General features: G+C 33.7%; 2 protein-coding genes across 2 annotated transcripts; both read right to left on the minus strand.

Moving 5' to 3' along the window:
• Window positions 1-22,365: 22,365 nt before the first annotated feature.
• LOC108479623 (cation-chloride cotransporter 1) lies at window positions 22,366-29,177 on the minus strand. The gene is made up of 13 exons (XM_017782338.2): window positions 28,467-29,177; window positions 28,239-28,388; window positions 27,967-28,045; window positions 27,374-27,465; window positions 26,432-26,546; window positions 26,116-26,216; window positions 25,890-25,951; window positions 25,510-25,734; window positions 25,258-25,372; window positions 24,626-24,820; window positions 24,104-24,504; window positions 23,801-23,962; window positions 22,366-23,670 (listed from the first exon to the last, which is right to left on the minus strand). Exons 1-13 carry the CDS (start codon window positions 28,619-28,621, stop codon window positions 22,580-22,582), a joined length of 2,943 nt encoding a protein of 980 aa, XP_017637827.1. The 5' UTR covers window positions 28,622-29,177; the 3' UTR covers window positions 22,366-22,579.
• Window positions 29,178-50,077: 20,900 nt separating this feature from the next.
• On the minus strand, window positions 50,078-51,054 carry LOC108477612 (uncharacterized). Its single transcript, XM_017780133.1, has 3 exons — window positions 51,010-51,054; window positions 50,731-50,905; window positions 50,078-50,517 (listed from the first exon to the last, which is right to left on the minus strand). Exons 1-3 carry the CDS (start codon window positions 51,052-51,054, stop codon window positions 50,078-50,080), a joined length of 660 nt encoding a protein of 219 aa, XP_017635622.1.
• Window positions 51,055-72,089: the final 21,035 nt, after the last annotated feature.

Genomic DNA, 72,089 nt, shown 5'->3' on the forward strand with positions numbered 1-72,089 from the left:
CGATAATGAGACAACACACACTAAGCTTTCTTGTGGTGTACATTCAAGTTGCTTGAACTCTCTTTGTAGTCTTTAACCAATTTTCAGCAGAGTCGAATCAATTCCTTGGCACCCAAAATTCTGTAGCTCCATATTTTCTCAATTCTTTAATTGGAGCTCTTGGGTAGTAGGGATAGAGGGCGTAGCAAGCATAGTTCCTACCGCTTTTTGAAGGGCATCGGCGATTATTCTAAAGACTTGATGATTGTCACTTCCAACATTCGGTTGATTTCCTCTGGATTCACACTTGGAGTTGCAGACTCGATTCATTCACATTATACGGTTCATCATCTTCACTATACATCTCTCGATCAGTATCCTCAATGCTTTTATCAGACATTCTTAATGCTATAAAACAAAAATATTCAACAAACATATCAGCATCCAATCCCAACTCAAATTTGACTCAGTAATGGCATGTACCTCTAGATTCCCATTGACATTCGATTTAGTCCTAGAACCGACTAAACCTAAATAGCTCTGATACCAATCAATATTGTAACGTCCCCCCTACCCGAGACCGTTGCCGGAGTCAAGCAGGAGACATTACAAAACTTATCTTAGCACTTAAACAGTTTTCGTAGTAAACTATCCATCTGCGTCACAGTCGCTAAAAAAATCATATCTTGAGTTACAAAACTCGAAATCCAATTCCGTAAATTTTCCCTGAAACTAGACTCATATATCTACTTACTAATTTTTTTCTAGAATTTTTGGTCAGGCCAATTAGTACAGTTTATTATAAGAAGTCTCCCCTGTTTCAGGGTTCAGCTACTCTAACCCTTGTGCACTTCGAATCAAATTTCTTCCTGTACAGAAATCCAATGACTATGCCATTTGTTTCAATTAAAAATAGACTCAATAATGAATCCATACATATAAAGTTTGAGTCCTAATTCTTAATACACAATTTATGGTGAATTTCTAAAGTCAGAACAGGGAATCCAGAAATTGTTCTAACCCTGTTTCACTAAAACGTAAATATCTCATAAAATACAACTCTTTTACCAATTTTGTTTCTTCCATACAAAAATAGATTCATTAAGCTTCAATTACATATTTTATTCATCATCTAATTCACTTTATACTATTTTTGGTATATTTTCAAAGTTGGACTACTGTTACTGTCCAAATCTATTTTAGTATAAAATGTTGATAACTAAGTTTATAACATCTTCATTTCTTCTTTCTACAACATTTACCAACAATTCCTCTTATTACTCTTCACTAACATATCAAAACATACCATTCTTAAGGTTTTGGTAACATTTACAAAACATACCAAAATATCATTTAACAACTTAGATACTTTCAATATAACCAAAAGACATCCTAGGTACAATGTCATTTTCCAAAAGATAGAAACTTCACCAATTTGAGTTTGGGGATCGGCTTGTATCTTTGAGTCCTTATACTTTCGTACCTAGCCTCATACGGAAACAAACCGTCTGCTGAGAATACTCTCAGTGGTATTTCCATAAACAATAGCTTAATCAACTTTAAAACATGGTAATTCAAACACATTATTGCTATTATTCAATATCAATCAGTACTTTAATAACCTTTACTTTATTTACCCTTATTAACATAACTCGGACACTAACGGATACACGGATCCAACCCACACTCGGGATAAGCACATAGTGCTTCATCGAACAAATCCGAACTTTAACATTATAGTACACAAAGTACTTCATCGGAACAAATCCGAACTTTAACGATAGTCGACACATAGTGTCTCATCGACTCAATGTCGAATATCCCAATACTTCCAATTCCTATGACATGTCAACTATATCCGACTAGCCCGACAATCGTTAATAGGGTATTCAAAATCACATTCATTTCAATATGGTAAAAATACTTACCTCATTCACATTTTCATACAATATAAATATCAAATATAGCAATAACGATTAAGCTCGGTTTATAGAAATACAAACCACTATTTATCGAATTTAATCGATATCTTCGTTCACTTTCTCTTTTCCTTCTTTGATGACATATCCGATTACGTTTGCTACTAACAATCATACAATTAAAATTCATCAATATACTAATTCATAAAACACATTTTCACTTTCTATCAAACTTTTACAAAAATTCCAATTTCGTCCTTTTTCCATTACTAATCTTTTTCTTTAACTTAAGCTTCATATTCTCTTTTAATCAACTCATTAACAATTTCTAACTCATAAAATTCATTATAAAACATAAATTTTGAGCTCTATTCAACTTAATCCCTATTTAAACCTAACTTAGAATTCTTTTAATAAATCACTCAATTTTCACTTCTAACTTCAATTCCTATCAATTTAACCCATAAAACCTCAATTTATTCAACTAAATCAATATCTAAAAATTTTCTATTTTTCTTCATTTTAACCTCATACATGTAGAACTTTGAATTAGGCATCCATAAACATAAAAATCATAAGAAAATGAGCTAAAACAACTTACCAATTAAACTTTAGGGCCTTAATCCTCAAATTTCCTTTTCTTTTCTTTCTTTCTTTCCTTCTTTCTTTCTCACGTTTGCTCTCTGTAACTCTTTCTATGTTTCTTTACTCATTATTATTTATTCATTATACTATATTATATTATTATTAACCTATAAAAATATAAATTAACATGTGTAATAGCTATAACATAAAATATCTTATAGCTATTACACATATATACCAACTATTACACATGTTATATCATACATTCACACACATGGCACTTAGGGTCTAATTGCTAGATTAGTCCCTTTTACTTCTTTAATCTATAATTAAACTTTTATTCCTTATGCAATTTAATCCTTTAAACTAAATTCAAGCTACTTCACTTAATTAAACACTAAATAACCATTCAACTATAATTCATAAATATTTCTAATAAATATTCATGAATAAATTTCACAGAAACAGTACTCAAGACTCAATTTCCGATACCGTAACTTTCGGTTCATTACATTGTTAATTTGGAAGATCAAATCTCCAAGATCCGGTAAAATTTCAAGAAATTCATGGATTTAGATATGCTTCCGCATCTAGTTTTGTTCTTGATTTATTCTTGATGATTTGACATGATAGATCCTGATTTATTAAGTTTTATTTCATATTTATTTTACAAATCTAATAAGTGGCATCCGAGCTTTGTCATGTTGAATCATTGAGAATAAATCGATTCTTTATTAATTTTGGATTGATTCGTTTTCTTTTTATTTTATTTTATGGATTTGATAATTTAATTATATATTATGTTGAATCTTTGAGATTCTTGATAAATTTTGGGTTTTGATTCTTTAAATAAAGTTTTAAGGTTTATAAATATAATCTAGTTTAATATTTGCATATGCTATTCAAATATGAAGGTTTATTTATAATCAATTGATAAAATTGATTTGTGAGATTTCTTTCTCTTCTTTTCGCACAATTATTTTATAAATTTTGGTTAAAGTCATTATTAAATTAAAATTACAGAATTACAACTTTTTGCAATTGAAGAATTCTAATTGGGTTGTATAATTGGTTTTGAAAGTTAATTCACTTGATAATCGAATAAATGAATGTTGGTAAGATATATATTTTTTCGCACTATTTATTTTAAATTTGCTATTTGTAGTTGAATATATATGGAATCATCATCCTTTGTCTTTATTTATGATGAATTATATTCACCATTGAATTCAATTCATATATACTAATTATTACTTTTGGTTTCTTTTATAATTATTTTATGTAAGTTTTAGTCTTTATAGAATCGACTAAAATTAAAATATTTAGAATTATTTTTTAAATATGGTGGCTATGAATTTTCATAGGTATATTTGTGTGTGTATAGATATTATATGCATATCAATGATTTTGAGGATTAATGCATGATTATAGTTTGTGTGAACAGTGTTAATTGATTCAATAAGGTATTTTTATAGTTTAATTGGTGAAATTAAGTTTTGATGGATATCATTGAAGTTTTTTTTGTTATGGTTATATATTCAATTTTATGGGTGTTTTGGTGCAAATTCATGTTAACTATATACATATTTAAATATTTTGGTTTTAAATTTGGTTATATAATCTTAGGTTTCGCATCTTATGGATCCAAATATTTGGTTAAATTATGATAATATAGTTTATTGTATGAATTGTGGGATATGCCAACTATTATGATTTTGTTTTTTGAGATTTATTGGCTTGAAAATATTTTTTAAGTATTTATGTGAATCTGTTTAATCATAAATACAAATTTGGATTTACATGGTAAATTCAGGATAAGTTTTTCTATTTGATTATGAATACATGTATATGCGTGAATTGCTTTGGTGTTTTTATCCATGCCAAAATTATGAATACATGTGCTTGTTAATTATTTGGCTTTGAACCACTACATTATTTCTGTTTGGTTTTGATATATATGATTTTGAAACAAAAAAAAAATAGTCAAAAAATTTTAAAAAAAATAGTCAAAAAATTAAGGTTTTCGGTTTTTATTGCATTATTAAGACAACCTTATTTTGGGTTATTTCAGAGTTTATAAAGCAATAAAAAATAGTATTGACAATTGACTATTGGGAAATTTAAATTTGAATATTGGTATGTTTATATATATTTTAAAATAACTTAATTGAAGCAAAAAGTCACCAAAGTAATTTCTTTGTATAAATTATTTTGTTTTAAAATATAAAAGTTTGTGTGTATGTAACTTAAGTTATGTTTATATTGATTGGCCCAAATGAAGGTTAATAATATTACATGTACAACTATGGTGATAAACATGTGACGATTATTCGGTTTTACATTTGAGTAATAAATTGGCCCAAAGGAAGATTTATTGTTCGACATGTTCTTATTGTCATTGTTTAATTACTACAACAAGATATCACTTACAAGTTAATATATTTTCCAAAGATGAAATATTAATGGAGTGTCTGATATCTTTAAGATGAGGTTTACCTTTATTCAAATTATTTTGGTTTAAATTTGAAGTCTTGTGTGAGGTTGTTTATGGTTTAAGATTTATTCAACTATTATTATATTTGCCAATATCATTGTATGTTGTTTTGGGATAAATATATATACATATATACACTATTATCTTTTAATTTGATTGAAAGATGAAATTAAAAGAAATATTTTGAAACAAATAAATTCAGATTTTGGCTTTAGGTTTTAATTAAGGATGTCTAATATTTTTAAATAAATTAGTTGAAACAAAATGCTGCCAAAGTGACCTCTTTTGTGTAGATTAGTTTATTTAAAATATCAAGATCGCAGAGGGGACACTGCACTATTCAAGCATCAATGTTAATATGAAACGAAATGATATTAACTAGCTCACTAGAGTGATATCATGACGAAGATTATTAGGTTTCATAGAGCCCCGCGATAGTGGTCAACACGGTCTATGAGGGAACACCGCGACGATGGTAAGGTCCTTCAGGGCGATACCTCTGAAAGGTTTAAGGTGTAAGACCATAGCTCGACTATGTGTAATAGGTCGTTTTCAGTGAAATCGGAACAATGGTTTCGGGACCACAAATTCAATTCAGAAAAAAATTATTTTAATATTATTGCATGGTTTGCATTATGATAGGAATAACGTATAAAAATTTTGTTAAGAAAATTTTACCAATTACATGTTTAATTAGGAGGAAAGGACCAAATTGCATAAAATGTAAAAGTTGAGTTCTACTAGCTAAAAGTATCAAATAGCTATAGAATTCAAATTTTGAGGTCCTTATATGGTAATTAGACCAATTAGTGGGGTTAGTAGATAAGGATGATTAGTCATCCATGAAAATTTAATTAAAGAAAAGGATGAAATTGGAAAAAAAAAATGAAAAGATGAAAAATTAATAACATAAGAAAAATATCATTATTTTCATCATCTTTCCCAAATTATTTCCATGGAAACCCTAGCTAAGGGAAAGGCATTCAAGCAAGCTATTTTGGCTTAATTGGGTAAGTAATCTTGTCCTGTTTTTAGTAATTTTATGTTTCTGAGATCGTAATAGCTTAATCTAGCTATCTCGGGGATTAATTTACAAATTTATCAAAGTACTAGGGTTTTACCATGAATAAATATAGATGAATTATGAAATTTATGGTAGAAAATGAAAGGTTGTTGATAGATAAACAACTTTTGTGTAGTGAATTTTGATGAAAATTGTGATTTAAGGACTAAATTGTAAAGTTGTAAAATTCATGGAAAAAATTTGAAATTTATGAAATACATGGGCTGTAAATATTATATGTAAAAATTAGCTAGGCTTGGAATAAGGATTAAATTGCATGAATTTCATTTTCCGAGTCTAGTATAAAATCGTCATTAATTAAAAGTATAGGGGCAAAATGGTAATTTACTCGTATGAATATGAATTGTATTAAACTGAGTTAAATTTAATTGTATTAAATTGAGTTAAATTTACTCGTATAGATCTAGACAATTAAAATACGAGGTTAGATCTTGGAAAAGAAAAAGTATGTAGATTTTTCATACACGAACACTTATCGAGGTAAGTTCGTGTAACTAAATTGTATATTTATATGTTTTAAATTAAATATTGTGTATTTGAAATGTATATGTGCCATGTATATAAAAACAATCGTATATTGACAATGTTTGATAAATATTAAGTCTCGTTTGAAATAAATAAGATTCGATGGATATAGGGTTCCCGAATTGGTTGTGGTCCTACATATGTTGCAGACACACCATAACTCGAAAGAACGTCTCGATATTTGACGTCTTGAGCTTCCCCTTATATGGTTCTTGCGAGCTTCCCGTTAATAGCTTTTAGGAGCATCTCTATTGGTTGTGTAGACACACTGTAGCTTTTATGAACGTCCCGATATATGGCTCTTCGTGAGCTTCCTAATTAAAGGCTCTTTGTAAGCTTCCTGATTAATGGCTCTTCAGAGCTTCCCGATATGTCTTGCTTGAACTTCCCGATATATGGCTATCTAGAGCTTCCGTTAATGGCTCCTCGGAGCTACCTGTTATTGGCTCGTATGAGCGTCCTGGCTATGACTCTTATGAGCTTCCTGGCTATGACTCTTATGAGCTTCCCGTTATACAGCTCGGATAAGCTTCCGATTACATGGCTCACATGAGCTTCTCGTTATATGGCTCGAGAGAAGGGTTCCTGATTATGTGCTCTAATGAGCACTCCCGAATATGAATTGAGAGTTTACAGTTTTGTATACTTCATGTGTATTACCCTTGTATCCATCGATAATTTAAAAGATTCAACGGGTAAGATTCTAATATGAAATAATATGAATTCAAGATGAATTACTGTGAGAAATAATTGAAATACAAAGATATGATATGTACATGTTTTTGGATACTTGGATTGATAAATACATGTATGTGGAAAGCTTATGTATATGAAAATTGTTACATGATAAGCTCTCCTTGATTCTTGATATTTACATGAAATACATGACTAACAAGTTTCTTAAGGTTATATGTGTTTATTGCCAAATTTCTTTGGATGAATTTGTATGCTTACCTTAAATGTAAATGATCGGTAAGTTGGTTTTCCGTTATACAAACTTACTAAGCATTAAATGCTTACTCTGTTTTATTTCTTTTTTTATAGTACTCGGAAGCTCGTAAAGTTTGAACATGGGTCGGAGCAATATCACACTATCTTTCAGCTCGTTTCAGTATAAATAGCAAACTTTATTTTGGTACAATGGCATGTATAGGTTAATTTGGCCAAATGATAACATATAAATATTTGGTTGTAATTAGCCATTGGAATGGCTAGTGATGATATATATATTGATGTATATATGTGTGTTTTTATCTAGTTATTGTGTATGGGAAAAAGATTGAAGTGAAGTGAGTATGGATTATGCATATAAATATTTGATTAAGTAGGTAAGTAAGTAAGTTATATGAGGTAATATACAATGCATAAGACTTGGATTTGGCTTGGTTTAAATGTTTTGAATTAGCTTGGGAATGTATTGAAGTGTTAATGTAGGTACAACGCAAATTTGGGTAAGAAAAGTGGCATTAGAAATGGCCTATTTTCCTCCACACGAGCAGAGACATTGGCGTGTAATGACCTAAATTCAATGTTATCGGAACAATGGTTTTGTAACCATAGATCCGATTTAAAGAGAAATTTATTTCAATATTTTTGCTTGAAAATTGATATGATAGGAAAATCGTATGAAAATATTGATAGAAAAATTTTACCGATTTAGTGGTTAGTTAGAAAAAGAAATTATTGAAGAAATTAGGTAAAATAAGGTATCGAGACCTCTATCTCGTAAAACCGAGTCGACAATAATTTTATAAATATTTATGAAATGTTAGTAATGTTGTATTAAAATTTCGTTAGGAAATTATAATGTTTGGATAGTTAATTAAATGAGAAGGACTAAATTGTAAAATATGTAAAAATGGATGGGATGATTAAATAGCTTAAATGTCTAATGAGAGAGGATTCAAAAGGCAATTAGACCCAAAATTTATTTGGAATGGACGGCAAGGGCAAGAAATCTGCAGGAAAATTGATAAATTAAGGGCAAGATTGGAATATTGCAAAATTAACTACATAAAACTAGGACTAAATAGGAAATATCTAGATTTCTCTTCATTTCTCTTCATTTATCTTCAATTCCAGCAGCTAAAAACGCCATAGGAGGGTTCTATAAGCTGGTATTCCATAATTTTTGCACCAAGTGAGTTAATCCTTGCCTTTTTCTTGTAATTTTTGTGTTTCTAAGACTTTTGCAACTAGGTCCTACTATTAAATTCATTAATTTTGGATTTCATGGATGAAATTGAAAGTCCCATGGTTGAGTGCTGTAAGTTTATGATGAAATAGAACGAAATTAAAGCTTTAATTTGTTTATGAGATGATTTTATTAGGTAATTTCAATAGAAATTGATTTTTGGGACCTAATTGTGAAAATGCTTGGAATTAAAGTCTATTGCTGAAATTATGATTCCTAAAGGTTGTAAACTAGTTTAATGTGATAGAATAAAATGTTAATTAATAAAATTCAGTTCAATTGAGAGGCTAATTGAGTAGGGACGAAATTATCATTTATTAAAAGCTTAGGGGAAAAATGGTAATAAACAGCTTGCACAAAAACAGTTTGGACAGCAGCAGTAGACTGACTTTGAAAAATCACCATAAATTTTAGAAATCGAATTAGAAGATTAAAAAAATATGGAATTAAAGCTTATTGAGTCTAGTTTCTCATAGAAGAAATAGTGTAAGCAATGGATTTGTAAATTTTGAGATATAATGAATTTTGTGAGACAAGGTCAGAATGAATTCGGGTTCCCCTGTTCTAACTTTGAAAAAATCATAAAAAAATTTAAGAAAAACAATTATGGGCTTAAATTTATATGTATAGAATCCTTAATGAGTCTATTTTTAAGAGAAACAAACGAGAACATTATTTGAATTCTGTATGAAGAGATAATTAATTTTTGGTGAAGAAGGGTCAGAACTGTCAACAGCAGAACAGGGGTGACTTTAAAGAATAAACTGTACTTATTGGCTAAATAAAAAATTCTGAAAATTTTATGGTAAAAAGATATATGAGTCTAGTTTCAGGTAAGATTAACAGATCTTAATTTGGAGTTCCGTAGCTCAAGTTATAAATAATTTAGTGACTATGACTCAAGTAGACTGCTTTGAATGAACTATAAATAATAGTTGAATTATAGAGAGTGTTGCATATGAACATGAAATGTATTAAATTGATAATTAAATTTATTTATTTAGATCCGGAAGATTCAAATACTGAAGCTAGATCGAGGAAAGGAAAAGTTCGGGATTAGTAGATTTTCTTGTTTACAAACAAGTATCAAGGTAAGTTCGTGTAACTTGAATTATATTCTTAAATGCTTGAGATTGTATGTTTTGATATGAATATGATTTGAATGTTCATTATATGGAACTTTATGAAAAATTGATATATTTGATAAAATGGGAAGAAATCCGGTTGAATGAAAGGAAAATTAGATGGATTTACGAAAGGAATTGACGGTAAAAGGATCTAGCTTGGACGGGTGATCCTATCTGATATAGCCCTCCCAAAGAATATGTGTAAAATGGATTTAGCCGGACGGGTAATCCGAATTAGGGTCTGAATTTAGCCTGGACTGGTAATTCAGATCCAAGCTCATTAGAGTAATTGTCGTTGCAGAGGATTTAGCCTAGACTGGTAATCCCGACAATACTCTATGAGTTTCTATTACAGGGGATTTAGCATGGACTGGTAATCCCACTGCAAGGTTGAGGTTCGCGGAAGTGTGCTCTCTGAAATAGAAATGTGCGCACATGAATATGAATTGACGGACTCAGAATTGTACACTAAAAGTGTACCTCTGAAAATCCATCGAAATTCCGATAAATTCAACGGGATAAATATGGAAAAATAACAAGGAAATGGAAATCATGGTATTGACGAGCTCATCAATCATGGTATATATATATTATTGATACATGGAAATTATTGTACTAACTTGAATGTTGAGTTTGTGCATGTTAGGGTAATAATGCATTGAATGGATATATGAATGTTTATTATATTGTATTGAAAATATTAGGTAAGTATAATTCTTGTTACATGAGCTTACTAAGCACAAAGTGCTTACCCCGTTTCCTTTTTCCCTATTTTGTAGTGTTAAGAGCTCGGAGGTCGGATTTGGTCGGAGACACATCACACTGTCAACCTCAGGATTTCGGTATATAAAGAAACTTTATTTTGGAAATCAATGGCACGTGTAAGCTAACAAAGTAAATGTTAACGTGAAATGAATGTAAAGTTAGCCATTAGTATGGTTAACAAACTTGGTTTTAGATATGTGATGACGTTATCTTATAAATATGCATGAATTTATCTTGAAAATATGTTGAATTGATTTGGTTGATGTGGATTGGTCTCGATTTAATATTGCAGGGAAGGTTAGATATTTATAAAGGGCTATATTGAATATAAAAAATTAATTAAATAAACTCGGTAATGCCTCGTACCCTATTCCGGCAATGAATACGGGTAGGGGTATTACATTTATTGGTATCAGAGCTACGGTTTAGCCTGTTCTCGGACCGACATAGTAAATACGGGATTAGCTATACATGCCATTTAAATTATTATTGATAGTGTGATATCTCCTGACCATTTAAAATGTGTTTTTCTTATAGTAACGTCATCCGACTGAGCTCAATCTGAGGAAGCTAGGAGTCATGCTCCGGCTTCAGTACAAAGAGAAGAAACTAGCAGTAGAAGGCCCGAGACAGAGGGTCGAGGGGAGGAGGCAAAAACAACCTTCTTTCAAATGATGAATGAATGGTTTAATCAATACTTAAGAACTAACCCTGTAGTGCAGCAAGTTCAAGCTCCCCCTCCTGCTCCTCCACCGGTTCCCGAGATCCCACAAGGTATAGGTACTGAATCTGTCAGAAAAGGGAAAGCTCCAGTAAATAAAATTTGAAAATATGGGGCCGAAGAATTTAGAGCAGCAGTTGATAATGATTCTGAACAGGCTGAATTCTGGTTAGAAAACACTACTCGGGTTTTGGAGGAATTATCTTGTACACTAGAAGAATGTCTGAAATGTGCCATCTCACTGCTAAAAGACACAACTTACCATTGGTGGAATACTAAAGCTTCAGTTGTTCCGAAAGAAGGAATTACATGGGAATTCTTTCAGACCGAGTTCAGAAAAAAATATATCAGCCAGAGGTTTCTCGATCAGAAAAGAAAAGAATTTCTTGAGTTGAAACAGGGTAACAGATCAGTATCTGAATATGAAAGAGAATTTGTTCGATTGAGTAAATATGCTCGAGAATGGGTACAGTCAGAAGCTAAAATGTGCAAAAGATTCGAAGAAGGGTTAAATGAAGACATTAAACTACTAATCGGAATTCTTGAAATTCGAGAGTTTGCTACATTGGCAGAGAGAGCTTATAAAGCAGAAGAATTGAGCAAAGAAAAGAAACAAGCTGAGAGGGAAGCTCGAATTTTTAGTAAAAGAATGATGGGAAAATCCCAGTTTTTTGCTTCAAAGAAATTGAAGAAGTATCAGGATCATTCTACTTCAGCCATTTGGTATTCGAGCAAAGAGCGAGGTTCTCAACGCACTAATCCAAGGCCTTCTACTCCATCAGTGACCAGTGTTGGCAGTGTTGGCACTCCTAAACCGAGATGCTAGTACTATAATAAAGCTCATTTTGGTGAATGTCGATTAAAGAGCGGGGCTTGTTACCGATGTGGTTCTTTTGACCATTTCCTCAGAGATTGTCCAGAAAGGAATGAAAAAGAAGCTGAACAGATATCGAAGCTGAGTAATCTAGTTTTGAGAGGAAGACCACCTCTACCATCCGGTAATGTCAGTGGTAGTTAAAGAGCTACAAAAGATACTGTAGGTAGGCCTGAGGCACGAGCACCTTCTAGGACATATGCCATTCGTGCCAGAGAAGATGCCTCAGCACCCGATGTTATTACTGGTACATTTTCTTTACTTGATACTGATATTACTGCATTGATTGATCCTGGTTCTACGCATTTATATATATGTGTTAAACTTGTAATTATTAAAAATTTATCTGTTGAACCTACTGAATTTGTGGTTAAAGTCTCGAACCCCCAGGGTCAATCTGTGTTGGTGGATAAAATTTGTAAAAATTGTCCAATAATGGTAAGAGGTTATTGTTTCTTGGCTGATTTGATGTTACTGCCAATTGATGAATTTGACGTGATATTGGGCATGGATTGGTTAACCCAGCATGATGCGGTAATAAATTGTAGACAAAAATATATTGTGCTAAAATGTCAGAATGGTGAGTTGCTCCGGGTTAAATCTGATCAGACAGAGGGGTTATCTGATATGATTTCGGTAATGGCAGCACAGAGGCATGTCAAAAAAGGGTATGATGCTTACTTGGCTTATGTACTTGACACCAAAGTATTTGAGTCAAAAATACAGGCAGTTCTAGTGGTATGTGAATTTTTCGATGTGTTTCCAGAGGAATTACCAGGATTGCCACCAGAAAGAGAAGTAGAATTTTCTATAGATTTGATTCCGGGAACTACTCCGATCTCCATAGCTCCATATCGTATGGCTCTTACAGAATTAAAGGAGTTAAAGACACAGTTGCAAGAACTTGTTGACAGGGGTTTTGTCTGACCGAGTCATTCACCTTGGGGTGCTCCAGTTCTGTTTGTGAAAAAGAAGGACGGGTCTTTAAGACTATGTATCGACTACCGACAGCTTAATAAAGTAACCATAAAGAATAAGTATCCGTTACCCCGGGTTGATGATTTATTTGATTAGCTGAAAGGTGCTACTGTGTTTTCAAAGATTGATCTTCGATCAGGTTATTATCAGTTACGGGTAAAGGAGTCAGATATGCCAAAAATAGCCTTTAGAACCAGGTATGGGCATTATGAGTTTCTAGTTATGCCATTTGGGCTAACTAATGCACCTGCAGTATTCATGGATTTGATGAACTGGATATTCAGACCGTACTTAGACAGATTTGTAGTAGTATTCATTGATGATATTTTGGTTTATTCTCGGGATGAAGAAGAACATGCAGAACATTTGAGAATTGTGTTGCAAATTCTACAAGAGAAGTAGTTATATGCTAAATTCAGTAAATGTGAATTTTGGCTTTGAGAAATGGGTTTTCTTGGACACATTGTATCTGCTGAAGGCATCAGGGTAGATCCAAGTAAAATCTCAGCTATTGTCAATTGGAATCCACCAAAGAATGTATCTGAAGGAAGTTTCTTGGGTTTAGCTGGTTATTATCGGAGATTTGTACGGGGTTTCTCTATGATAGCTTCTCCAATGACTCGATTATTGCAGAAAGATGTAAAGTTCGAGTGGACTGATGAATGTCAACAAAATTTCAATCGATTGAAAGACCTATTAACGAAAGTACCTGTATTAGTGCAGCCTGAACCGGGTAAGGAATTTGTTATTTACAGTGATGCCTCATTAAATGGTTTAGGTTGTGTTTTGATGCAAGAAGGTAAAGTAATAGCCTATGCTTCAAGACAACTTAAACCACATGAAAGAAATTACCCAGTACATGATCTTGAATTAGTTGCTATTGTATTTGCACTGAAGATATGGCGGCATTACATGTACGGTGAGAAATGTCATATTTATACTGATCATAAAAGCTTGAAATATTTGATGACACAGAAAGATTTGAATTTGAGACAGCGCAGGTGGCTTGAACTGATAAAGGACTATGATTTGATTATTGATTACCATCTGGGTAAGGCTAATGTTGTAGCTGATGCTTTGAGCCGGAAATCTCTATTTGCTTTATGAGCTATGAATACCCGGTTATCATTGACTGATGATGGTTCAATCCTACCAGAATTAAAAGCTAAACCGAAATTTTTACAGCAAATATGTGAAGCTTAGAAGAATGATGAGAAGTTACAAGTTAAACGGACACAGTGTGAGTCGTAATGATTCGAATTTGATTGGTTCGATGGTTGTTTATTATTCGGAGGTAGGGTATGTGTACCTCGAATTGAGCTCATCTGAAGATTCTACGCGAGGCTCACAATGTATTATGTCCAGACATCCGGGAGTAATAAAATGTATAATGATCTGAAAAAGATGTACTTGTGGTCGGGAATGAAACGTGATATCTCCGAGTTTGTATCAAGGTGTTTAATATGTCAACAAGTTAAAGCTGAACATCAGGTACCTTGAGGTTACTTGACCAATTACTATACCGAATGGAAATGGGAAAGAATCACTATGGATTTTGTATCGGGGCTACCTTTGTCTCCGAGAAAAAAAGATGCTATTTGGGTGACTGTTGACCGATTAACAAAGTCAGCTCACTTTATTCCAGTACGTATGGATTATTCTTTAGATAAACTAGCTGAACTATACATATCTGAGATTGTCAGGCTACACAGAGTGCCTGTCTCCATTATATCGATAGAGATCCCCGATTTACGTCTCGTTTCTAGGACAAATTGCAAGAAGCCTTGGGTACTCAGTTGTATTTCAGCACTGCATTTCATCCTCAGACAGATGGTCAATCTGAGCATGTAATTCAAGTATTGGAAGATGTGCTCCGATGTTGTATACTAGAGTTTGAAGGTAATTGGGAGAGGTATCTACCTTTGATTGAATTTGCTTACAATAACAGTTATCAGTCTAGTATTAAAATGGCTCCGTATGAAGCTTTGTATGGTAGAAAATGTAGAACACCGTTATATTGGATAGAGCTTAGTGAAAGGAAGATACATGCGGTTGATTTGATCCTGGAAACAGAAGAAAAAGTAAAGGTTATTCGGGATAGTCTAAAAGCAGCTTCCGATCGTCAAAAATCATATGCCGACCTTAAACGAAAAGAGATTGAATTTCAAGTCGGTGACAAGGTATTTCTGAAAGTGTCTCATTGGAAGAAAGTTCTTCGATTCGGTCGAAAGGGTAAACTGAGTCCAAGATTATCGGGTCATATGAAATCATAGAAAGAATTGGACCGGTCGCTTATCGATTGGCATTACCACCGGAACTTGATAGAATCCATAATGTTTTTCATGTATCTATGTTACGACGATATCGATCAGATCCTTCACATGTTATTTCTCTGACAGAAGTGGAGATTCAACCAGATATGACTTACAGTGAAGAACCGGTCAAGATATTAGCACAGGAGATAAAAGAGCTTAGAAATAAAAAGATAAATTTGGTGAAAGTATTGTGGCAAAAGCACGGGATTGAGGAAGCGACATGGGAACCGGAGGAGGCAATGAGGAAACAATACCCAACCCTCTTTACTGGTAAGATTTTTGAGGACGAAAATCCTAAAAGGGGGGAGGAGAGTTGTAATGGCCTAAATTCAAGGTTATCGGAACAATGGTTTTGTAACCATAGATCCGATTTAAAGAGAAATTTATTTCAATATTTTTTCTTGAAAATTGATATGATAGGAAAATCGTATGAAAATATTGATAGAAAAATTTTACCGATTTAGTGGTCAGTTAGAAAAAGAAATTATTGAAGAAATTAGGTAAAATAAGGTATCGGGACCTCTATCTCATAAAACCGAGTCGAAAATAATTTTATAAATATTTATAAAATGTTAGTAATGTGGTATTAAAATTTCGTTAGGAAATTATAATGTTTGGATAGTTAATTAAATGAAAAGGACTAAATTGTAAAATATGTAAAAGTGGATAGGATGATTAAATAGCTTAAATGTCTAATGAGAGAGGATTTAAAAGGCAATTAGACCCAAAATTTATTTGGAATGGACTGCAAGGGCAAGAAATCAGCAGGAAAATTGATAAATTAAGGGCAAAATTGGAATATTGCAAAATTAACTAAATAAAACTAGGACTAAATAGGAAATATCTAGATTTCTCTTCATTTCTCTTCAATTCCAGCAGCTAAAAACTCCATAGGAGGGTTCTATAAGCTGGTATTCCATAATTTTTGCACCAAGTGAGTTAATCCTTGCCTTTTTCTTGTAATTTTTGTGTTTCTAAGACTTTTACAACTAGGTCCTACTATTAAATTCATTAATTTTGGATTTCATGGATGAAATTGAAAGTCACCATGGTTGAGTGCTGTAAGTTTATGATGAAATAGAATGAAATTAAAGCTTTAATTTGTTTATGAGATGATTTTATTAGGTAATTTCAATAGAAATTGATTTTTGGAACCTAATTGTGAAAATGCTTAGAATTAAAGTCTATTGCTGAAATTCTGATTCCTAAAGGTTGTAAACTAGTTTAAGGTGATAGAATAAAATGTTAATTAAGAAAAATCAGTTCAATTGAGAGGCTAATTGAGTAGGGACGAAATTATCATTTATTAAAAGCTTAGGGGAAAAAAGGTAATAAACAGCTTGCACAAAAACAGTTTGGACAGCAGCAGTAGACTGACTTTGAAAAATCACCATAAATTGTAGAAATTGAATTAGAAGATTAAAAAAATATGGAATTAAAGCTTATTGAGTCTAGTTTCTCATAGAAGAAATAGTGTAAGCAATGGATTTGTAAATTTTGAGATATAATGAATTTTGTGAGACAAGGTCAGAATGAATTTGGGTTCCCCTGTTCTGACTTTGAAAAAATCATAAAAAAATTTAAGAAAAACAATTATGGGCTTAAATTTATATGTCTAGAATCCTTAATGAGTCTATTTTTAAGAGAAACAAACGATAACATTATTTGAATTCTGTATGAAGAGATAATTAATTTTTGGTGAAGAAGGGTCAGAACTGTCAACAGCAGAACAGGGGTGACTTTAAAGAATAAATTATACTTATTGGCTAAATAAAAATTCTGAAAATTTTATGGTAAAAACATATATGAGTCTAGTTTCAGGAAAAATTAACGGATCTTAATTTGGAGTTCCGTAGCTCAAGTTATAAATAATTTAGTGACTATGACTCAAGTAGACTGCTTTGAATGAACTATAAATAATAGTTGAATTATAGAGAATGTTGCATATGAACATGAAATGTATTAAATTGATAATTAAATTTATTTATTTAGATCCGGAAGATTCAAATACTGAAGCTAAATCGAGGAAAGGAAAAGTTCGGGATTAGTAGATTTTCTTGTTTACAAACAAGTATCAAGGTAAGTTCGTAACTTGAATTATATTCTTAAATGCTTGAGATTGTATGTTTTTGATATGAATATGATTTGAATGTTCATTATATGGAACTTTATGAAACATTGATATATTTGATAAAATCGGAAGAAATCCCGGTTGAATGAAAGGAAAATTCGATGGATTTCTGAAAAGGAATTGACGGTAAAAATGATCTAGCCCGGACGGGTGATCCTATCCTGATATAGCCCTCCCAAAGAATATGTGTAAAATGGATTTAGCCCAGACGGGTAATCCGAATTAGGGTCTGAATTTAGCCTGGACTGGTAATTCAGATCCAAGCTCATTAGAGTAATTGTCGTTGCAGAGGATTTAGCCTAGACTGGTAATCCCGACAATACTCTATGAGTTTCTATTGCGGGATTTAGCTTTGACCGGTAATCCTGCTGCAAGGTTGAGGTTCATGAGTGTGCTCTCTGAAATAGAAATGTGCGACATGAATATGAATTGACGGACTCGAATTGTACACTAAAAGTGTACCTCTGAAAATCCATCGAATTCGATAAATTCAACGGGATAAATATGGAAAAATAACAAGGAAATGGAAATCATGGTATTGACGAGCTCATCAATCATGGTATATATATATTATTGATACATGGAAATTATTGTACTAACTTGAATGTTGAGTTTGTGCATGTTAGGGTAATAATGCATTGAATGGATATATGAATGTTTATTATATTGTATTGAAAATATTAGGTAAGTATAATTCTTGTTACATGAGCTTACTAAGCACAAAGTGCTTACCCTGCTTCCTTTTTCCTGCTTTTGTAGTGTTAAGAGCTCGGAGGTTGGATTTGGTGGAGACACATCACATCGTCAACCTCGGGATTTCGGTATATAAAGAAACTTTATTTTGGAAATCAATGGCACGTATAAGCTAACAAAGTAAATGTTAACGTGAAATGAATATAAAGTTAGCCATTAGTATGGTTAACAAACCTGGTTTTAGATATGTGATGACGTTATCTTATAAATATGCATGAATTTATCTTGAAAATATGTTGAATTTATTTGGTTGATGTGGATTGGTCTCGATTTAATATTTCAGGGAATGTTAGATATTTATAAAGGGGCTATATTGAATAACAATAAAATTAATATGTAAACTCTGGTAATGCCTCGTACCCTATTCCGGCAATGAATACGGGTAGGGTATTACATTGGCATGTGTCTCAGTCGTGTGTGACACACGACCTAGCACATGGACGTGTATTCTGGCCGTGTGTCCCCTGCATCTTGAAATTTCAAAACAGAATGCTCAGGATTTTTCACATAGCCTGGCACACGGGAGTGTACCTTGGTCGTCTGACCCCTGCACTTACATACGCCCTAGTACACAAGCATGTAACTTGGCTGTGTGACCCAAGTTAGTAAGCAACCTAAAGTGGACATAAGCTAGGACACGACCGTGTGCCCCTATTTTTAATGCCTACACGACCTATGACACGGGCGTGTGTCTCCTGCACCAAGGAAAAATTTTGAAATTTTGCGAAAAATTCTTTGAGTTTTCAGTTTAGTCTCGACTTGTTTTAAATGCATATTTTGGGCCTCAAGGGCCGATTTAAGGGACAATATGATTGATTTTGAATATGAATAGTAAATGATATGAATTAACTGTATTTGATTTGTAAACTCCGGTAATGCTCCGTAACCTTGATCCGGCGAAGGATATGGGTTAGGGGTGTTACACTATGCCAATCGAAAGAGTCTACTAGGATGTTAAACATAGGCAATTCTGATATGTAAGACCATAGCTCGACTATAGCAATGAGTAAATGTCCGCTAAGATACTAAACCTAGAAACTGACAGGATGAGGAAAAGAATATTGTTGTACGACTCTCGCAAAGTTAAGCTTGATTGGATGGAAACGGTGCACTTGAGAATGCAGTAAGTGGGATCATCAAATATCCACCGGTATGAGTCTACAGGTTTTGGTTAATAAACCAAAATTGGTAATGATCATGAGATGTTCTATTGGAACCTAAAACTAAATATCCTTGGGTAGAATGGGATATTTAGTGAATGGTAATTTCGTCAAGGTTCATGTGGAGATAATGGTCACTCAGACGGTCAAGTAGTGAAGGATGCTAGGACACTTACCAACAGGTGAGTAAGTTAACTAGGAATATGTAACGTAAAGTAAGCCACATAGAAGTCTGCCAAAGGCTATTTGGATGGAAATTCCACCAAAAGGCAGAGAGAGTATGTCTCGATAACGATTTATTTGTTAACATCAATCATTCTGACAATTAGGAGTAAGGCGAACAGTTAGCTAAGGCAAAATGGTATAGTGCAAAACTATCACGGCGGTAGTGCATCCACTCAGATGGCTTATCCATACAGTCCGAATTGCGAATGCTAAGCTAGTTAAGGTAAAAAGGAAATTGGAATGAGGCAAATCATGCCAGTACCATCGAGAACCATGCCGTGGAGAGCGTACTTGTGTCTAAAACAATGAATAAAGTCCACCAACGGTGAGCTGTGGAGCAGGACAACAAATCAACCTCACCAGCAAAATTTACAGAAGGTTAAGAATATACAGGGAGTTGAAATCTCTACTTAAAATTTTTTGTCTCTTAAGAACTTCGAAATATGATTATTACATTGTTTCACTGAATCTCACTAAGTTCATATGAACCAATGATTGTACTGTCTTGGTTGTAGGGTTAAAAATTAACATAACCACTATGGGAGAGGACCCTAATTTATCTTCTTATTTGCGAAATTGGTAGCCCCAAAATTAGCGATACCGAACATATTCTCCTCCCTCAGCCATACACTCTTTGGCACCACCACCTGCTTAGTCAGAGTACACAAGGAAATATCCTATCCTAGTAAAAATCTTGCTTCTCTTGCAAAATTCTAACAGGACAAAAACGTTCACCACGCCCTAGTATGCCACAAAGAAAACAAGACAACGTGAGCTTTTAGCACGCAAAACTCACATAAGTCTATGTCCCATTTGGCAATCTTCTTCTTTCACTTCAGCGGTTTCTGAATGTCGAATCTGACTCTAATCCTCATTATTCCTTTATACCCCAAAGAAACAACTTTCATATCATACTCAAGAAACAACCCTATGAAATTTCTCATCCATTTTGCCATTAACTCAGACATAAATCCATGTGGTAAATCTTGAACTAAGACCTAAAAATCCACATTAAACAGTGGCACAGTTTTAGGATCATCCCCATCTCTTAGTCTGCACATAACTATACGATCCGTATCCACCTTATGATATAATCAAAAAAGAAATCTGCCTTTATTTAGATCCAAGATAGAAATGCCCCCTATTGGATGCCAAACATTTTCCAACGTCACTCGCATTGATTGAAAATTAACCACACTCGATATCAAAAAAGAGCCCATAAAACAGTTTTCAAAAGAGGCCCTTAGATCTAATCTCTCTGAAGCCAACTGCACCACCACCATCTCCTCATCTTCAAGAGATAAATCAGCAAAATTTCCTTCCACATTTGCCATCCTCTAACCCAATCCCAGAAACTGTAAATAGTGAAATAGAAAAACTAAAAGAAAACTGAAACAACCAAATCAATCAAAGAAACGAAAGACAAATAGATGAAAAGAACCAAAACTTGCTATAAAAGCAAAGGAAAACGTGCTATAAAGCAGAGCAACCCAATTTTCCAACCTAATTCTATGTTACATGGTGTTTTAATTAAAATATATATAATTTTATCATATATTTATATCAATTTTAAAAATTATAAAAATAGAAATAATTATATAAAAGATTCAAAAATATATAATAAAAAAAGTATAAAAATAAAAATTCATTAATTCCATAAAATAATTAAATGCTTTTAACCATAAAAATCTAACAATTTTTTGGATGTTCATCATGTGAGAAAAGAAAGAATTAAGTTCTCTTATATTTTTTTCACAATAATCTAAACAAAAACAATCTCAAAATTGTTTACAATCTCCTTTAATTAAAATTTTTCCAAATTACGACGTCAATGACTACCATGCTCCACCGTCAGTTACCACTTACCTATAATCATTTGAGTCCAAATTCATCATTCTCTTGTTTTACATCCCCTTTTTTCATTTTCAACATTTATTTTTTCAAAAAAACACTAGATTTTTGTAGATCTATAAATAAATATCGAAACTTTAACACCAAATTTAAGTGTTTCTCACTGTCAAATCCTCTTCAAGTTTCAGTATATTCTTCCCCTCTTTATAAGCTTCTCTTTCATTATTTAGATCAACCAAGCAATACCCAAAAGATCCATTCTTACTTTGATCGAAATTTGGGTTGATGATTTTTTATATTTTTTTTGTTGGTGTATAGTGTAAATAATTATGGTAAGATTACGCATGTGGTAATGGAGACAAAAAATTTAGCTATTGTAGTTTGTATTGGAAAGAAAGAGTGGGGAAGAAGATGGTGGAGAGAGGAAGAGAGAAGGTGAGAAAAATGAATTAAAATAATTTTATTAATTAAATTAAATGTTAATAAATATATTTTTAAGTAAAAATAATTTAAGTAATATTTTTATGAAAATATGAAGTCCACTATGTGACATTCTCTAATTGGTTGAAAAAATATATTTTAAAGTCAATCAACTTTTGGACTAAAAACCATATCAGAAGGATATTTCAGGTATCAAATTGAGACAAAATAAAGTTTAAATACCAAAATGGAAAAATAAGTACACTTTGAGGACCCAATAGTGAATTAAGCCTTATATTAATATTATAATAAACTACTACTATTTTTAAAGAAAAGAAAGTAAACAAAATAAAATAATGCCATTGGTCAGAATGGCAGAAAAAGAATGAATGCAACACTTTGACAAGATGGGAATAGAGGGCAAAGCCTATATGCACAGTAACACAAATACAGTCTCCATTGAATAATCAAACCAGAAACTATGTGAATAAAGTTACAACATCTCTACGATACCCTCTTACCATCAAAAGTCTGGGCAAATTATCGACCAACAAATCCATGCATTCCATGTAGCAGTATGCTGGGTGGCTCACAGGAGGTGGCGGCAAGCTTACAAGCACAACCGCAGCCATTCTAGAATATCTTAATATCGTTGAATTCAGCTTCAAAGTTGTATATAGAAACTTCTCCACTTGTTGCTCATTCACAATTACAGGCTTTCCATCAGCCATTAATGGGGTCCCTTCTTTCTTTGCTGTTTCCTTTATTTCTGCCAAGTAATCAGCCACCCGTTGCTGAGCAGCGGTAAACGCCTCTTTTGACTCATCTGGCTGAGATCCATTCTCTGGTTGTACATCCCATGACTTGATCGCTATAACAAACACTTCAGCCTGCATCCGAAGATCATATAGAAACTTCTTCACATCAGCCTTGAGGCCCTCTGCATCGGTATCCTCTTCCGCAATGCAGAAGACCTGAATCTTACAGCTCTCGAAGCTCTCTTTCGTAAGAAGAAGCTGTGACAGAAGAAGCATGAGACCACCATCTCTCACAATCCAATACAAATCAATGGTACCATACTGCCTTTGATACTCATTGGGCCATTCATCCAGGCCCTTGACAATGACAACTGCCTTATTTGCAACAATACAGTCGTTAATTATACCAACAAATCTGCCTGGGATTTCTTTTAGGTTCTCACGACGCCATATTTCTGGGTATCGCATCACTACAATATTGGGCTTAAGGTTGCCGAGACCCATTGTCTGCACAACTCCACGGAAGCCTTCACTCATATTGGGTGCCACAACTATTTCTGCAACACCTTCACAATTCTTGTAGTTAATGTAGGTATCAAGCTGTTTGCAGGCAGCCTTGGCATCTTCAGCACGTTCATGATAGTCCCCATCTAGTATATTGATAAATATGGACATTCCACGGCCTTTCTTCTTCATGCAGTTAGCAAAGTCGGCAAGTTTTGGATGGCAAGGTACATTTTCTGGCAGCTTACCCCAAGGCCGGCAGAATATAAGAGGAATGGGATACCAATTCTTTGGATGAACTTGGTTTGCTGCAAACAAAATGATACATCAACAGGAACGCAAGATGCAATACTCGTGTCTATATGCATAAAATACAAGTAGAGCATGCATATACATACAGAATGCAATTGGTAAAGATATGCATAATGTATGACGTACCTCCTAAAGATCTAAGGCTGCGAAGAGCTAGTTGAAAATAAGCACTTTTGAAACCATCCCCCCAGTCCCCAGCTTTTCCTTTAATGCTCACATAATAATATATCAGGCTTGCAAGGGCCAGAGACACTACAGTGAACGACCATGAGATCAAGAACATGATCACTGCAGCAAACAAAACAGCTGTGACCATTACTTTCCAATGAAATTATAATTAGCCAAATGCATGCCAATATACAGGATTTTTTCTTTTTCCAACTAGAAGGGGCACAAATTGTTAAATACAATGGATGCAATTTGGCCTACCAATACAAAGTGATGCTCCAAGGAGAGAGAAGCTCCAGTGATGAAATTTCCATCGAGGACGCCAACTGGGAGCATCTAGAAGATCTAGAAGGAAGCAGGACAAGTTCACACCAGAATAGCATAGAAGGAAAAACATGGTTACAGTTGGCGTGATAAGATCTAGGTTCCCAATAATCACACAACCCATACAGATGAAGGCAGTAAAAAGGGTAGCCATGTAAGGCTCACTCCCTTCTGCAACTTTGAAGTAATTGAGAACAGGAAGAATATCATCATTGCTTATTGCTGCGAGAAGGCGAGGGGCACCAGTCAAGCTTTGAAGCGCTGCACCTAAAGTTGAAAGAATAATTCCGATATGAATGATAGCTGGAAAAGGCCAAGCAATTGTAGCTGTAAGTAGCCTGCATCAAAAGTGGTTTAGCATTATGACAATACCATAATTCCTAAAGAAAAGAATGCAAAGGAGAAATGTTGCCGGCAGAATCCATGGAGAATTTTAGTGAGAAAAAGAAAAAATGATACCTGTCAGTCAAAAGCTTGTCTCTGGTGGCTACAGCTCCAAAAAGTAAGACGGAAACTAAATAGAGTCCAGTAGTAGTAAGTGTGGCAGCCAACGTCCCGATGGGGATAGAACGCTGGGTGTCTTTAAGTGAGGCGGACCGATTTGAACCAGCCATGATTCCTGTCACGGCTGGGAAAAAGAGACCGACCAAAGCACTGAAGAAACATAGAAATAAAAAGCAGTTAGAAACTATATGAAAGAAAAGAATCCATCACATCAGGCTTGAGACAAAATGTTGGTTAATGAATATCAAAACTTGATGGCAGGGGAACAACATTTTCCATCTTTGGATAGTTAGGTGGAGAAAGAGATTTGGAACAGCAGGATGGCCACCGATTAAGCTTAGGATCTGTTTCCTCCAAACTCCATTATCAAACAAGTTTCAATACAATTAGGTGAAAGTGTACTTATTGGTGCTTTATCTGTAGGATCAACAACAGGAATTGAACATAATCAAGAGAACCAGACGTTTGTCTAAAATTGTCCTCCAGAGATAATGCCTTATCCTTTGATCATGAACAATCAGAACACGAGCACTTTATAAAAATTTAACTCTAGTAATTACGAAGGTTGGAGCCTTGAAGATTCTTACTGAAAGTTCCAGTGCACATTTCCTTCAGCGTCAGGGATCCCAGCACTATTTGTATTCTTATAATCTGAACTCCAGTTATCTTTAAAGCTTTCTAAACTCAAGCCCGTAACTCCAGCTGTATCAAGCATCACAAGCAACATGTTTCACTTAGATTGACTTTGAGCAATAACATAGAGCTTGCAACAAGCAATATGCCACTGTTATGTTATATATATATATATAGAGAGAGAGAGAGACAGAAAGAACACTCACGTGCAGGATCATCCTTCTTAGCCAGAAAAATCCCAATGAATATGCAAAATATCGAGAATAAAACAGGTATAAGGAAAGCAGGTGCAACCCTATTGATCATTTTCACCCCACCAAACACAATAAAGCAAAGTATTATAGTCACAACAATCCCATAAATTTGCAAGTCGTGTGTACTTATACTTTGTATTGGTTCTGAGACTGTGCCATTGACCTTTGTAGTGGTCTCTGCATTGCAAGCAAGGTGATATTAGAAATGAATTGGTATAAAGTTCTTTTCAATACATTTGAATCTGTACCATGACTGTTACTACCAATAACCAATAAATACGGTACAGAACTAAGTTATCAGCAACTATGCTGTTGACAGCAGTAAACCTTACCAGTAAAAATCCCAGCAGAAGGAAGAGCTTTTAGAAAGGTTTCTACAGCTCCCAACACATAACTACAGGATAACCAAAAGCACAAAGAAGTTACCAGTATTAGCATGAGTAAAATGTTTTTAAATACATAACACATTAAGCTATCAAGGTAGCAGAACTCACTGTGAGCCATGCAGAAAATAGTATCATAAAAATAAAAAAGCAAAGAACCAGAAGATACACTCACAGAGCTCCTGCAACTGCATTGCCAAGAAAGAAACATAATCCAATGCTAACTCCAACCTCAGGACCAAGGGCGCGACCAATGAGATAATATGGACCACCACCCTAGTAGTAATTAACAAGAAATAATTAACAAGAAAGTCACTAGATTCCCGGCACAGAATTATTTAGTGAAAGAAATATCCAAAATCAAGGTAAGAACACCGGAATCCAACTCCAAAGTAATTCATTTGCCTAAGACATCACAATCTCTAAGATATGAGAGTCACATGAGATCTGAAAAATGACTGTCAAGGATATATAACTATAAGAATGTGTACCTTCATTGCACCATTGGTTGCAATAGCACTCAATGATATTCCTGTCAAGAAAGTACAAAGACCACAAAGTGATACCAGCAGCAGTGCATCACCAATGCCACCCATGCCAACAATCCTGCAATATGTTACAATTCAAGGGCATAAAATCAGAATAGGCTTCTTTTTTTTTTTTTTCCCCTAAGGGAAACCCTTTTATTAGACAACACAAAGAAAAGGACTCATGGATATATATATATATATCTGTACAGCATTAATAAAATAAAACATAACAATGTCCTGTGAAATTCATTTCTTGCAAAAGAAGCTCAGCTTAAAATTTAAATCCAGCACCATTAATTAGAAACAAAGAATGCATTCAATTTACATTTGCACATGCACTTCTGCACATTGGTGTTGTCAAGGGATGCGCATAGGCACAACTGCACCAGATAATAAAAGCATCTCAGACGCTTTTGGGCAACACCCATTTGATCAGGCACATGCCTAGTGCGCCTAGGCGCACCTTTTTTTGGAAGGCGAAAGGCATAAAAGAGCCCACCTAATTAAAGCTCTCTTCGATTTCTTTTGTTCTTACTTCTTTCATTAGATATACTTTTACTAGTAAGAAAAGGATAGTTTCAAACTCTGTATTTGAGTATTGAACAACAGACATGAACCACAAGAAAATCATGCATATCGACTAATTAAAAAATTGCGTGTTTAGTAGATAAACTAGATTATACTTTTGTGTTTATTATATATTTTAAGCCTTATTACATATATATACATATGTATACACACACAAACAGAAATTTGCACATAAACATATTAACCTTTACTTTACTCAGGCTAGCGCCTTTTTCGCGCCTTGCACCTGAGGTAATATAAGGATTCTAGTCCCGGACAACACTGTTGCATATACATGATAAGACAAACTAAACATCAAAAGAGATACTGACTTACCAAGAAAACCGGATATAGTAGATAATACCCAAAATACTTTGCAAGCATGGGACAAATACCCCCATCATTGTACCCATTTTGACAGCAGAAGGCTGCATGATATAAGCACAGAGCATGGAACAGCATGAGTAGGACGTAAGGTACAGTTTACTATGTTTTGTTAAGGACAAGGAATAAACAAAATTAAACAATGCTTAATAGTATTTCAACTCAGACAAACATAATTGACAGGCAAGCAGTAATTGAAGGAACCATTCCTAGCTTCAACATTCCACATAAATTAATTTCTAAATACTCTATCAAAATTTGGACATGATTGACATATACGCCTAGAAGGAAGGAAATCAAATTAGCTTTTTCAACAATTCTCTATACTAGAAAACAGAAAAGTGCTAAAAAGCTAATAACAGGGTAATATCACAAATCCATAGTATCACCCGTATTCTTCAAAGGATTCTTCTTTTATCAATGTATCATAGCTTGTTTTCTTTCGCTCAACAAAACAACATTGACATTGAAGATGAAACACAATGCCAACTAAAGAAGGATACCATGAGAGTAACCAATCAAGCTAAAGTGAAAGGAGCGGTTACCTTTGGTTGCCCACTGGTGATGGAAACATCTTCACCATCTCTAGGGCTCGAGAGTGCAGGAGCTTGCTCTCCTGTCATACTGGGAAACAAGTCAAACGCAGATAATAACTATAAGTTCAAAAATTCAAATGTAAAGGAAACTTGTCCAGCAACCGAAAATTAGTCATTAGGCAATTATACTTTGAAACATTAATCAGCAAGTACTAACACGAAGCAAACATCTTTCAATTATTGAGCACAAAATTGGAGAGTAAGCATTAACGAAAACTTACCTTTTAAGACCAAGAATACTCACAAGAGAATCAAAACCAAACAATTCCAACTTATGTTCCTGGTAAGGACCATTGGCTCCTCCATTTTCAGGATTCGAACCTTCCCTTCCATCAGAATCCAAGCTCCCTAGCGTTCCTGCGTTATTTTTCCTGCCAATATAATAGATAACTATAGAATAAGATAAACGAAAAAAAAATCAGTAAAAGAGAAAGAAAAGGGGTGATTACCTGACACAAGATTTGGAATCGGAGGAAGATCCAGGATCCATGGAAGACATCTCGAGGACGGCGCGATCGTGAGCCCCGACCGGGCTATATTTGCGGCCGCCTTTTCCATGAAAGGCTAAGTCTCCGCCGCCACCTTCTAAATCTCCATTGTCCATTTTTGGATTTTTATTTCAAAGCATATATCTTATAGATCTAATTCTTTTTATTGAGATCCAAAAAAGAAATGGCCAACCATCAAAAGATATAAACTAGAAAACCAGCCAAGCAATGCTGCAGCAGGAAGAGATCTGCGATTATATTTGAATTTTATTTTAACATTATAAGTAAATATATAAGGAGGCGTTTTTTTTCCTTTTCTTTATATAATAATTAAATCTGAAGAAACAACTCTGAACAGAAGCGAAGAGGAAACTTCAAATTATAAAAATTTGTAGCCCCCTTTTTCTTTTTTGTAGTCTTTTAAAGTCAGGTAAATATCAAAACCAAATATTTATGCGTTGAATTGAATCTTCAGTTCTTCATGTTTTCCTCCTAACATAATCGTTAATAATTACTACATGTTTTTCCATCTATTAGTTAATTAGATGAAATTATAGTTAAATTTTACTTAATAATATCAAGGTTGATTCAGGAAATTTTATTGGATATAAATATTCTCATAGACAATTTTTTTTTGTCTTTCTAGAAAAGCTTTTGACTGGTTGCAAAATGTTTAAGAGAATCGAAATATGTAAATAAACTTGTTACAAAATATATTTTAAAATATAATAATTTTAAAACTAACAAAGGTTTTACAGGTTTTTTTTGAAATTTTATTTTATACGTTGATGTAACAAATCATTAAAAGTATTTAAAATCTATAAAAATATAAAAATATTTTTAAATTTAAAAATTAATTAAATACTGACATGAGATCTATGTGAACATCTACACATGCCATATCAACAAAGTTAATTTTAAATCCATTTTAGATTATTTAAAAAATTATTAGAAAAGGAAAAAAATCATTACACCTAAACAATACAAGCACTAATACCAACTCACATAATCTCGAATTACCTTCTATTTTTATTAGAATTATATACAATTTCTACTATAAGGAAAATAGTCATACAAAAGGCTCATTAAAAACAAGTTAACATGCACAAAATATTTTCCTCATAAGAAAAATTATCTTCCAAAAATTAATTTTATACATAATCTAGTTTCTAAATGTATTAATATAATTCCTCCTATGATTCTTATAGAGTAGTGGTTAGATTTTCTTTCTAACATAGATTTAAACTCTATCATTCCTCCACGTAATGATAAAAATATTAAGATAACTTTTATATTTGTTGTAAATAATCTATCTATAAAAATTAATTATTAAAAGTCAAAATTTTAAATTTAAGTTTCATTTGTAGTCTATAACAATTAGTTTTTTAGTGGTGCTAGAAACACGGTTTTGAAATCCTATTTTCGATGTTCGAGTCCATAAATATTATTATTTAATATTTACAAGTCTAGTTTAGTAATATATTAAATTATGGTTTAGTAATTTTATTGAATTGATAGTTAATTAAGATAAAAGACTAAATTGTAAAAGTTATAAAATATATAACTATAATTTTTTTAATTACTAAAAAACAAAAATAGTAATTAGACTAATGTTTTAAATGGAAATTATACATTAGAGAACTTAGTGGACGTTAGGTGGCTTTTAGGGACTAAATTGAATAAAATAAAAAATTTTAGGAAACATTTAAAAAGTAAAATTGAACTGACTTATGCTTATAATGGAATACTGTAAGGTAATTGGAATTGATAATTTGAAATGAAATTATCGTATAGATCGGGAATTGAATCAAATAGAGGATAATCGAGGAAAAGGTAAAATTATGTATAAGTCCTCGATGTTTTATTTGTTTTTGTCTTTGTCAGGTAAGTTCATATGAGACTTAATGTCAGGTAAGTTCATATGAGACTTACTTTATTAATTCGTGAAATATTTGTATTATATGGTTTTGCTTTTTAGTTTGAATTGTTATGTATATAATGTTTTTGGCATCAAATGGACTAAATTGTAAAATATAAGATAGATGATAAATAAGAATAGATACATGGTATCGAATGGATGTGAAATTTTTATATGATTGAATGGCATGTATATGATGATGTTACAAGTTTTAAAATGTATATGGATTGCTATTTGAAATATGAAAAGTGTGTAAACGACTACAGGGTTTGAAATAATATGATAACGATAACAGTGCTCGTGTGAACTTAGTAAATGATTAGGATAAAAATGGCATGCTATTAGGGTCCCAAAAAGGAAAATGGATGTTTGATCAAGGGTTTATATGATGATTTGAGGTCCAGCATGTCTTGCGAATTCTTTGAAAGCTTCTGTGAGAAATCATCGAACCTAAATGAAAGGCTTGTGTGAGCCATTTCATAATGGAAGGCTTGTGTGAGCCAATTTTTTATATGACAACTTTTGTGATCATACAAGTCTAATATCCAAATTCAATTTAATTTAGTTCTTTGGGCGAAAATAAAAATGAAAACGACAATTAAAAAGAAATGAAATAGTTGAAATGTAAGGATTGAATCTGAATTGAATTGTTTATGTTAGAAAATTGAACATAGCTTGGTTAGTATATGGTATAAGATGGAAATGGTTGTATATGTATATGACTTTGGTATTATGTTTTGTTATGCAAATGAACTAACATGTTTATTGTATAGTTGTATTGTGTCACACCCCAAATCTGGATGATCCGAATTGAAGGCACGTAGACATGAAGTTGTCTGTTCTGACGCACTCTAGTAGCTAGTTTGCCAAATTGTAGCTTTTGGCGAATTAATGTTTTGGCGAAGTGAGTATCTGTCCATGAAAATATATCAGCATTTAGTCTTCGATGTGTTCTTCAGTAAAAGAAAGAATTCGATAAAAGAAAAGTAGGCCTTGTGTAGGTTACCGCCAAAGCTACAATAGGTTTAATTGTTCAAGCATTGTGAAGAGCAAGTCATGGTAACTAAATTTGGTTGTAAACCAACTAAATTGACTAGTCAAATAGCATATGGAAAAGACTTTTATTTATGTTTCTTCTGGATTCTGTTGGCCATTAGGAAAGGCATATTCTGAATTTCTTGACACTTGTCAAATTCCACTACACAGAAGTAAATTATATATGTCACATCCCAAAAACTAGGTTAGTAGAAATGGGGTTAGTGAAACCAATTAAGAGTGGTCACGTTCTGTTTTTGAGTTAAGATTGTGGAATTTTTGTCAAGAGAATCAATCTGGTTCCGTGGTTAGATGTTGTGTTTGTGTTAACAGTGGTCACATCATTTTTTTTTTACATTTTTGCTATTTTTGCCTAAACCTCTATCTTTTAATGTTTGGCTTAAAAATTAATTTCGTCCAACTATTGGCAAGAATAAGCCCATTGGTTTAGTGGTAAGGCTTTAACTGACCCAATGGTCCCAAGTTCAAGTTTCGTTGTGTCTAAAGCGGAATTTACTTTTATTTTTTATTTTCCATCATGGGCCACCCTAGTATTGGTTTGTTGGATTGATTTAAATTTCTAGTAGTTGGATAGGATAATTAAGAGTTGGTTGGATTTAGTAATATTTATCTTTATTTTTTTAAAAAAATAGTAATTATCTCAACAACCTCCTTTGCTTGTCGTCCCGCATTCTCACATTCCCTATTTGTTTCTTTTGATTTTTGACTCCTTGAAACTACTAAGAATTTCTTTTAATCATTGTTTCTATTCCCTTTTACTCTTTTCTTTTTTTCCCTCGCTCGTCTCTTTATTATACTTCTTTGGAGATCGTGCCCTTGCCTTGGTTCTTTTTGGTTTTGTTAAATTGATTTCTTGCCTCTATATTGCCATCAGCATTGTGGTGTCGTGTTCTTAATCAAGGGAGAGTTATGTCGTCTCGGTGTAAGTACTATTGTCTGTATCTTCTCTATTTATTTGATTAGTATCGTTTTCGCGTTCAAGATGGGTGAGTTAATGATTCGATAATCCACATTCTAACTGATTTGATAAATCTGATAGGTGAAGATTGTGGTTCACAAGACGTATTTCTAGCGAGTTAGGAGGTTTTAGGGACTATTGTTATGTTTTGGGTAAGTTTTGGAATGTTGAGAGGCTTATTTGCGTTTTTGGTTAAGATCTAAATTTAATCTGTTGTGGCCGAATTTGTGAGTGAATTCTTAGTAATTCGTGTTAATTAATCGATTTCCAAATGTTGGTTTAAGTATTAGAATCCTTACAGTGGTGTTAGGATCAGAAAAAAAAGGCGTGTAATAGAAAACTCAAAAAATAGTAAACGGCGTGATCCCTAAAAACCTACTATTGATGTCACACGGCTGCGTGATAGACTGTGTGTGTCATACGGCCTGGGTTAATTGGGCCATGTGGACTACACAAGTGTGTGTTAAGCCGTGTAAACCCATTTTTAAGAAATTTCCCTTAGGGTCATATTTATTCGTGATGAGTATTTAGCCACTTCATACCGTCCATACTGTAGAAATATGACTTGAAAACATGATATTTGATAATTTGATACTTTAAGTAATGTGGAAAAGGTATGTGAAATCTATATACATGATCTGTATATTGATAATTTTGATGGTATGTTCTATTTTGCTAAGTTTATATATGAGCGTATGATGTCTAATTATGTTATTTAGTATATCTCTAAATTTGTTATATGACCATGCATGTGACATTATGGCGAAACCAATTTGCTTTTGTTGAATTTGTGACACAATTGTTCTGCAAAAGTGTGGAATTTTTATGCCTTTTGATTTCTATTATTGTACAACTGCATGTCTTACATGCTTTTCATTTAGATTCTGTATTTACATGCCATTTCACATTGCATGGGGTTGAGATAATATTGTAAGGAGGAAGTTTTGAAAGTTTATTGATCTGCACTATCTGGTGATTTAACCACATTTTTATTTTGGCAATTTGACTGCAACTTTAATGGCTCGATCACATATATCTATTCTTGCAGCTTGGTTGTAATATGGTGGCTTGACCACATATATCTGATCTGGTAGTTTTAACTACAGCTCTTGTGGCATTGCCTACAATTATCTGTTGGTGTGTTTTTGGATAGAAGAGTTCTGGGGAACTCTAATTTGGTGTATAGCGGAGTTGGGTAGGAAGTTTTCTGAAAATATGCATTTTGTTTTCTGAAAACACCGCAGTGACATAATCATACATGCACAATTTTGCCATTTGAGTTTGATGAATTTCTCTGTAATATTTTAATCTGTTTATTATGTTATTTGTGTTTCTATTTGAGTTTTGTTACACACTGAGCTTGTTAGCTCACCTTTCTATATTTGAAATTTCAGGTAATCAACAAATTTAGGATCGGGTGGTGTGTTGGAGCTCGGATTATTTTCTCGATTAATTTAATAAGATAGTTTATGTTTTTAAATATTTTGAACTGTAAATTTGTTTTTAGACTTTATTTTCAGGTTTTGTTTTGTTAGTCACTTTTTGGTGTTTTTAACTTTAAACTACAAAATTGTACGATTTACCAAACTAAAACTTTGAAAATTTCTGCTGCAAAATTAAATGTTAAATTAAGTTCTTTTTTGAAAAATAAATATGTTTTGCACGTGTGTTTTTCTGAATAACATGTAAGAGTATTCAAAAATAATATAATTTGGAATCACATAGTTTTTGAAACTAGATTTCAAATTCTAGGTTTTCTTTTATTTTAAACAAACTAATGTAATTCCTCTAGATTCGATCGTAACGTCTAGGCTGAGTTTTGGGGTGTTACAATATATGTGTGTAAGAAGGCTTCGAGAGAAGGTTTCTTTTTCCTTCAGAATAACTCTTTAATATTTTCTTTTTCTTAAGTATTAAATGTTATTTGTTGGTTGCTCTTCTTATGTAAGCTAGAAGCTAAGGATTATTGGAAAATACAGAGATGTTTCATCTCCTGGTAAGTTTGATAACTTTGCATGTTAAGAGTAAGGATGCCATGAAGTATATGGGTATTAAGTTACAAATAAAAAACCTTACATGAGGATTTTCTATAAAAGAAATGTTGGCAATCTATCTGTAAATGGGTTTAATGGTGAATTCATGTTTTTTAAGCAATTGTTGCTATTGGTTTGAATTAGATGTCTGAATCTAGAACTAGTAGCAACGGTAGGTGAGTATCATGTGAGTCCTTAATATTGACTCTTACAAGTCTTTCTAGATAAGTCTCTTATGATCAATGTTCCAAAAATGGTGAATGAGTACATGAACGATTGCTAGAAAATAAGTATATATTCCTAACCGCTATCAGACGTACTAACGTCCAAAGTGTGAATACTGTAATTCCTAACCGCTATCGGACGTACTAAAGTCCAGAGTGTGAATACTGCAACTAAAGATATAAAATTGAAGCGGTGTCCGCAAGTCTACAGGTCAGGTTGTAATATAGTTTTTACAACGGAGTCAATAAGTTCTCCAAGGATCATACCCAAAGGAGGCGAGTACTAAAGTATATTAAACTAAACGTAAATAGATCTTATTAGTACTTTAGATAAATTATATTACGACAAAACATAAAGTAAAGAATTTAGGTTTTGTAAGAAAAGAACAAAACATGCATAAAATAATGAAAACGAAAAACTAATGTGTAACTAAACCAAATCTAAGTATGAGTGATTAGCTCGCTTCAGTGGTCATAACTAATTCCTATTTTTGGTTTTTACTCAATCAACTAGTTGTTACCCTAGCAGGATCTCTCGATCTTCCACTAAACTAACTAGTCAGCAAGAACTATTTATTTATCGACCTCACAATTCAGATCGGATTGGGGTAAGGGCTTCACGGATAGACAATATCAATTTTGGGTTAATTCCCACCTAGATGACTTCCTAAGGTTGTCGGGCCTAGGGTTTAAGTTTTTCCTATCCCAAACAATTGATTCCCTAAGAAAACCTTACATAGATATTAATTAATCACACCTCCACTCACTAATCCCCTATAAAAAGATTAGTTCCTCATGGGTCTCATAAGCAATATAAACGTGATAAAAAAAGTATCATGAATAATGAGTCAAGAATAAAAGTTTAAGAAGAAATCCTAATTGTATTGATTGATTGAAGCGCAGAAATCTACAAAGTGTTTGGTTGAATCCACAAATCAGATTTTCCAAATGTCATGAATAAAAACAAACTGAAATAAATCCTAAGTTCCTAAGTCTAAAAAAAAATAAAAATTGAAAACTAAATTGAAAGAAAAATTTTAAGTTACAGAAGAGGTCTATTCTCAAGTGTTTAATGAGCCTATTTATAATGTTAGGGTTGGTCGTCGTCCTTAGCCCTAGGTCGGCTAACATTTTTACATTAATTTTCATTGTATGGACCAAAATGCCCTCAGCTCATTAATGCTTTCATGTACAGGGCCGATGTCACGGCATCCATTGCCTGTGTCACGACACTGAAGGCAATTTGCTTGGCTCAAGCTCAGCTTCAAAGGTGTGTCGTGACAGACTTGGTATTTTGGCACTCTGTTCCCTATGTTGCGACATTGAACTCCTCATGTTGCAACATTGTGACCAACCTTGAGTCCTCATACCTTTGAATAGTGTCCTACATACTTATTAAATATGCTAGTCTTCCCTTAGGCCTCCTTCAGACCCTAAGGTCATAAAATGACTCAATTACACTTTTTATTAAATGAAAACTAAGATTGGAAAAACTAAATAAAACATAATAAATTTGCTCATATTTAAGCTCCTTAAGTATAAAAACTAGTTTAATCTGTTACAACGAATTGCGATAGATCAATTCCTGATATAGGTTCTTGTGAGTGTAGAATATGATGAATTGTGTGTATAGGTGTATGACCAACTATGTGTGTGTGCTTAGAATGAGTACTATGTGATGTGATTGTATTGATGCGTATGAAGCATATGTTAAAGTATAATTTGGTTAAGAAAATGAGTTAGCCTACCTGAATATTATTTATTTTGGATATGTGATGTGAGATTAAAAATGTTTAGGAATGGGGTGTATTTGGGTGTAAAAAGGTTGTAATGTAAGTTTGGTCACTGCAGTGGTATTCGATAAAGTCCGTCAGGATAGTAAACATGAATTCTAACATGAAAATTCTATAGAAAAGTCCATGGTCATGGCACATTTTGGAAAGGGCAGATAAGCCAAATTTATTGACTGGGTTCTCTGTGTGTCCTAGGGCGATGATGGGCAAACCTCACGCGATGCGAGTTTAGGATAATCCATATTACAAACATGATAGTTCATGAGGCGCCTAGGTGGCATTCTGTTAACTTTTATGGCATATTTTAATTTGGCCATTGTGGCATTTTGCTAGCATTTGTGGCGTACTCTATATATTGCCTTTGTGGTATATTTTGTATGTTGCCCTTGTGGCGTTCTGTCTGGACCTTGTGGCATGCTTTGGTAAGTCCATGTTAAATATATAATCTGTTTGAAGTTTTAGTGTGAGAAGTTCTGTGATCAAATCGAATAAGTTTTAAAGGAAGTTTTTTAAAAAGAAGTATGATTCAGTATGTTCAGAGAAAGTATCCGTCGTGGTTATTTGTTAGTTTAATATATGGGCGCGTTCAATATAAGAGTTCATCAGTTTGAGTTACCTATGCTATTAAGGTTGAAATTTTGAGCTATCTGATGATCATTGTGTCTCTATATTATCATGTTTTTTTTTTCTAAAATATGATGGAATTTGATTTGTTTGTTATATTGGATGTCTTGTGCTTGTAACAAAGATGTGTATAATTCTTTTGAACAATCTGGAGGGTTCCTCATCAATCATGAGTTTGTATTAGGTTAAATTAGGGTAAGGTCTATGATCTGTCGTAATACGGTGTAATAGATTAAACTAGTTTTCGTGTTCAAGGAGCTTGAATACAAGCAATTTTAGTATGTTTTATTTATGTTTTCTTTGCTTAGTTAAATTCAATAAAAATTACATTTTGAGTCTTTTACTGACCTTAGGGGTCGGATGAGGCCTAAAGGCAAGCTAACATTCTTAGTAAATATGCAGGAGTCCATTCAAAGGCATAGGAGCTCCAAGCTGGTCACTATGTTGCAACACGGGGAGTTTGATGTCGCAATATAGGGAGCAGAATGAGATTTTTAAGGGCAATTGGGGTCTTTTACAACCTAAAGCCTTAATTGACATTATAAACGAAAGTGCACTTTAGTCTTTTAGATTTTTGGCCTATATAAACAACATTATAACCTTATTCAAGAGGACTTTAACCTAAACAATATTATTTAACTTTTAGTTTTTAGTTTTCTTTGTAAATTAGATTTTATTTTTAGTTTTTCATTCAAGTTATTTTCATTGTTCTTCACAATGATTGTGGATCTTCAACACTATCAACAGATTTCAATTTTTGTACTTAAATTTTTAATCAGGATTTAATTTCTACTCTTTTACTTTATTTGTTAATATTATTATGATGTTTACATTCAATTTAGAGTTTGAATTTATTATGTCCATGGGTAACTAAATTTGTAGGGAGATTAACAAGTGGATATGGAAATTAATAATTGTTTTAAGGTTTCTTAGCATATTACTTGGCTGGGAAAGAAAGAACTTAAACTGTAGGCTTGACAACCCTAGGAAGTCATTTAGGTAGATATGAACCCGAGATTGGAATAGTCTAACGTGAAAACCTTAACCCAACCTGGTCTGACCTGTGATATCGAGAGATAAGTAGTACTTGCCGACTCATTAGGTTAGTAGAAGGCTGAGAGGCCCTGCTAGGTTAATGACTAGATGATTGAATAGAACCCTAAGTTAGAGGTTCATTAGGAACACTGAAGTGAGTTGGTTTACCATTTTTATTCTTGATATGTAACAGTCCGGTTTTAGCTAAATTGAAATAGTGGTTTCAGAACCACAAATCCGATGTCAAAAATTATTTTACTATTATTTTTGGTGTTTATAGCATGTGAATATATATGTGTGAAAATGTCATGAGCTAATTTTATCGTTTAATAGTTCAATTTAAGAAAAATGACTAAATCGCGTAAAATGCAAAGTGTTATTCTATTAGCTACAGGTGTTTAATAGCTATAGAACCCTAAAGTTTAGGTACTTATGTGGTAAATAGCCCAATAATGAGTTAGTGGATTATATTTGGTTTGGCATTATTGAAATATTGAATTAATATTAAGGCTAACTTAGTAATTAGTATATTAAAGGTTAATTATAATAAAACAAAATTCATAAATGGTATTCATCTTCTCCAAATAGAAAACCAAAACCGATTCTATTAAAGAAATTAGGGCTTAGATTCGGCACCTCTATTTTCAAGTAATTAGGTATGTTTTGAGTTCGGTTTTAATGATTTCTATGTTTTTGAGATCGTTGCAAATAGTACTGGCTAGCCTAGGGACTAATTTGCAAAACTGTTAAAGATTTTGAATGTTTCCATTGATGAATATGTATGAGTTTTGATGATTATGATAAATTATGAATATTTGATGTTAGTTAAATAAGTTTTGTTAAGTGATTTTTAGTGAAAATGCAATTTAGGGGCTAAATTGAGAAATGTTAAAAATGTGTGGTTGAATTGTGAAATAAATGAAAATTATGGTTTGATAGGGGCATTACGGTAATTTGGATTGCATGGGTTAGTCTTAAATTTCATGAATTTGTGATTTTATGAAATAAGGACTAAATTGTGAAAATGGAAGAAGTTTAGGGGTAAAAGAGTAAATATGCCTTAAAGATTGTTTTGGACTAAATTGAATGAATAGATGGTTGAATAAGTTAATTTTGAATACAATTAGATCAAGAAAGGTGGAATTCAGACCTAGATCGGGGGGAAACGAAAGTTATCGAATAATCGATTCGATTCGTCGTGTTAACATCCAAGGTAAGTTCATATGTACTAAGCATTGTTATATTTATGCTTTTAATTCTTTGATATCGTATAAATTGTATATATGTGACTATTGTTATGTTTGAGGACATATCAACTAAATATGGTACTTAGTGTGCGGTTCAATATAGCTTCGGCTAAATTTGGCACTTAGTGTGTAATTTGAGATAGCTTCGGCTATGTGCGGCACTTAGTGTGTGAGACATTGATTATGGCACTTAGTTTGCGGACATTCATTATGGCACTTAGTATGCAGACATTCATTATGGCATTTAGTATGCGGAACATTGATTGTGGCACTTAGTCTGCGAGACATCGAGTATGTGACGGCATTCCGTGAATATATGAACTTGTTTTTGATTGGTACAAGTATGTACATATATGTTATGAGCTTGAAATCAATGAAGTTACAAAGTTTGTATATAAGCTTATAAATAAGCATGTGAAAAGTTTGTTAAAAATCTTGAATTTCATGTCATATGTTTAATTTAATGAATGGTATATCATATGGACTTACTAAGCTTTAAAAGCTTACTTGGTGTATTCTTTCCTTATTTTATAGATATTCAAAGCTAGCTCAGACTCGGGGATCGTTGGAAAACGTCATCACACTATCGATCACTTAGTTGGTACTTTTGAAACTTTATAAATATGATATATGACATGTATAGGCTAGTGATATTATGGTATATTTTGAGTTGTGGATTTATCCATATGAGTTGGCTTGAATATAATGTTGATGATGGATAGCATTTGGCTTATAGTATGAATTACAATATGGTATGTGATGTATATATGTGTGCCTTGTGTATTTGGTAATCTTGGTGTGGTTTTGAGATGCACAAATGACTAATTATTGATGGTGTATAATGGCCTAATTGGGAATGATGCTTTTAGTTGGCTAATTGCTTGATGTTTGGATGCCACATTGTTTTGCAAAGATTAATGAATCGGTGTATGATTTAGTAGGTAAGTTTGAATAATGAATCATGTGAAGTGGGTATACTTTTGAGCTAGATTATGATCATTAAATGAGTAGTAAAGGAATAGATGTAAAATGGTATGAAATGTGCATGAAATGGTCATTATTAATTGCCTATTTGATGTTAAAATGATGCCAATCCATGCCTTTAGGTACATGAAAGATAGGTGGGAAAAATGGCTTAAGTCCAGCCTATTTTCGTGCCACACGGATGAGCACACGAGCATGTGACTCGACCGTGTGATCGCAAAATCCTAGTTAAAACAAGTTAGAGAGTTACACGGCTTAGATACATAAGCGTGTGTACTGGCCGTGTGTGGCACACGGGCTGGCACATGGGTGTGTGGCTGATCGTGTGGCCAGGTCAGTATACCCTCAGGATTTTACACGGTCATGGCACACGGGCGTGTCTTCGGTCGTGTGATGCAAGTCAGTATATATGCACTGTTTTCACACGGCTTGTACGGCCTGTTCACACGGGCGTGTGAAACTTGTATGCATGAAAATTTTCTAAGTTTCCCAAAGTTTTTAAATGTTATCAGTTTAGTCCCGAATCTCTTTTAAGCAAGTTTTAAGGTCTCGTAGTGTAACACCCCTTAACCTCAACACATCGCCGGAACAGGGTTACGAGGCATTACTAGAATTAAACACTAATAACGAACAACACCAAGTTATAAATCTATATTTTAATTTAAAATTTCTCAAATTCCACCTTTAAGTCCCTAATATGAACCTACGAGGCCCAAAATATACTTAGAAAGTGTTTTGGGATTAAACCAGGAACTTTGGTAACTTTTCCTTGAGAATAGGGGTACACACCCGTGTGGTGGCCTGGGACATGCCTATGTGGCCTGGAACATGCCCGTGTAGCCTGCCTATGGACAGATCTGACTTACTCACACAGCCGTAGGACTAACTTGTGGGCAAATATGACTTTGCCACACGGCCTGGGCACACGCCCATATGACTTGGCCGTGTGAAAACATGAGTTTTCACCATTTTTAAGCTATTTTCACATACTAAACACAGCTAATTCATGCCCTGTAATACTCTGAAAATTTTTACAGTAAGATATTATCCTTGATATAGTAAAATAAGGAAATAAAGTGACAAAAAGGGAAATTTTGAGTTATGTCAATATTGAGAAGTATATTATGATATATTAATTCAAGAAAGGACTAAATTATAAAAATGAGAAAAGTTTTGTTGCACAATACTCAAAATTTGAGGGGTTAAAGTGTAAATGTGAAAAAGTTGAAGGACCAATAGTGTAAATATTTTAAGAGTGGAATGATCTAGATATTAAAGAAAATTGATGAATTAGGGCCAAATTGAATAGGTGAAGAACTATGAGGGACTAAATTGTAATTTTACTAAATTAAATGATGACTCAATGATGGAATTTTAAAAGATAATAAAGGGCAAAATGGTCAATTGGAAGAGAGAGAAATCTAGAAAGTAATGATGATGTTGATGATATTTTATGATTATTTAATTAGATATATATTATTTTAATGAGATATTTTATTATTATTTCATTATTATTTCATTATTAATTATTTAGTATAAAAGGAAGGAAAGATGAAGAATTTTCATCATCTTTCCATGCATGCAACCAACGTTAGAAGAGAAGGAAAAGAAAGAAATTTTATTTTCTTTACAATTTGGTCTTTCCACCAAAAATTCACCATTTTCACCTAGAAATCAAAAGAATTTCCATAGCTACTAAGTGAGAAAAATGTTAAGGAGACCATGAGGAGTTAGAATATCAAGTTGGATTCAAGAAATAGAAGTTGGAGGAGAGAGAAAATCAAGTTAAAGATTAGTATCAATAGAACAAGGTAAGTATATCAAGATTTCAATATGTTTTTAAGTTTGTTATTATTGACAAAGCATGAAAATAATGTTATAGTAGAGTTTTCTTACATAAGGTCCTATGTTCTTGATATGTTAATGAAGAGAAAATAAGAGAAAGTGATGAGAAATGGTGTAGAAAAAGAAACTAAGGGTGTTATAACATGGTAATTAATATCTTGTACTAAAACAGTTTTGGACAGCAGCAGTAGTCTAAATTTGAAAAATCATCAAAAGTTGTATAAATCTAATTATAGGATGAATAAAATATAAAATTAAATCTTATTAACTTTAGTTTCTTATAGAATAAATGATGTAAGTAATAGAATTGTAAATCATGAGATATGATGAATTTTGTGAGACAAGGTCAGAATGATTTCGGGTTCCGCTGTTCTAACTTTGTAAAATCATAAAAAAATGGATAAAAATAATTAGGGGTTTAAATTTATATTTTTAGAATAATTAATGAGTCTATTTTCAATAGAAACAAATGGGAACATCATTCGAATTCTGTACAAGGAGATAATTAATTTTTAGTGAAAAAGGGCCAGAACTGTTAGACAGCAGAACAGGGGTAGCTTTAAAGAATAGCTTTAAAGAATAAACTGTACTTGTTGGATAAACCAAAAATTGTGAAAATTTTATGGTAAGAAGATATATGAGTCTGGTTTCTGGTAAAATTATTTTATCTTAATTTGGAGTTCTATAGCTCCAGATATAAATAATTTAGTGACTATGACGCGGATAGACAACTTGAATATTTGTAAAAGTAAATAATAAAAATTATGGATAATGTTACTTATAAGTGTGTTATCTACATTAAGGATGTGGGATGGGGAGGAGGAAGAAAAATATGTATGAATATTCATCTAGCATGGCTAATTTGTATATTTTAGGCTCAGGGACTTAATTGAATAAAAGTAAAACTTTATGGGTAATTTTGTAAAAATGTCAGAAATGACCAAATTGCATGAAATAGATTATTTTATTATTTAAATTACAAAATTGAATGAAATTATTAATTTAGTTCAAGATCGGGGGAAAACATGTTTTAGGGATTAAATTGAAAAGTGTTGAAATTATGGAAAATTCTGATATTTTATAGAATTCATGGACTGTTATCAATACAAATGAGAATAATAGCTGGAAATAAGGATTAAATTACAAGAATCTTATTTTCCTGACCCTAAGGATGAAATAGTCATCAATTAAAAGTTTAGAGGAAAAATGGTAATTTTGCCTAGAGCATTAATTAAATGCATTAGAATTTGAAATGAATGAAAATGGTGATCAAATTTATTTATAAAGATCCGGACGACTCAACTATGAGACTTGATCGTGGAAAAGAAAAGATATCAGATTAATGAAATTATAAACACAAACAAGCAATGAGGTAAGTTCGTGTAACTTGAATTATATTCTTAAATGCTTGAGATTGCATGTTATTGATGTGAATATGATTTGAACGTTCATTGTATAAAAATTAATGAAACACTGATGTATTTGATAAAAAGGGGAAGAAATCCCAGTTGAATGAAAGGAAATTTCGATGGATCTCTGAAAAGGAATTGACGGTAAAAAGGATCTAGCCCGGACGGGTGATCCTATTCTGATATAGCCCTCCCGAAGAATACACGTAAAATAGATTTAGCCCGGACGGGTAATCCGAATTAGGTCTGAATTTAGCCTGAACTGGTAATTCAGATCCAAGCTCATTAGAGTAATTGTCGTTGCAGGGGATTTAGCCTGGATTGGTAATCCTGACAATACTCTATGAGTTTATATTACAGGGGATTTAGCCTGGACTGGTAATCCCACTGTAAGGATGAGGTTCGCGAGAGTGTGCTCTCTGATATGAAATGTGTAAGACCATGGTTGAAAGATACCATGGCAACCTAATATGAAATGTGTAAGACCATGGTTGAAAGATACCATGGCAACCTGATATGAAATGTGTAAGACCATGGTTGAAAGATACCATGGCAACGTGATATGAAATGAACAAGACCATGGTTGAAAGATATCATGGCAACATGACAGAAAATGAGTAAAACCATAGTTGAAAGACACTATGGCATCATGTCAAAGATAAATAAGGCCGTGGATGGGAAACGCTATGACATCTGTTGAATAATTGATATTTAGGTAATATGTATCAGATCACGAATGATTATATGAAATGGTTGTGTGAAATGTTTACAAGAACTGGTCATATGGCAATATATGTACAAAATAGTTGTATAAAATAATTATGAAGATAGAAATAAGTATAAGTACATGGAATATAATTTATGTTAAGATATAAGCTATTACCGAATAAATATACATAAAATATATGGAAATGATGGAGCATGAAATATTGATATAATGAAATGAATGATATATGCTTATGAAGAAACAGTAAGAGCATGATAAGTTTCATGACATGTACACATATGATTATCCTTGATATGCTGATACAAGAAAATTATGTAAGTTGAGACTATTATTAAACTCAAGTGCGATATGTCGAGAAAATAGATATATCAATGTTGAATTTATATGAGATAAGTGCAAGTATACTAACAATGTTTCTGTTTGATGCTTATACAAGTGCCAAACTGTTGATTGAATGGTAATATATTTATTTATATGATGCATTGACTCGGTAAGAATTTAAATTTTTTTAAGTGATCTGCAAATGGTAGTAATGCTCCAAAACCCTGTTCCGGCAGCAGATACGGGTTAGGGGTGTTACATGCCCAAAACATTTACTTATAAATCTTGATCAAATAACATTCATCAAACCCTTCAAAATTAGCAAATTTTCATTCATTCATTTCATTACCTCTTAAGGATTATGCACCACATTTACATTCAAAATATAAAACATTTACAAGTGACAAACACTAAACCTAGTACATGCCACATTTCTAAAAGATAGACGCATCACCAAAATTGAGCTGAGGTCGGGATTGACTCGGATGCTTGACTGAACTTAAACTTTACCTAACTCGCCTTATCGAAACAATCAGACAATCGAGTATTGGAAATACTCAGTGGTATTATCATAATTCAAATTATAACAACAATAAAATATCATAACATACATAGATAATTAGTAAATCATACATACAAATCATATATATAAATTCATACCAAACTATCATATTTCCATTATATCATTTCCAATGATAAATCCAATAAATCATCAATGAGATTTCAAATAACTCATGAACCTTTGATTCATCTCTCAACCACATATAATTATTCAATTCACATATCAAATATAAATACTTCATGGACCTTTGGTTCATGCCTTCAATCTCTTTACAAATTTCATTTCACATTCCATCTTACAATATCGCTTTCTCATTTCATTCGATAGCTCAATTAATCAAATTCATTTGATTTTATTATTTCATTTATTTTCCCCTATTAACATGACTCGATTTTGGCAGATACGCGGATCCAACCAAACACACCTGAATAGCAACCAACGTCTCATCGGATAGTTCGAAGCAAATAAGTGACGACCAACGTCTCATCGGCTAAGCCGAAGCAAAGTGGCAACCAACGCCTCATCGAATCTATCCGAAGTAATAATGATACACCAAGTGTCTCATCGACTCGAAGTCGAAGTATCCTTGAACCTTTCCAATCCTATGGCATGCCAACTATATCCACTAAGCCCGACTAGTTAATAGGGTATTAGATTACTTCCTCTATTTCAGTCAATTCACATCAATTACACTTTGACCACATTTTCTTACATATTTCTCAATTCAAATTCATATGCACACCAACATTACTCAATTCAATCATACAATTCAATTTCACATGCATATATTTATTCATCAAATAAATCTAATTCACATTCAACTTAAATATCAACATTTACCTCGCATTCAAATTCCATACACATATATTAAAATTAAACATTTAATAATAAATAACTTGAATTATAATAATACAAACCGATAATTTTCTCGAACTATTCCTCGATCACTTTTTCCTTTCCCTTCGTATTCGACACCTCAGTTTCCTTGTTTGCTACGAAAATTAGCATAAGTACAATTAATTAATAACACACATATTTTATATAAAATAATAACTTTTCATGCAACTTTTACTTAAATCCCAAATTTGTCCTAACCATTTTCATCTTCTTCCTTTTTACAATTCACATCATTTTCTTATTCAATTTCCATCAAAACTTCAATATAACCATCAAATTTTCATTATTTTACCATAATTTCAAACTTCTTTAAATTTAGCCCATAAACTCAAAACTTATAGCCTAGTTTACAATTTAGTCCTCTAATCAATTCTAATTAACAATTCTATCAATTTTGATCCCTAATTTCATCATTTATTCAACATAAACCCTACTCAAAGGTCTATCAACTTTCAATATTTCCACACAAATTCAAGAGTACTTTACTGTAAGACTCCAAAAACATCAATAGCACAAAGAAAGGGACTTAATTGACTTACCAATTTAACTTCCAAGCTTTCAAACCCTAATTTCTCCTTTTTATTTTCTTTTCTTCTTACTTTCCCCAATTTTCGTGACTTTCTCTGTAACTTTTCTATTCTATTTTTTATGATTTGTTTATTATTACTTTCATTTACTAAATTAATAATTAATAAAATATCTAATTAATACAAATAAAATACTATATGTGTATTCATACACACATGTACACATGTATTAATCCCATACCATACATTTGTCATTATCTCAATTAATAGATAATAATAATAATAATAATAATAATAATAATAATAATAATAATAATAATAATAATAATAATAATAGTAAGTAAATATCTTTTACTTAATAAATAAGTAAATATATATATATATTATACATTTGTACTAATAATTTAAATACACATGTACTCATTCTCTAGCATACACATGTCACTAATTTGGTTTAATTACTAATTTAATCCTTTATCCCTTTCTCTATTCTATGATTAAGCTTTTATGCTTTACTCAATTTAGTCCTTTCTACTAATTACTTCTAATAAAAATAACTTCAGCTAATTAAAATCTAATTCAACCCATAACTAACTTCGTAAATATTTTTAATAAATATTTACGGACTTGTTTTCCTAAGACGGAGGCCCTAAATTTACTTTTTCGGTGCCCGTGAAATATGGATCGTTACATTTCTCCCCCTTAAATAAATTTCGTCCTCAAAATTTACCTGAGAATAGATGGTGGTACTGAGCTCTCATGGTTTCTTCCGGTTCCCAAGTCGCTTCTTCCACCTTATGACTTTTCCATAGCATTTTCACTAGAGGAACCCTTTTATTTCTTAATTCTTTTATCTCTCGTGCTAGAATCTCAACTGGTTCTTCTTCATAAGTCAAATCCGGTTGAATCTCAATATCTTCAATAGAAATGACATGAGAAGGATCTGATCTATATTTGCATAGCATTGAAACATGGAAAACATCGTGTATCTTTTGTAATTTCGGAGGTAAAGCTAATCGATAAGCAACTGGTCCAATTCTTTCTACAATTTCATATGGCCCAATGTAACGAGGGCTCAATTTACCTTTCCGACCAAATCTCAACGCTTTCTTCCACGGAGAAACTTTAAGAAATACTTTATCCCTAACTGAATACTCAATGTCCCGTCGTTTCAAATCAATGTAGGACTTTTGTCTATCAAATGTAGCTTTTAATCTTTCTTGTATTTTCTTGACTGTCTCTTCTGTTTCTTGAATCAATTCCGGTCCAATCACTTTTCTTTCATTCAATTTTGTCCAACACACAGGTGATCTACATCTTCGTCCATACAATGCTTCATACTGAGCCATCTGAATACTTGATTGGAAACTATTATTATACACAAATTCAGCTAAAGGTAAATAACGTTCCCAACCTGATTCAAAATCAATGATACAAGCCCGAAGCATATCTTCTAATATTTGAATTACCCGTTCGGATTGTCCGTCAGTCTGCAGATGAAATGCTGTGCTGAAATTAAGCCGTGTGCCTAGTGACTTATATAACTGTCTCTAAAATCTTAATGTCAATCAAGGATCTCGATCTGAGATTATAGATATTGGAATACCATGCAATCTAAAAATTTCTCAAATATACACTTCTGCAAGCTTCTGCAATGACCAATCTATTTTGACTGCTATAAAATGCGCTGACTTAGTAAGTCGATCAACTATTACCCAAATAGCATTCTTTTTGCTCGCCGACAGTGGCAATCCCATAATAAAATCCATTGTGATACGATCCCATTTCCACTCAGGAATACTTATCGGCTGAAGCAATCCAGTAGGAACCTGATGTTCTGCCTTTACTTGCTGACATGTAAGACATTTACCAACATATTCAACTATATCTCTTTTCATTCCGGGCCACCAATATAGATTTCGTAGATCACGATACATCATTGTGCCTCCTGGGTGTAAAGCAAATGAACCATCATGTGCCTCTCGGAGTATTAACTCTTTCAATTCAGATTTAGCGGGAACACAAACTCGATCTCGGCACCTTAAGCATCCATGTGCATCAACGCTAAAATTTTTTACCGTACTAGTCTGTATCATCTTTCTTTTCTACAACAATTTGTCGTCTTTCAATTGAGCTAATTTAGTTTGGTCGAACATCACTGGTTTTACTTTCAATTCAGCTATCAAACTCCTATCATCACAGATACTGAACTGTGCAAACATTGCTCTCAAATCCATTACGGCTTTTCTACTCAAAGCGTCAGCCACTACATTAGCTTTTCCTGGATGATTATCTATGACACAATCATAATCTTTTAAAAGCTCGATCCACCGTCTCTGTCGCAAATTCAAATTTTTTTGGGAGAGAAAATATTTCAAACTTTTATGATCCGTATAAATATAGCATTTTTCACCGTATAAGTAGTGTCTCCAAATCTTCAAGGCAAAAATCACTGCTGCTAGCTCCAAATCATGAGTTGGATAGTTACGCTCATATGGTTTCAACTAACGAGATGCATAAGCTATTATTTTCCCCTCTTGCATCATTACACAGCTTAAACCACTTAATAAAGCATCACTATATATAATAAAATCATTTCCTAATTCTGGTAACGTCAAAATTGTTGCCTCTGTCAACATTTGCTTCAACTTTTCAAAACTTTCTTAACACTGATCATCCCATACAAATGGCACATTCTTTTGTAGCAGTTTGGTCATCGGTAGAGCTATCTTCGATAATCCATTTACAAATCTTCTATAATACCCAACTAAACCAAGAAAACTACATGCCTCTGATACGTTTCTTGGCAGTTTCCACTGCACAATGGCTTCAATCTTCTTTGGATCAACTCGGATTCCATCTGCAGATACTACATGACCCAGGAATAAAACCTCTGACAACCAAAATTCACATTTGTTGAGCTTTCCATACAATTGTTTTTCCCGTAATATCTGTAGTGCAATCCTGAGATGTTGATTATGCTCTGAATTTGATTTCGAATAAACTAGTATATCATCAATAAAAACTACTACAAACCAGTCTAAATATGGTTGAAAGATACGATTCATGAGATCTATAAAATCAGCTAGAGCATTTGTCAACCTGAATGGCATTACTAAGAACTCATAGTGACCATACCTTGTATGGAAGGCTGTCTTTTGAGCGTCGCTTTCTTTTACTTTCAACTGGTAGTAGCCTAATCTTAAGTCAATCTTCGAAAATACAAAACTCCTCTCAACTGATCAAACAAATCATCAATGTGAGGAAGTGGATACTTGTTCTTGATTGTTACTTTATTCAACTGTCTATAGTCAATGCAGAGTCGCATCGAGCCATCTTTCTTCTTAACAAATAACACTGAAGCTCCCCACGGTGATATGCTCGGTTGAATAAAACCAGGGTCTAATAAGCCTTAGAACTGTATCTTCAGCTCTTTTAACTCTTTATGTGACATCCGGTAAGGAGGTATAGAGATTGGAGCTATGCCAGGATAAACCTCAATAGCGAACTTGACCTCCCTATCTGGCGGTGAACCCGGTAATTCTTTAGGAAATACATCAAGAAACTCACAAATTGTCTGAATTTTACCACACTGGCTTCCAATTGAATCTGAATTAATAACATATGCCAAATGTGCTGAACAACCCTGCTGAAGTAACTTACTAGCCTTTATTACTGAAATAATTCGTGCTGGCCCACTAGTATGAATACCATTTACTTTAACCCGACTTTCACTCACTGTCTGAATGCTGAATCTCTTTTTATAGCTATCCAAGATCACTTCATATTCAGATAACCAATCCATTCCCAATATTATATCAAAATCCCCAAATGGCATAATTAACAAGTCAACTGGAAAAGTTTTATTCTGTATAATCAACGAGCATCTTGGACAGACCTGGTTCACTAACACTGTTTGCCCCAACGGACTCGACACCTCAATAAGCACTTTAGATATTTTGAATTTTAATTTTCCCGATTCAACTAATTTTGAATTAATATAGGAATGTGAAGATCCAGGATTAATTAAAGCATGAACAGGCTCAAAATATAATAGAAATATACCTGTTACCACATCATGAGCATCACCTTCTTCTCGGGTTCTGACCACATATGTTCTAGCCGGCCCCCTAGCTTCAGACTGCTGGGTCACTATGTCATTCCCTCTTCTAGTACCTCCTCCTCTAGATATTGATCCACCTCTACCCGATCCTCTGCCTCTAGCAATAGAGACCGATCTCTATGATGTCACAGGTGTAGCACTATCATTCTTCGGGCAATTTTTAATATAATGATCTGTAGATCCATATTTAAAACATCATCTGGTCAATCTCCAGCATTCACCTCTGTGCTTTTTCCCACAATGTTCACAATCTGGAATATTAACATCTCGGGACGGATCTCTTACATTACAGATGGATACTGTAGTTTGTTTCCCCTGACTCTTTTCTCTTTTATCTGATCTAAAACTGGGTCTCCATCCACTTCAGGAATCCCTAGATCTTTTAGGTAAAGGGTTTGAACTTGTAGTTCCCATACGTTTCCCAACCAATTTAGAAGTTTCAAACTTTTTGTCAAATCCTAAGACTTGCTCTACCATCTTTGCCCACTCAATCAAATCAACAAATTCAGTGATACGTTGAGATACCAACTGTAATTTGATCTCATTTTGCAGACCCCGTAAAAATCTCTTACAACTGTCAAGTTCAGTTGGAATAAACTCTGAGGCGTATCTACTGAGTCTCAAGAATTCCTTTTCATAATCTATTATTAACATGTCACCCTGTTTCAATGTCAAAAACTCTTGTTTCTTGTCTTCGATATACATTTCTCCGATATATTTCTTTTGAAACTCTTTCTGAAATAGATCGCAAGTTATCTGATTCTCTAGTAAATGTCGAACTACTGATTCCCACCATACATAAGCCTCCCCTTGCAGTAATGATACAACACATAACAAATTTTCCTGAGGGGTGCATTCTAGTTGTTGCTATACTCTCTTGGTCGACTCCATCCAATTTTTAGCTATGGACAGATCAACTCCTTTCAGACCTGAGAATTCTGTGGCACCATATTTTTTTAGTTCCTTAATTGGGCCCCGTTATGGAACAGATACAGTCGTAGTAGTAGGTATAGACTCCACTGCTTATTGAAGAGCATCAGCTAATATTTTTACTAATTCAGATTCATTTCTACCTTTTTCATCTCTTTCTACATTAGGGGGTTGGTTTCTAACTGGATTTACACTGGGAGTAGCTAACTCTATTTCATCTAAATCATATGATTCTTCATCCCCAGTGAACATTTCTTCATTTATATCATCAAGGTGTTCATCAGACATATTTAATCTATGAAATAAAAACAAACAAATAGGTCAGCATCCAAAAATCCCGACTTAGTTTTGACTTGACTGTGGCATTTACTTCTACACTCTCTTACGAGCTTGATTTAGTCCGAGAGTTGGCTAATCCTGATAGCTCTTATACCAAAAAAAATGTAACACCCCTTAACCTCAACCCGTCATCGGAACAGGGTTACGAGGCGTTACCAAAATTAAACACCAATAACAAACAACACCGAGTCATTAATCTATATTTCAATTTAAAATTTCTTAAATTCCACCTTTAAGTCCCTAATATGGACCTATGAGGCCCAAAATATACTTAGAAAGTGTTTTGGGATTAAACCAGAACTTTGGAAACTTTTCCTTGAGAATAGGGGCACACGGCCGTGTGGCCTAGGACATGCCCGTGTGGCCTGGAACATGCCGTGTGGCCTGCCCGTGGTCAGATTTGACTTACTCACATGACTGTAGGACTATCCTGTGGGCAAGTCTGACTTTGCCACACGGCCTGGGCATACGCCCATGTGACTTGTACTTGTGAAAACATGATTTTCCTCCATTTTAAAGCTATTTTCACATACTAAACACACCTAATTCATGCCCAAAAAATTTACTTATAAATATTGATCAAATAACATTCATCAAACCCTTCAAACTTAGCAAATTTTCATTCATTCATTTCATTACCTCTTAAGGATTATGCACCATATTTACATTCAAAATATAAAACATTTACAAGTGACAAACACTAAACCTAGTACATGCCACATTTCTAAAAGATAAATGCATCACCAAAATTGAGCTGAGGTCGGGATTGACTCGGATGCTTGATTGAACTTCAACTTTACCTAACCTGACCACGGGAAACAACCGTACGCTGAGTATTGAAAATACTTAGTGGTATTATCATAATTCAAATTATAACAACAATAAAATATCATAACATACATAGATAATTAGCAAATCATACATACAAGTCATATATATAAATTCATACCAAACTATCATATTTCCATTATCTCATTTGCAATGATAAATCCAATAACTCATCAATGAGATTTCAAATAACTCATGAACCTTTGATTCATCTCTCAACCACATATAATTATTCAATTTACATTTCAAATATAAATACTTCATGAACCTTTGGTTCATGCCCTCAATCTCTTTACAAATTTCATTTCACATTCCATCTTACAATATCACTTTCTCATTTCATTTGATAGCTCAATTAATCAAATTCATTTGATTTTATTATTTCACTTATTTTCCCCTATTATCATGACTCGGACTTTGGCGGATACACGGATCCAACCAAACACACCTGAATGGCGACCAACATCTAATCGGATAGTTCGAAGCAAATAAGTGACGACCAACGTCTCATCGGCTAAGCCGAAGCAAAGTGGCAACCAACGCTTCATCGAATCTATTTAAAGTAATAATGACACACCAAGTGTCTCATCGACTCGAAGTCAAAGTATCCCTGAACCTTTCCAATCCTATGGCATGCCAACTATATCCACTAAGCCTGACTAGTTAATAGGGTATTAGATTACTTCCTCTATTTCAGTCAATTCACATCAATTGTACTTTGACCACATTTTCTCACATATTTCTCAATTCAAATTCATATGCATACCAACATTACTCAATTCAATCATACAATTCAATTTCACATACATATATTTATTCATCAAATAAATCTAATTCACATTCAACTTAAATATCAATATTTACCTCACATTCAAATTCCATACACATATATTAAAATTAAACATTTAATAAGAAATAACTTGAATTATAATAATACAAACCGATATTTTTCTCGAACTATTCCTCGATCACTTTTTCCTTTCCCTTCGTATTCGACATCTTGATTTCCTTATTTGCTACGAAAATTAGCATAAGTACAAATAATTAATGACACACATATTTTATATAAAATAATAATTTTTCATGCAACTTTTACCTAAGTCCCAAATTTGTCCTAACCATTTTCATCTTCTTCCTTTTTACAATTCACATCATTTTCTTATTCAATTTCCATCAAAACTTTAATATAACTATCAAATTTTCATTATTTTACCATAATTTCAAACTTCTTTCAATTTAGCCCATAAACTCAAAACTTATAGCCTAGTTTACAATTTAGTCCTCTAATCAATTCTAATTAACAATTCTATCAATTTTGATCCCTAATTTCATCATTTATTCAACTTAAACCCTACTCAAAAGTCTATCAACTTTCAATATTTCCACACAAATTCAAAAGTACTTTACTCTAAGACTCCAAAAACATCAAAATCACAAAGAAAGTGACTTAATTGACTTACCAATTTAACTTCCAAGCTTTCAAACCCTAATTTCTCCTTTTTCTTTTCTTTTCTTCTTTCTTTTCCCAATTTTCGTGACTTTCTCTGTAACTTTTCTATTCTATTTTTTTTTATGATTTGTTTATTATTACTTTCATTTACTAAGTTAATAATTAATAAAATATCTAATTAATACAAATAAAAATACTACATGTGTATTCATACACACATGTACACATGTATTAATCCCACACCATACATTTGTCATTATCTCAATTAATAGATAATAATAATAATAATAATAATAATAATAATAATAATAATAATAATAATAATTATAATAATTATAATAATAATAATAAGTAAATAATAAATAAGTAAATATATATTATACATTTGTACTAATAATTTAAATACACATGTACTCATTCTCTAGCATATACATGCCACTGATTTGGTTTAATTACTAATTTAATCCTTTATCCCTTTCTCTATTCTATGATTATGCTTTTATGCTCTACTCAATTTAGTCCTTTCTACTAATTACTTCTAATTGAAAATAAATTTACCTAATTAAAATCTAATTCAACCCATAACTAACTTCGTAAATATTTTTAATAAATATTTACGGACTCGTTTTCCTAAGACGGAGGCCCTAAATTCACTTTTTTGGTGCCCGTGAAATATGGGTCGTTACACGTAGAGCCTTATAAGGGACAACATGATTATGTTTGATTAATGTTTATATGATAATGTGTAACATCCTGAATTTGGGGCCTAGAAGAGTTGGGTTTTGAGTCTGGGATTCGAATAGAAGAAAACCTGAATAATTAGGAAGTTTTAAATATTATCGTTTCGAAAAAAATTTATTTTATTAAATTACCACTAGAAAATTTTTACTGTATTTATTATTACGGATATTTTAAATTTTTATGAAATTTTAATTAGTATTATGAGATAAAATTATTATTATTAGAAAAATATTACTGTATGTATGTTTGAAAATTTTTATGAAAATTATTATTATTTACTGTATTATTGATATTTGAAATTTTATTATTAGATATATTTATAAAATTATTATTATTGGAAAGGAAAAAAAATATTAGTTGTAACATACGATTTTCGGATTTTTTTGGGTTTTGGGATTTTAGTAAATCTTGAAATTTTCATGTTCTAAATATTGGAATTATGTTTAAATGTGTTAGTAGACCTTTAGAAGGCCCAAGACTAAGCTAAACACGGTAAAATATCAAGGTGGGATTTTAAAGTGAATAGGAGATTTGGTTAAGTGGGCTTTTAAGAAGAACTGCGTAAGTTATGACACAAATAAGGCCTTGGTAAAGTGGCAAGGTGACGCCACTAAGTTCCTAAAAAAGTGGCGCCTGGGAAGGAATTGGAGGTCCAGGGTTCAAGTTGTAAGGTAGGCATATTGTTTTTCTTTTAATTTTTAGGCATGTACTAGGCATGTGATCACACAAGTAAATTTCGACAAGGGCCTTAGAGAGATGGGCCGATTGCTCTAATTTAATATTAGGGTTAGGTTCTTTTCTTTTCTATCTTGGAGAATTAGGGTTAGCCACCTAAAAGCTTTCTTTCATCTTTTCGAATTCTCACAAAAGCCGAAAACACAAGTCTATTTCTCATTGTGCCGAATTTTCTTCTTCTCTTTTCCTCCATGTTTTCTCTTCCTTTATGCTTCTCCTTCTAGCCAAACCTTCGACCATCTTATTCACCTTCTTTGTCGATCCCATCTTCCATTAAACCTTCATCACCAATCACCATTAAAAGGAAATCTCGAAAACTCACTACTTGTGCCGATTTCTCCAAAGCCAAATCCTTCAAGATTTTTGTTCCTTGTGATCAACATTCATCTTCTCTAAACCCTTAATATCCGTCGGCAACGTTACTCCAAGGTTATAGCCTCAAACCATCATCTTCTTCATCACCTAAAAGCCAAATACCATAGATTTAGGGACTTATAGCGAAACTTCAGATCTTCTAGATTCGAGTTCTACCATCGTTTAGAGGATAAATCGCATCGATCTGCGTAGAAATCAAAGAGGAACAAGTGGTAAGTGCTCATCACTTCAGATCTAGTCTTATTTTACAACTTCGAAAAGCCAAATCCCTAAAATCTAGGGAGGTCACGATTTGGGCATATGGCCTTAAGGGATTGTAACTGATGTTTTCTTTCGGTGACTAGAGTCTTATTAAGCGTTGAATTAAAGGCGTGGTTCATTGGAGTAATCAGATTCGAGCTAGCTATCGATTTTGGCAAAAGGTAAGGTTTCAAGGCTTTTTGGGATATGGTTCGATCATGGATAAGTAAGTTTTGGGGTTTAATGATTATGGTTTGTAAATAAGAACTGTGCTAATAAATTGTAGGACATCGAAGGGATCTCGAAGCGATCGTCGCAAATCGTGTGTGTCTAACACCCTTCTTTAGTTCAATTAAGAAAAGCCGAAATGTCAAATTCGCATTTCATGGTCATGTGGGTATGCGAATGCTCTCAAGTCATAGAGTAATTGTTAGATCTGGCTCCGCAAGGTGGTAAGCATGTTCGCATGACGTTTTAGCGTATTTCGGAAAAAGGGGCTTGATGGGCCAAAACTGGGCCCAATGGGCTTACTGGACCAATATGGGTAAGAGATGGGCAAATTAGCACGTTAGGTAGATGGTGGAATCAAATTGCATAAAACCGATAAAAATTACTGAATTAGCTTGTGCAGAGCGTAGATCACGAAATTACCCCTAAAGAGCAAAATTACCAAATTACCCTAAAGAGCAAAATTACCGATATACCCTAGGGTTTTAAATTGGTGAATCGCTTGATTAATTACTACCGTATTTTGTATGATATGCATTTATTAATATCTGCTGCATGGGATTGGGGTATTAATGGAGGAAGTATTGAAAGTGGTTCATCCACGTCTTGGAGGCTTTGCCTCAATCGATCGAAATTTGAGTGCGTTCTTTTAAGCTGTGGTGTGTGTAATTTGGGTGGGTTGAGATATTCCCACATGGTGTGTAGGGTTGGTACAGGCGCAAGTAGCGGTTGGTGGGTTGAGTAGTCTCCCGGATGGGCTTGCATTCATTATTACCGTTGTTACTCATATTATCGAACGGGCCTATGGGCCACACTGTTATGTAAAAAGGGCTAAGGCCTTGCTCATGATTCGGAAAGGGCTTCGCCATCTGTATCTTTTATCTGAATAGGGCTTAGGCCCAATGGGCTCGAGCTGAATTGGGCTTTGGATGGGTTTCAGATACACCGAGTTTTCCCAAACTCACCCCTTCCTCTTCCATCCTTGCAGTGAGCCCTAGAATTGGTGGACTTGGAGTCAAGCGAGATTCAGAGTGGCCATGAAGATTGATTGCGGTTTTAAATAAGTTTAACCTTTAATTTGGATTATTTTATTTTTATTATGCTTAAAGTTGTAATAAGGCCGCTCTTTTAATTACTTTTATTTTGGGGATTATTAAACCGGTTAGCACTAGGGTTCGTTTTATAAAATCTACTTGCTTTTAAAAGATCACGATGACGCATAAAGTTTCCATAAGTAAATGTTTTCCCAAGAAAAATAAATAATTTAAGCAAACGTTTTGCAACCTTAATCATTTTCTTAAGATGGTCATAATCAAACGGTTTTTTCAAAATTATACGAGATGTTAGAGTGTGGCAATGGCGGTGTGCATGTCTAGGATTGGATCCAAGAGAGCTTGGTACTTAAGCGGTCGACGGACTCACCTCCTCTTCTTCCCGGTTTCCTACAGTGCGCAGCTTCCATTCACTTTAACTTACTTTTAAAAGTGTCTTTTACAACACCAACTCAGCTTTTCCAAACTAAGTGTTTTGAACGCATCAATGTGGCGCATCAGATCTGGTCATAACATTCAGGCCTGGTTTGGGGTGTTACATAATGTGTTCATGAATGAGAAATGTATGTTATATGTTGTAATTGATCAGTAATGCCTCGTAGCCTTATTCCGGCTACGGATACGGGTTAAGGGTGTTACATTTGGTGGTCTTAGAGCTACGGTTTAGTCGATTTTAGGACTAACGTAGCCTGTGTGAGAGTCTAGCTATACATGCCATATATAAACTGTGATAGTATGATGACTCCTGATAGTTTAAATTGTGTTTTTATTTAGTAATGGATCCCAATCGAGCTACAGCTGATGAGATTGTGAGTAATGCGCCTACTCTCGCGCAAGGGACAACGCCATCCGATTCTAGACCTATGACGGGTAGTCAGGGAGGAGAGGCTAAAGAAGCCTTCTTCTAAATGATGAATAAGTGGTTCACTCATTATATTTGTATGAACCCGACTGCTCAACAACTTACACCTCCTCCTAATTCCCAACCCGTACCTGTAGCTCTTCAAGAAGTCGAGTTATTAAGATTGAATAAGCCTCCTATTGACAAGATCCGTAAACACGGGGCTGAAGAGTTCAGAGCTAACATTGATGATGGCCCTGAGAGACTCGAGTTTTGGCTTGAAAATACAATCCGAGTGTTTGATGAACTTTCTTGCACGCCAGCTGAATGTTTAAAGTGTGCTATATCCTTTTTAAGAGATACCGAGTATCAGTGGTGGAATACGTTAGTCTCGGTAGTGCCACGGGAAAGTGTTACCTAAGAATTCATTCAGACTAAATTCTAAAAGAAATACAATTAGTCAATAGTTTCTAGATAAAAAAACATAAAGAGTTTTTAGAATTGAAACAAGGCCGCATGACTGTAACCAAGTACGTGAGGGAATTTGTACGGTTGAGTAAGTACGCTCGTGAGTATGTATCTACTGAAGAAATTATGTGCAAGCGGTTTGTTGATGGGCTGAATGAAGATATTAAACTTCTGGTTGAAATTTTAGATTGAAATAAATTTGTTGTGCTTGTTAAACGAGCTTGCAAAGCTGAAGACTTTAGTCAAGAAAAGAAGAAAGTTAAATTAGAAGCTAGAGATATAAGAAAGAGATCAATGAGTAAACCTTATCGATCCTCGTCGAAAACCTTATCAATCTTTGTCGAATAAATTCAGAGATTATTTTAGCCGATCAGCAGCTTCAGTAGGATATGCTAATAGAGATCGTGTGATAAACTGTAAATTATACATATTTTTACCCCATGTTTAATGCATTTTATGGATGATTTCTCATTAGAATTAGTGAATTCGATGCTCTTAATGCTTTAATTTCATGTTTTATACTTAGGAGAGTATAGGAGAGCGAAAGGAACGAGGAACGGGCCAAAAATAGAGAAAATTGGCCAAAATACGAAATCAACACGGCGTGGACATCCCCACACGGGTAGACCACATGGGCAGAGTAGACGGCTGTGTCCATCTGGCAGAATTGGAGCACGACTCATACGGGCACAGCATACGCCCGTGCCAATCTAACAGGCTCGAACACGGCCTGAACTAATCACACACGGGCGTGTCCTTGCCGAGCCCAAGTTAAGTCCAATTCGAAAAAGGCCACTTTTGAGGGTTTCTAGGCATTCCAAAGCCTATAAATACGCACTAGAAAAGGAGGAAAAGGGAGACGGAGAATAGGGATTAAGGAATTACTCCAAGAAAGCCGATTGATCCATCTCGGAAGCCGGATTCATCATCAAGACTAAAGATCTCTCCTCAATTTCCCTTCAGGAGTTTTGGGTTTTCTTTATCTTTTGTATTCTTTATTCTTTTGAGATGCTTTCCTATTTAGTTATGAACTAAACCCCTAAATACCTAAGGGGAATGAAACCTAAGATGAATCTTGTTATTATTTTTTTAATCGTATGATAAATATTTAACTTGTTCTTAATTATGTGTTCTTAATTCTTGTTTTGATATCCCATGATACTAATTCAAGACACGCTCTTATTCAGAGGAGGAATAGACCCTGTCTAAGAGTACATTTCTCATAATTAAGCGGAGTTGATTGCGCGCCTAGAAATAGGGTGACAAGATTTTGCTGGATTAGGGTGAAACCTAATAAGGGGATCCATAAATCGAGTTAATGCAACCCAAGAGTGTTAATTAGAGAAAAGTCTCGGTTATTCAATCTAGGGATTAGATGTTATTAGTCTTGAATAGGGATAATAACATAACTTAGGGATCTCTACGGAACAAGTTAAATGAATAAATCGTCCGGTTCAGAGCCAAAATAACAAGTAAAGTCTGGGTGGATTTTTCCTTAGGTATTGTCTCAAGTCAATAGATTTTCCCAAAAGCAGTTCCCCAATTCTTTTCCCTATGCTTTCTTAGTTTTAATAATTAGTTAATTAAAACAAACCCTTTTATTCCTAGGCTAGATAATAAAGAGATAGTTATTACTAGTACTTTTGGTTCCCTTGGGTACGATATTCCGTCTTGCCATTACTATAGTATTGTTCGATAGGTGCGCTTGCCTTTTCGTCTTGATAGTAGTTAGTTTAGGTTTGATCTTTATAAACATTTATTACTTGTTACGAATCACTGCGATCAAGTTTTTGGCGCCACTACCGGGGAACTGAAATATTAGGAACACTAAATTTTTATTACTTTAGCCATTTTTTTTCTTGCAAATTTTATTTTATTTTATTATTTATTAATTTATTTTTTTTTCTCTTGGTAGGTTTTTATCATTTATAACTTGAAGAAACCTGTCAGGACCATTACTTTTTGACGAAGAAATCGATCGTACAATTCGCAAAAATCAAAGAGAAATAAGGCGCAGCTTAAGATACACAGAGAACGAGCAAGTAGATGATACTCAACCTCCAACCGACGAGATGGCTGAAAACCAAGACAATCAGCTACCTCCTGCAATTGCAGCTAATCAAAATCCTGCTCCACGTACTATGTATGACTATGCTAAACCCTCTTTAACAAGAACTGGATCAAGTATAGTTAGACCTGCTATTGCTGCGAATAATTTTGGATTAAAACCTAACACTATACAGATGATACAACAGTTTGTTCAGTTTGATAGTTTGCTGATGAAGATCCCAACGCTCATTTAGCAAATTTCCTGGAATTTTGCGATACATTCAAAATCAATGGCGTTTCTGATGATACCATCCGTCTTCGGTTATTTCCCTTCTCACTGCGAAACAAAGCTAAATAGTGGTTAAACTTGTTACCACGAGGGTCTATCACTACTTGGGAGCAAATGACCGAGAAATTTTTACTAAAATATTTTTCACCGACTAAAATGGCTAAATTACACAATGATATCTCTTCTTTTGTGCAGATGGACTTAGAAACACTTTACAATGCATGGAAGAGATATAAGGATCTATTGAGAAGGTGCCCTTACCATGGGTTACCTTTATGGCTGCAAGTTCAAACATTCTACAATGGTGTGAATCCCTCAACATGACAAATGATTGACGCTGTTGCTGGCGGAACTATCAACAATAAAACACCAGAAGATGCCTACGAATTCATAAAGGAGATGTCACTGAACAACTATCAGTGGTACATCCAGTAATGAGGTGTGACTCAAGTGGAGGAGGTGTGCATACAGAATAGCAATCCTTCAATCCTACAACTGAAGAAGAACAAGTAAACTATATGGGTAACAATAACTTCCGATCTCAAAATAACCCATACAATAATACTTATAATGTAGGTTGGAGGAACCACCCAAATTTCTCCTAGGGTGGTCAAGGGAATCAAAAGCCACAAAATCCTCAGGGTTTTCAACAACCACCTTATCAACAAGAGAAGAAGCCGAACCTTGAAGAGATGCTCTCTAAATTCATCTTGGTGTCAGAAACCTGTTTTTAAAATACCGAGACTGCACTTACGAATCAACAAGCATCGATCCAAGGACTTGAAACTCAGATAGGCCCGCTGTCCAAACTAATCTCCGAAAGACCACAAGGTAGCCTACCAAGTAAAACAAAACCTAATCCGAGGGAACTCCTCAATGCAATTAGTACCCAAGATAAGGAAGAATTCATTGCACCTGAGCCAGAATTACAGCAAAACAATGCGATAAACAACGGACAAAAAGAGTTAAACAATAATGATACCAAACAGGTAAGTACGAATCATGAACCTTGTATGCCATATCCTAAAGCAATGACGAAAGACAAAACAGAAGAACAATTCAGTAAGTTGGTCAAACTCTTAAAGAAATTACATATTAACTTACCCTTTATTGAAGTTCTTTCGCAGATGCCCACTCAGCAAAATTCTTAAAGGAACTTCTGAGCAATAAAAGGAAATTATACGCTACATCACATGTGGAACTCAATGCAGTCTGCTCAGCTATCCTAAAGAATGAGCTACCTAACAAATTGAAAGATCCAGGGAGATTTACAATTCCTTGCTTAATTGGTAGTCTATCTGTGAATAATGCTTTAGCTGATCTAGGGGCAAGTATAAATGTTATGCCATATAAGATGTTTAAACGACTAGGTCTCGGTAAACCCAAACAAACTAGGATGAGCATACAATTGGCTGACAAAACAGTTAGATTTCCTAAGGGTATTATTGAAGATGTTCTCGTTAAAATTGATAAATTTATTTACCAGTAGACTTCGTTGTCTTAGATATGGATGAGGATAACGAGGTACCTTTAATTTTAGGACGACCATTTTTAGCAACTACCAGAACCATTATTAATGTAGGCATAGGAGAGCTAACACTTCGTGCAGGTGACGATGTAGTAACACTCCAAGCACGCGACTCAATCAAAACCCCTAAGACTCAGGATAATGCTATAAAACTTGTCGATGATAAAGCTAACATTCGATCGTCCTTGCAGGAACTTCTTCGAACCAAGACAACAGAGACAATGCACTACTATCATGAAGAGAAAAAAGACGTCCATGAAGAACGAAAACTACGGATCGAGGAGCTAGACGAACGGCGAGAACACAAACTGAGAACACATGATAAACTGAAACTATGCAAAAATAAGCCCGATGCCTCTTCTAATTAACTTAAGGTCGGCGATACAGTCTTACTAGATGCCATTGATCCTCACATTGTCACTACCACACCAAATAAGGAAATCCCTCTGACGGTACTTTGTATTTTTCCATTCGGTACAGTGGAGGTAAGTCATCTCAAGTTCGGCACTGTTAAGGTAAACAACACCTGTTTAAAACCTTATTTTAAAATTGACAACAGGAATAAGGAGTATGAACTCCTTGAACCACCATGATCGTTCAACGGAGAGGTTAGTCGAGCTTAGACTATAAATAAGCGCTTTTCGGGAGGCAACCCGAGCACTAACAATATTAATTTCTTTCAATTTTGGTATTTAACTCCTAACTTAAATCTTGAATACAGGTGTTTCCACAGAGACACGGCCAATCACACGGGCGTGCTCAAGGCCGTGTGAAAATAGGAAAAAGATTTTCCCAACACGGGCCATGATAAAACGCCACGGCCGTGTGACATGGCCGTGGTCGAATCTGCCAAATAAACATAGGCGTTAGACACGCCCGTGCTAGCACCCATGGACAAACACTGTTCTAATGACACAAGCGTGTGAAAACCTACACGACCGTGGGAGAAGCACACCACGCCAGACACGACCGTGTGACACGATCGCATAACAACACGGCCTATACACACGGGAGTGCGAGAAGACTGTGTAGCGACATCTTCATTCGCGACAAACACAGCCGAGCCACAGAACACAGGGGCGTATGCTCCGACCGTGCCACTTGAAAAACTAGAATAATTATCTTATTTTATTTTTCTTTTATTTTTAAGATTCGTTCATTTTTAGGATTCATTTGTTTTCCTTTTAATAAGAAAAAAAAAACAAAATGGCTTACCTTTAGAGACCAGCTTGCCATCCAAAGTATCTCCAATACTCGATCTCGCCAATCCAAGGATATCATCATTTCATCATACAGGAAGTTTCACTTCTCTCCATCTCTTATTTTTTCTCTAATATCTATCTTTGTACATTGAGGGCAATATACATCTTAATTGTGGGGGAATGTTTATTAATGATTGCCTTGTCCTCTTGAAAAAGTTCTCATATCATAATTAGGATAAATTTTGATTAGTTTATGATTTTGATTGATATATCTTGAATTAAAACATAGGGATTTATGCGTTGATTGTTTAAACTTTCAGACATTAGAGAATCAAGCATGATAAGTTGATTTTTAAGAAATTAAAATTATAGGTTGTTTCCCCAAGTCTAGATATTACTTTGAATTAGAATTCACGAGTCTAAACATCAAAAAGCCATAATTTTTGTGAGATTTTTTAGCCTTGTGAGCATCTATTCATTCTTTCATGCTCACTTTTATTATTGCTTTGAGTGCGTCAGTATTGAACTGTTATTCTATAACTTGCTTAATTATACATGTCGAGACCACACCGTTTGATTTGATATGTCAAAATGATTAAGGCACTTAGGATTAACCCACTCATTCCATGAAAAGCCTACCTCCACGATTAACCCCTAGTAAACCCCCTTGAGCCTAACAAGTCATTCCTTGTATTACCCTTAATATTAACCATTAACCCATTATTATTGAAATCCCCTAAATTAATTTGATCCCTATTTTTGTCGATATTTGAGTTGGAAAAGTTGCTTAGCTATGTTTTTCTTCTTTATTTAACTTGTTCTTAACTAAAAAAAAAACTATGTATACATATTAATAATTCAATATTCTGAGAAGAAGCTCTGTTGTATGCAAGTGAAGGTTAACTCTTTTTCTAGTTAGGCAATTTTTTAATTCAATCTCGATTCTAACCCTTCCTTTCAGCTTGTGACCACACCCTCTAACCAAGTTGTACTACAACCCTCTAAAGACCTTTTGATTGATGTATCTTCTTAAATTATAGTGGTGGAGATTTGATTTTCATGCAAGCCTATGGTAATGACTTTTCATTATTGACTATTGAGTGCTTCATTTATTGTCCTTAAACGCCTCGAGTGATTTGAGTGAATATTTAGTGAGGATATGAAACTCTGTGATATTCTGAATCAAAGGCAATTACTTAGATGCGAAGAGGCACTTATGTTTGCATGATTAAATACTCAACTTGGAATGTTTGAAACTTTTATGTTCTTTTAGTTGAACTCTCAATGTATGATTACCTATGGATTATTTTGAGATATTATCGATAAAAATTATAAGTTGAGAAGAATTTATTTTGATTATGAGTTGAGGATTTTGCTTGAGGACAAGCTAATGCTTAAGTGTGGCGGTATTTGATAAACCGTAAATTATACATATTTTTACCCCATGTTTAATGCATTTTATGGATAATTTCTCATTAGAATTAGTGAATTCGATGCTCCTAATGCTTTAATTTCATGTTTTATACTTAAGAGAGTATAGGAGAGCGAAAGGAACGAGAAACGGGCCAAAAACAGAGAAAATGGGCCAAAATACGAAATCAACAGGGCCTGGACATCCCCACACGGGCAGACCACACGATCGTGTCCATCTGGCAGAATTGGAGCACGACTCACACGGGCATAGCACACGCCTGTGCCAATCTAACAGGCTCGAACTCGGCCTGAAGTAATCGCACACGGGCGTGGCCCTACCGAGCCCAAGTTAAGTCCAATTCGAAAAAAGGCCACTTTTGAGGGTTTCTAAGCATTCCAAAGCCTATAAATACGCACTAGAAGAGGAGGAAAAATGAGACAGAGAATAGGTAGTAAGGAATTACTCCAAGGAAGCCGATTGATCCATCTTGAAAGCCGGATTCATCATCAAGACTAAAGATCTCTCCTCAATTTCCCTTCAGGAGTTTTGGGTTTTCTTTATGTTTTGTATTCTTTATTCTTTTGAGATGTTTTCCTATTTAGTTATGAACTAAACCCCTAAATACCTAAGGGGAATGAAACCTAAGACGAATCTTGTTATTATTTTCTGAATCGTATGATAAATATTTAACTTGTTCTTAATTATGTGTTCTTAATTCTTGTTTTGATATCCCATGATACTAAATTCAGGACACACTCTTATTCAGAGGAGGAATAGACTCTGTCTAAGAGTACATTTGTCATAATTAAGCGGAGTTGATTGCGCGCCTAGAAATAGGGTGACAAGATTTTGCCAGATTAGGGTGAAACCTAATAAAGGGATCCATAGATCGAGTTAATGCAACCCTAGAGTGTTAATTAGAGAAAAGTCTCGGTTATTCAATCTAGGGATTAGACGTTATTATTGTTGAATAGGGATAATAACATAACTTAGGGATCTCTACAAAACAAGTTAAATGAATAAATCGTCTGGTTCGGAGCCAGAATAACAAGTAAAGTCTAGGTGGATTTTTCCTTAGGTATTGTCTCAAGTCAATCGATTTTCCCAAAAGCAATTCCCCAATTCTTTTCTCTATGCATTCTTAGTTTTAATAATTAGTTAATTAAAACAAACCCTTTTATTCCTAGGCTAGATAATAAAGAGATAGTTATTACTAGTACTTTTGGTTCCCTTGGGTACGATATCTCGGTCTTGCCATTACTATACTATTATTCGATAGGTGTGCTTGCCTTTTCGTCGTGATAATAGTTAGTTTAGGTTTGATCTTTATAAACATTTATTACTTGTTACGAATCACTACGATCATCGTGAAAAGTAATTCACCAGCTCTAAAGCTCAAACTACATCAGTATGAAGTGTTGGTAATGTGAAAGATGTTAAACCCGAGTGTCAACATTGTGGAAGACGACATTTTGGAGAGTGCTGAATGAAAGCGAATAATAGAGCTTGTTACAGTTGTGGTTCAAGAGATCATTTTATCAGAGATTATCCTGAACTAAATGAAAAAGATAAATCTCAAAATGTAAGATCAAGCAACACAACTACTCGAGGGAGGCTACCAAGAAATATGGGAAATGCAAGAGGTAATCGAGGTACAACGAGAGATTCTATAGCAAGATCTGAGGCTAGAGCACCTGCTAGAGCCTACGCTATTCGCGTTCGCGAAGAAGCGTCATCTCCAGATGTTATCACTGGTGCTTTCACTCTCTATAATACAAATGTGATTGTATTAATAGATCTAGGATCAACTCATTCTTATATATGTATGAATTTAGTATCCAATAAGACTTTAACTGTAGAGTCTACTGAATTTGTGATTAGAGTATAAAACCCTTTAGGCAAGTGCGTTTTGATTGATAAAGTGTGCAAGAATTGTCCATTGATGATTTTGGATTTTTGTTTTTCGGCTGATCTGATGTTGTTTCCATTTGATGAATTTGATATAATTTTGGGTATGGATTGGCTAACGTTACATAATGCTATAGTAAACTGTAAGCGAAAGATGATTGATCTAAGATGTCAGAATAATGAGATTATCCGAATTGAGTAAGATGATTTGAATGATTTACCAACAGTGATTTCTTCGATGTTAGCTCAGAAGTAAGTTAGAAAGGGTTACGAAGCTTATTTTGCTTATGTGCCTGATACGAAAGTAACAGAAACAAAGATCAAATCAGTGTCAGTTGTGTGTAAGTATCCGAATGTGTTTCCTGATGAGTTACCAGGTTTACCACCGATACGAGATGTTGAGTTTGACATTGAGTTAGTGCAGGGAACAACGCCGATATCGATAGCTCCGTACAGAATGGCTCTGATAGAGTTAAAAGAATTGAAAGCCCAGTTGCAAGAATTGACGGATAAAGGTTTTTCTAGACCGAGTTTCTCTCCCTAGGTGCACCAGTATTGTTTGTGAAAAAGAAAGATGACACGATGAGAATGTGTATTGGTTACAGACAGCTAAATAAAGTGACTATAAAGAACAAATGTCCTCTATTGCAGATTGATGATTTGTTTGATCAGTTAAAGTGGGCAATAATGTTTTCGAAAATTGATTTGAGATCGGGTTATTACCAGTTGCGAGTTAAAGACTCTGATATACTAAAGACTGCTTTTAGAACGAGGTACGAGCACTATGAATTTCTTGTTATGCCCTTCGGACTAACGAATGCACCTGCTGTCTTTATAGACTTAATGAATCGGATTTTCAAACCGTACCTAGATCGATTTGTCACTGTGTTCATTGATGACATTTTGATTTACCCTCGTGATGAATCTGAGCGTGAAAAAAATTTAAGAATCATACTACAAACTTTGAGAGATAAACAATTATATGCAAAATTCAGCAAATGTAAGTTTTGGCTACGAGAGGTTAGTTTTCTGGGACATATAGTTTCAGCCGCCGGTATCCGAGTTGACCCGAGTAAGATATATGCGATTATAGATTGGAAGCCTCCAAGAAATGTTTCTGAGGTCTGCAATTTTCTAGGACTCGCCGGCTATTATAAAAGATTTGTGAAAGGCTTTTCAATGATTGCGACTTCGGTGACGAAATTGCTTCAAAAAGATGTTAAGTTCGAGTGGTCAGATAAATGTTAGAAAAGTTTCGATCAGTTGAAAACTTGAAAATTTTACCTTTTTGATTCGTCTAGGATTAGCGCTTCGACTGAGTAGTCATCTCCGTTATCCTCAAGCTCACGTCTACCGAGTGTGGGTTCGCATTGAATAAGAAAATTTTTTACAAAAATTACCAGTAAGGTAATTTTTCAATTTCTTTAAACTTTTAGGTCAAGTTGTAAATTAAAAAATATCTTTAGAAACTTTTTTGAAATAATCTCTTCAGAGAATTTTCTCTCTATAGCTTTTTCTTGGATTCAAGTGTTTGAAAATAATGACCTAAGCTCTCTTTATATAGGAAAGTTTAAAGAGTTTAACTATGATTAAACTTAATCACTTTAATATTAAATTAATATAATATTTATCAAGATAAATATTAGATTAAATTTAATATTAAATCTTATTAAAATAATAGAATGTTTATCTTGTAGATAAACTTTAAATTAAATTTAATATTAATATAATCAATTTAATATTAAATTAATAAAATACTATTAAGATAAATATTAAATTAAATTTAATATTAGAATATTAAAATAATATTATTTTTGAAATAATTAATCTGAAATCAAATTATCTGGTAGAGGCCCAGTAGGAGTGTAACTCTTCCACTACTCAACCACCAATAACAAACTACCACCGACCACCGGGATGTCGCCGTTGTAGCCACCGACACCGTTGTGTCTGGTGATGTACGTGAAACGCCCTTACAGCACCCGAGCCAGTTCGGTTCGAGTCAATGACAACCCGACCAGTCCAGTCTAGCCACCGGTTGGACCGTCAACTTGGTTTCACATATTAGGCCCGATTTGACCAGTTTTGCATCTTGGTCTCAATATTAGGCTTCCAGACCCAATTTATGATATTAGGTCTAATTTTCAAGTTCAAGTACCTGTAAGGCCAATTGTTTGACTTGAAAATTAACTTCCAAAAATATAATATATATTTTAATTGATTTTTATTAATTTAATTTTACTTGATCAAAAGTAATTTTTTCAAAAATCACTTAGATTTTCCAAATTAAATTTTCATGAAAATTCTTTAATTAAATTCTTTAGTTGAACAATTCTCACGACCACCTAATTTAATTGTACATTGAATACATCGGCTCAATTAAATTATTCTCAAACTCGTAGAATTTTCTTCTAATTTAAATTCAGTTCGATCGAGTTTTTGTTGAGGTAGCGTAGAAACTAATCGGACACATACAATTGGCTCTAGTGATTGTAATTTTGTCTAGAATGATCATTCTGATAATTCGCAATTACTTAATTGTTTAGTCAATCTACAAGACATACCATGATTACAAACTCCTTATTGTATACTCTTTACGAAAGCAATTCATCCAACTGCTTTGTCCAATGACCTCGTCATGCTTGTGTTACCTTAATATGATATCCTTAATTCCTTTGAGTTAAATCCGTTCACTCAATACAATCCTATTTTATCTCATTATCACCATTGTGTCTTCTTAATGATTAATATGATCACTATCAACAAATGACTATGATAAATTGCTCGTTCGAGAACAAGCAACCCGTGGCCACGTTTCATATTTATCAATCCACACAATGCCAATGAGAGAATATCATTAACTCATTAATTGAGCTATGAATTCCAATATTGCTAGTAAAGCCATGTCATACACAGGTCATGTACCCAACATATCGGCTATGGACTCGATCATCTTTAGAGTATAAGCCTTCATTTATATCAAAGCACACGAGTTGCCTATGTATGGTCAGTGACTAACTCAGAATTTAGGTAAATCACACCATTGAATGTCACAAGTGAATTAATTCACAAACAAATTCAAAATTAATTCATCTTGGGTCCAGTCTAATATAAAATTCTACCAATGAATACATCTATGTCTCTACTCATGGAGTCAACTGCTCCAATAGCCAAGACTAGCCATCTCCTGATTGGAATTGTAGATGACATAATAATCTTTCTCAGTATTTGAATCAAATGCTCATTTTAATTATTTTATGGTATTACAGAATCATTTAGATTATCTACTGAAGTAAGTTATCTTTCTCGCAATGTATACATTCTTTACAATGCCACTTATCTTCAGTTTGAACTTTAGGCAATCAATGAACTAATATTTGCTTGTCACAATTTCGCTATACATGCAAAATATAAAATACATAATATTGAAATGTGAAATTAAATTTATTTATTTATTAATTGTTCAAGTAAATAGAAAATAGTTACATGTTTACTACAATATAGATACATTTCCCAATAATCTCCCACTTGCTCTAGTGAAGTAAATATGTTATATTTCGCATTCCCATATCCTCGATGTGTTTGTTAAAACTCCTAGTTATAAGAGACTTAGTAATTGGATCAACAAGGTTACTCTCAGAAGCTACTTTCATCATATCTACAATTCCTTCGGCTACTGCTTCTCATATCAAGTGATACTTTAGATCAATGTGTTTCATCCTCTTGTGACTTCTCATTTCCTTGGCATTTGCTACTGTAACACGTTTATCACAAAATAGTGTTATAAATTTTTCCATACCAGGAATAACTTCAAGTTCAGTTAAGAACTTCCGAAGCTATATTGCTTATTTTGTTGCCTCAGAAGTAGCCACATGCTTGGCCTTTATAGTAGAGTCAACAGTGCAAGTTTGTTTTACACTTCTTTATACTATGACTCTACGACCTAGAACAAATACATTTCCCTAAGTTGATTTCCTCGAATCTTTACAGGTTTGGAAGTTTGAGTCTGTGTATCCAACAAGAGTGATGTCTCCCCAGAATAAACAAGCATATAATCCCTGGATCTTTTAAGATACCTTAATATATGCTTTACAGCTTGCCAATGCCTGAAACCTAGATTTGCCTAATATCAACTAACCATTCCTACTGCGAAACATATATTTGGACATGTGCAAAGCATCACATACATAAGGATTCCAATTGACGAAGCAAATGGAACCTTACTCATATGTTCACTTTCTTTTGTTGTCTTAAGACAATCATCTTAAGAAAGATGAAAACTTGATGCAATTGGATGAACGCCTGACTTTGTATCGGACATTGCAAAACGTTCCAGTACCTTATCGATGTATGAAGCTTGAGATAGTGTTATCGTTTTATTCTTTTGATTCCTAAGGATTTGAATTCCAAGAATATAACCAGCTTTACCCAAGTCTTTCATGCTAAACTATTGAGCTAACCACAGTTTAACCGATGACAATTCTCCTACATCGTTTTCGATAAGTAGATCATTGATACGTGATATTCGTGACAGGTTTCAAATATTTATAATGAATCATTCTTGAAACTAACTATTATCACGATGAAGGCAAGTGTACCTATTGAATAGTAGTATAGCTTTAACAAGACCGAATGGTTGAACCTAAAGGAACTAAAAGTACTAGTAATGATTGTCTTTTTATTA

Source organism: Gossypium arboreum, chromosome 12, assembly GCF_025698485.1.
Source record: "Gossypium arboreum isolate Shixiya-1 chromosome 12, ASM2569848v2, whole genome shotgun sequence".
NCBI lineage: Eukaryota > Viridiplantae > Streptophyta > Magnoliopsida > Malvales > Malvaceae > Gossypium > Gossypium arboreum.

Bases quoted from the DNA above. Each gene is read 5' to 3' on its own strand.
- LOC108479623 (XM_017782338.2), bottom strand. From the start codon at position 28,621: ATGGACAATGGAGATTTAGAAGGTGGCGGCGGAGACTTAGCCTTTCAT. The intron at 26,547-27,373 runs GTAAGTCAGTAT...AACATATTGCAG, and splicing joins TACTATATCCGGTTTTCTTG to GATTGTTGGCATGGGTGGCA. The intron at 23,963-24,103 runs GTAGGCCAAATT...TGTTTGCTGCAG, and splicing joins TGGAGCATCACTTTGTATTG to TGATCATGTTCTTGATCTCA.
- LOC108477612 (XM_017780133.1), bottom strand. From the start codon at position 51,054: ATGTTAATATTCCAGATTGTGAACATTGTGGGAAAAAGCACAGAG. The intron at 50,906-51,009 runs GTGAATGCTGGA...GTGACATCATAG, and splicing joins TTGTGGGAAAAAGCACAGAG to AGATCGGTCTCTATTGCTAG. The intron at 50,518-50,730 runs GTATATTTCTAT...AAACTTTTCCAG, and splicing joins TGCTCATGATGTGGTAACAG to TTGACTTGTTAATTATGCCA.